The sequence below is a fragment of the Cherax quadricarinatus genome, chromosome 98 (assembly GCF_038502225.1).
Source record: "Cherax quadricarinatus isolate ZL_2023a chromosome 98, ASM3850222v1, whole genome shotgun sequence".
In the NCBI taxonomy this organism is placed as follows: Eukaryota; Metazoa; Arthropoda; class Malacostraca; order Decapoda; family Parastacidae; genus Cherax; species Cherax quadricarinatus.
The window spans coordinates 6,821,833-6,893,921 of NC_091389.1; the positions used below are offsets into that span (position 1 = coordinate 6,821,833).

Here is a 72,089-nt window from a genome sequence, read left to right on the forward strand (position 1 = left end):
AGACAGGGAAACATGCACCAACAGGGAATACAGTCACAGAAACCCAAGGCAAACGGAAACCAAGCCTGTGCACATACTATGCACTTGGTATCTGCTGGCATGGGAAATCTGGAAAAACAGATGGGACATGCAACTATGACCACCCTAGAAAATGTCATGCCCATATGACAACAGGAAAATGCAAACTCCCTTCCTGTAAGCTTTTTCACCCTGAAATGTGTACCTCTTCAGTACAGGAAAGACTGTGCTATAACTTAAATTGCCAGGCATACCATCTAAAGGGGACAAAAAGATACAAAACATCCAGGCCATGGGAAAACCTGGGTAGCCACAGCCACTCAAGAGGGAGAGGTTTTTTAGTGCCAGGAAGGAAAAAAAACTGGCAGGAAATGGCAGAAATCGTACACCAAATCCAGTCATTCCTGGAGTGGAACCACAGTCGATGGCCTCCACTCCAAACCAACAGATACAGATACTAATGCCGGAAAAAAAATCCCCCCCCCAGTACCAACAATACCACCAGTCCGATAACATTCTTCTTTGCAAATATACAGGGTCTAAAGCCAGCAACAAACAACAAAATACCTTTCATCCGTGGACTGCTTGCAGAGGCAAAGGCAATGTTCGCGGCTTTCACTGAGACCCACATAAAGGATCACTTGGACAACGAAATATGGATCCCAGGTTACAACCTATACAGATGTGACAGAGTGAACAGGCAAAAGGGGGGGGTTGGCCTGTACATTGCAGAGTCACTTGTTTGCACAGAACTGCTTAATGCCTCAAATGACGTAGTGGAAGTTTTAGCAGTAAAGGTCGAGAACCAAAACCTAGTCATTGTGGTAGTCTACAAGCCTCCGGATGCAACATCCCAGCAATTCCAGGAACAGCTGTTAAAAATTGACCACTGTCTGGAAAATCTTCCAGCTCCTGCACCCAACATCTTGCTCCTGGGGGATTTCAACTTAAGGCACCTAAAATGGAGGAATATAGCAAATAATATTGTTGCAGTAATAACACCAGGAGGCAGCTCTGATGAAAACTCACACTCACACGAGCTTTTAAATCTCTGCACAAAATTCAATTTAAACCAGCAAATAATAGAGCCTACTAGACTAGAGAATACACTAGACCTCATCTTCACTAACAATGATGATCTGATAAGAAATGTCACCATATCAAAAACAATATACTCAGATCACAACATAATTGAGGTTCAGACATGTATGCGTGGAGCCTCAGACCGACAAAATGAGACTAGTCACGAGGGAGCATTCACCAAATTCAACTTCAATAACAAAAACATAAAGTGGGACCAAGTAAACCAAGTCCTAACCGATATAAGCTGGGAAGATATACTAAGCAACACAGACCCAAACTTATGCCTAGAACAGATTAACTCGGTGGCACTCGATGTATGCACAAGGCTTATTCCTCTAAGAAAAAGGAGGAGTAGATGTAAAATAGAAAGAGACAGGCGCTCCCTTTACAGGCGACGGAAAAGAATAACAGAGCGGCTAAAAGAGGTCAATATATCAGAAATGCGCAGGGAGACACTGGTCAGAGAAATAGCAAGCATCGAACTTAAGCTAAAAGAATCCTTTAGGAGTCAGGAATCGCGGGAAGAACTAAAAGCCATAAATGAAATCGAAAGAAACCCAAAGTATTTCTTCTCCTATGCCAAATCAAAATCGAGAACAACGTCCAGTATTGGGCCCCTACTTAAACAAGATGGGTCCTACACAGATGACAGCAAGGAAATGAGTGAGCTACTCAAGTCCCAATATGACTCAGTTTTTAGCAAGCCGCTAACCAGACTGAGAGTCGAAGATCAAAATGAATTTTTTATGAGAGAGCCACAAAATTTGATTAACACAAGCCTATCCGATGTTATCCTGACGCCAAATGACTTCGAACAGGCGATAAATGACATGCCCATGCACTCTGCCCCAGGGCCAGACTCATGGAACTCTGTGTTCATCAAGAACTGCAAGAAGCCCCTATCACGAGCCTTTTCCATCCTATGGAGAGGGAGCATGGACACGGGGGTCGTCCCTCAGTTACTAAAAACAACAGACATAGCCCCACTCCACAAAGGGGGCAGTAAAGCAACAGCAAAGAACTACAGACCAATAGCACTAACATCCCATATCATAAAAATCTTTGAAAGGGTCCTAAGAAGCAAGATCACCACCCATCTAGAAACCCATCAGTTACACAACCCAGGGCAACATGGGTTTAGAACAGGTCGCTCCTGTCTGTCTCAACTACTGGATCACTACGACAAGGTCCTAAATGCACTAGAAGACAAAAAGAATGCAGATGTAATATATACAGACTTTGCAAAAGCCTTCGACAAGTGTGACCATGGCGTAATAGCGCACAAAATGCGCGCTAAAGGAATAACAGGAAAAGTTGGTCGATGGATCTATAATTTCCTCACTAACAGAACACAGAGAGTAGTCGTCAACAGAGTAAAGTCCGAGGCAGCTACGGTGAAAAGCTCTGTTCCACAAGGCACAGTACTAGCTCCCATCTTGTTCCTCATCCTCATATCCGACATAGACAAGGATGTCAGCCACAGCACCGTGTCTTCCTTTGCAGATGACACCCGAATCTGCATGACAGTGTCTTCCATTGCAGACACTGCAAGGCTCCAGGCGGACATCAACCAAATCTTTCAGTGGGCTGCAGAAAACAATATGAAGTTCAACGATGAGAAATTTCAATTACTCAGATATGGTAAACATGAGGAAATTAAATCTTCATCAGAGTACAAAACAAATTCTGGCCACAAAATAGAGCGAAACACCAACGTCAAAGACCTGGGAGTGATTATGTCGGAGGATCTCACCTTCAAGGACCATAACATTGTATCAATCGCATCTGCTAGAAAAATGACAGGATGGATAATGAGAACCTTCAAAACTAGGGAGGCCAAGCCCATGATGACACTCTTCAGGTCACTTGTTCTATCTAGGCTGGAATATTGCTGCACTCTAACAGCACCTTTCAAGGCAGGTGAAATTGCCGACCTAGAAAATGTACAGAGAACTTTCACGGCGCGCATAACGGAGATAAAACACCTCAATTACTGGGAGCGCTTGAGGTTTCTAAACCTGTATTCCCTGGAACGCAGGAGGGAGAGATACATGATTATATACACCTGGAAAATCCTAGAGGGACTAGTACCGAACTTGCACACGAAAATCACTCACTACGAAAGCAAAAGACTTGGCAGACGATGCACCATCCCCCCAATGAAAAGCAGGGGTGTCACTAGCACGTTAAGAGACCATACAATAAGTGTCAGGGGACCGAGACTGTTCAACTGCCTCCCAGCACACATAAGGGGGATTACCAACAGACCCCTGGCAGTCTTCAAGCTGGCACTGGACAAGCACCTAAAGGCAGTTCCTGATCAGCCGGGCTGTGGCTCGTACGTTGGTTTGCGTGCAGCCAGCAGCAACAGCCTGGTTGATCAGGCGCTGATCCACCAGGAGGCCTGGTCACAGACCGGGCCGCGGGGGCGTTGACCCCCGAAACTCTCTCCAGGTAAACTCCAGGTAAACTCCAGTAGTGGTGATAATAGTAGCGGCAGTAGTGGTGATAATAGTAGTGACAATAGTGGTGATAGTGACAGTAGTGGTGATAGTAGTGACAATAGTGGTGATAATAGTAGTGACAAAAGTGGTGATAATTGTAGTGACAATAGTGGTGATAATAGTAGTGACAGTAGTGGTGATAACAGTAGTGGTGATAATAGTAGTGACAGTAGTGGTGATAACAGTAGTGACAGTAGTGGTGATAACAGTAGTGACAGTAGTGGTGATAATAGTAGTGGTGATAACAGTAGTGCTGATAACAGTATTGGTGATAACAGTAGTGACAGTAGTGGTGATAATAGTAGTGACAGTAGTGGTGATAACAGTAGTGACAGTAGTGGTGATAATAGTAGTGACAGTAGTGGTGATAACAGCTACAGTAGTGGTGATAACAGTAGCTACAGTAGTGGTGATAACAGTAGTGACAGTAGTGGTGATAACAGTGGTGACAGTAGTGGTGATAATAGTGGTGGTGATAACAGTAGTGCTGATAACAGTAGTGGTGATAACAGTAGTGGTGACAACAGTAGTTGTGATAACAGTAGTGGTGACAACAGTAGTGGTGACAACAGTAGTGATAACAGTAGTGGTGACAACAGTAGTGACAACAGTAGTGATAACAGTAGTGATGATAACAGTAGTGGTGACAACAGTAGTGACAACAGTAGTGATAACAGTAGTGATGATAACAGTAATGGTGACAACAGTAGTGATAACAGTAGTGATGATAACAGTAGTGATGATAACAGTGGTGACAACAGTAGTGATAGTGATGATAACAGTAGTGATAATAGTGATAAGTGGTGACAACAGTAGTGATGACAACAGTGATAACAGTAGTGGTGACAACAATAGTGATAACAGTAATGATAGTAGTGGTGATAACAGTAGTGGTGACAACAGTGATAACAGTAATGATAGTGGTGACAACAGTAGTGGTGACAACAGTAGTGGTAATAACAGTAGTAACAGTAGTGGTGACAACAGTAATGGTGACAACAGTAGTGATAGTGGTGACAACAGTAGTGGTGACAACAGTAAGGGTGACAACAGTAGCTGTGATAATAGTAGAGTAGTGGTGACAACAGTAGTGACAACAGCAGTGGTAATAACAGTAGTAACAGTAGTGGTAATAACAATAGTAACAGTAGTGGTAATAGTAGTAACAGTAGTGATGATAGCAGCAGTAACAACTATGCGCACATTTTGGCGCGCAAAACAAAAGAAAATCAAATTTGGCGCGCACTCTGCCACAGTTGCCAGACATTGTTTACATTCAGAAATTTCTGTCAACAACAACACGTTGGGCCTACCGATTGGAATTTGCCCATTTTAGGCCTATTTTAACGCCTATTTAGCCCTGCTGACGCTGATTTTGATAGTTTTGGAGGTTAGTTATGAGGTTGTGGTTTTTTTTATAGTAATGGGGGTTTGAATTAAGGGGAAATATATATGAAATAGGATTAGGGGGTAATTTGTATTTTGAGGCATTTTGTGATTTGTAGGTCTTGAACTATTGTGGTCCTGGTCCAGATTTGTCTGGTCCACTAGGTGGTCCTGGTCCAGATTTGTCTGGTCCACTAGGTGGTCCAGGTTTGTCTGGTCCACTAGGTGGTCCTGGTCCAGATTTGTCTGGTCCACTAGGTGGTCCAGGTTTGTCTGGTCCACTAGGTGGTCCAGGTTTGTCTGGTCCACTAGGTGGTCCTGGTCCAGATTTGTCTGGTCCACTAGGTGGTCCAGGTTTGTCTGGTCCACTAGGTGGTCCTGGTCCAGATTTGTCTGGTCCACTAGGTGGTCCAGGTTTGTCTGGTCCACTAGGTGGTCCTGGTCCAGGTTTGTCTTCCACTAGGTGGTCCTGGTCCAGATTTGTCTGGTCCACTAGGTGGTCCTGGTCCAGATTTGTCTGGTCCACTAGGTGGTCCTGGTCCACATTTGTCTGGTCCACTAGGTGGTCCTGGTCCAGATTTGTCTGGTCCACTAGGTGGTCCTGGTCCAGATTTGTCTGGTCCACTAGGTGGTCCAGGTCCAGATTTGTCTGGTCCACTAGGTGGTCCTGGTCCAGATTTGTCTGGTCCACTAGGTGGTCCTGGTCCAGATTTGTCTGGTCCACTAGGTGGTCCTGGTCCAGGTTTGTCTGGTCCACTAGGTTGTCCTGTTCCAGGTTTGTCTGGTCCACTAGGTGGTCCTGGTCCAGGTTTGTCTGGTCCACTAGGTGGTCCTGGTCCAGATTTGTCTGGTCCACTAGGTGGTCCTGGTCCAGATTTGTCTGGTCCACTAGGTGGTCCTGGTCCAGATTTGTCGGGTCCACTAGGTGGTCCTGGTCCAGGTTTGTCTGGTCCACTATGTGGTCCTGGTCCAGGTTGGTCCACTAGGTGGTCCTGGTCCAGGTTTGTCTGGTCCACTAGGTGGTCCTGGTCCAGATTTGTCTGGTCCACTAGGTGGTCCTGGTCCAGATTTGTCTGGTCCACTAGGTGGTCCTGGTCCAGGTTTGTCTGGTCCACTAGGTGGTCCTGGTCCAGGTTGGTCCACTAGGTGGTCCTGGTCCACTAGGTGGTCCTGGTCCAGATTTGTCTGGTCCACTAGGTGGTCCTGGTCCAGGTTTGTCTGGTCCACTAGGCGGTCCTGGTCCAGGTTTGTCTTCCACTAGGTGGTCCTGGTCCAGGTTTGTCTGGTCCACTAGGTGGTCCTGGTCCAGATTTGTCTGGTCCACTAGGTGGTCCTGGTCCAGATTTGTCTGGTCCACTAGGTGGTCCTGGTCCAGGTTTGTCTGGTCCACTAGGTGGTCCTGGTCCAGGTTTGTCTTCCACTAGGTGGTCCTGGTCCAGGTTTGTCTGGTCCACTAGGTGGTCCTGATCCAGGTTTGTCTGGTCCACTAGGTGGTCCTGGTCCAGGTTTGTCTGGTCCACTAGGTGGTCTTGGTCCAGGTTTGTCTGGTCCACCAGGTGGTCCTGGTCCAGGTTTGTCTGGTCCACTACATGGTCCTGGTCCAGGTTTGTCTGTTCCACTAGGTGGTCCCGGTCCAGGTTTGTCTGGTCCACTAGGTGGTCCTGGTCCAGGTTTGTCTGGTCCACTAGGTGGTCCTGGTCCAGGTTTATCTGGTCCACTAGGTGGTCCTGGTCCAGGTTTGTCTGTTCCACTAGGTGGTCCTGGTCCAGGTTTGTCTGGTCCACTAGGTGGTCCTGGTCCAGGTTTGTCTGGTCCACTCGGTGGTCCCGGTCCAGGTGTGTTTGGTCCACTAGGTGGTCCTGGTCCAGGTTTGTCTGGTCCACTAGGTGGTCCTGGTCCAGGTTGTCTTCCACTAGGTGGTCCTGGTCCAGATTTGTCTGGTCCACTAGGTGGTCCTGGTCCAGATTTGTCTGTTCCACTAGGTGGTCCTGGTCTAGATTTGTCTGTTCCACTAGGTGGTCCTGGTACAGGTTTGTTTGGTCCACTAGGTGGTCCTGGTACAGGTTTGTTTGGTCCACTAGGTGGTCCTGGTACAGGTTTGGTCCACTAGGTGGTCCTGGTCCAGGTTTGTTTGGTCCACTAGGTGGTCCTGGTACAGGTTTGTTTGGTCCACTAGGTGGTCCTGGTACAGGTTTGTTTGGTCCACTAGGTGGTCCTGGTACAGGTTTGGTAAACTAGATTGTTGGTCCTGGTCCAGTTTTGGTCTTCTGGGTTGTTGGTTCTGGTCCAGGTTTGGTCCACTAGATTGTTGGTCCTTGTCCAGGTTTGTCTGATACCTGGTCCACCAAGTTGTTGCTGCTGGTGGTCCTGGTCCAGCTTTGGTACTTTCCTACTTACTGCTAAGATTAACAGCCAGCAGGTACAAGGGGATGTCCAGCATCTCTGTATTGTTGAGTCGAGGGTTTGAAAGTCAAGCCGTGAACTCTGCAGCTTAGGGTTCTGATCTACGGAACGACAGAATTAAGAATAAGCATAAGATTTTGTTTGGATTTTTAACCCCGGAGGGTTAGCCACCCAGGATAACCCAAGAAAGTCAGTGCGTCATCGAGGACTGTCTAACTTATTTCCATTGGGGTCCTTAATCTTGTCCCCCAGGATGCCACCCACACCAGTCCACTAACACCCAGGTACCTATTTGCTGCTAGGTGAACAGGACAACAGGTGTAAGGAAACGTGTCAATGTTTTCACCCGCCGGGAATTGAACCCGGGCCCTCCGTGTGTGAAGCGGGAGCTTTAGCCACCAGGCCACCGGGCCACCGAGTCATTTGGCTTAATTGTTATGACAGTTCTTGGTTAATTACTAATTCTAATTACAGTACAGTGGACCCCTGGTTCACGATCAGCTCCCAATGTGACCAATTATGTACGTGCGTTTGTACGTGTATGTTTGGGGGTCTGAAATGGACTAATCTACTTCACAATATTCCTTATGGGAACAAATTCGGTCAGTACTGGCACCTGAACATACTTCTGGAATGAAAAAATATCGTAAACCGGCGGTCCATTGTAACTTGATTAATTATATAATCTGTTTTATGACAGTCCTTGTTTAATTAATAATTATATTACAATCCTCAGTTAATTGATAATTTGACAGCAGTTATTGGTTATTTAATTTTATGACAGTCTTTGATTAGTTAAAATTTTACGACAGCCCTTGGTTAATTAATAATTCTGTGACATTTCTTTGTTTATTAATAATCTTAAGACAGTTCGTGTAGTGTATACTTGTAGTGTATATTGTATACCATTCTTGTAGTGTATACTTGTAGTGTATATTGTATACCATTCTTGTAGTGTATACTTGTAGTGTATATTGTATACCATTCTTGTAGTGTATACTTGTAGTGTATATTGTATACCATTCTTGTAGTACCCAACATTCTCCACCTGACTCTCCACACTATATACTCATGTACTCTACCCAGGCACTCATGTACTCTACCCAGGCACTCATGTACTCTACCCAGGCACTCATGTACTCTACCCAGGCACTCATGTACTCTGTCATACTCTACCCAGGTACTCATGTACTCTACCCAGGCACTCATGTACTCTACCCAGGCACTCATGTACTCTACCCAGGCACTCATGTACTCTACCCAGGTACTCATGTACTCTACCCAGGCACTCATGTACTCTACCCAGGCACTCATGTACTCTACCCAGGCACTCATGTACTCTACCCAGGTACTCATGTACTCTTTACCCAGATGTATTTGAAGATGTGTAATGTTGAGGTACAGTCCCTGGACCCATTATGTATCTGTGTAATGTTGAGGTGCAGTTCTTGGACCCACAGGATGGCTATGGTGATTTAAAGATAATCTGAACTTCCTCTGAAAAATAAAAATTATCTTTAATTCTCATAATTCGCTTTAATAATAATAATAATAATAATAATAATAATAATAATAATAATAATATACAAATAAAAATAACTCGTATAGAGAGGCTAAAGTGAGAGATGGAAGGTGCTCTCTCTCTCTCACTCTCTCTCTCTCTCTCTCTCTCTCTCTCTCTCTCTCTCTCTCTCTCTCTCTCTCTCTCTCTCTCTCTCTCTCTCTCTCTCTCTCTCTCTCTCTCTCTCTCTCTAACAGGTTTGAGAAGAGTCACGACTCAGTTACAGTCGTTGGTGTTCAACGGAACACCTCAATAAGGGCTGACTTCCCTATGACGTTTTCTGTCACGCTTTTTGTGACTGTTGTAACGGGAGTCATAATCTGTGTGACGGTCCTGTCTGTTGTAATGGGAGTCATAATCTGTGTGACGGTCCTGTCTGTTGTAACGGGAGTTATAATATGTTTGACGGTCTTGTCTGTTGTAACGGGAGTTATAATCTGTTTCACGGTCCTGTCTCTTGTAATGGGAGTTATAACCTGTTTGACGGTCCTGTCTGTTGTAACGGGAGTTATAATCTGTTTGACGGTCCTGTCTGTTGTAACGGGAGTTATAATCTGTTTGACGGTCCTGTCTGTTGTAACGGGAGTCATAATCTGTTTGACGTTCCTGTCTGTTGTAATGGGAGTCATAGTCTCTATGACAGGGGCTAACAGTCCGTGATTCAGTCCGTGGTTGAGGACGTGGTTCATGGTATGGTTCCTGGGGTGGTTCAGGGCGCCACTCATAAACAACGTCCTGCAGCTCCCTGGAACTGCAACTCTCCACACTTCCTCTCAGCGCTGGTGTTTCCTCTGTGTTAATTCTGGCAGCTTCTCGTGGTTCATGACGTGGTTCAGCTCCTCGTTGTTTTTTCTTGCGTCCACGCTTTTGTTTCCAGTCTACGTAGGTTTCGTCCAGCTTCTGGAGGGAAGAAAACTGGAAAACGACTTCTTGTTTGTCACAGAGACGCCGCTTTTTCCAGTCCTTTTCAAAGTCCAAAGTATCCACCAGACTGCGCTTCTGGGTCAGCCTGAGGACATCTTCTGGTTCCTGGACGTCCCTTCCAGGTCTGCCGTTCTTCTCTTCCTTCTCGGCCACCTCCTCTTCCTCCTTTATCATGTTATCCTGTGACTGACTTCCAGTACAGTCGAACTCTGGGTCACAGTCGAAGTGGAAGGTCCAGTCTCCTGTCTGGAAGGCCAACTCAGCCAACTCTAAGTCGGACATTTTGGACTTATCGTCCAGAGATTCTGACCAGAGGTACTAGGAGCACATTATTATTATATATCTTTGTCTAAAGTCTAGAGTCTTAGCACAAGTTTTCAATTTAATTTTATCGAGACTTAAGATGTGACTTGAAATATTTTGTTGGCTATAATATAGTTACTTTAGAATTAAGAGAATTGTATGTAACATTGTTATTGTGTATTATAGCAGTGGTGTATTATAGCAGTGGTGTGTTATAGTAGTGGTGTATTATATTAGTGGTGTATTATAGCAGTGGTGTGTTATAGCAGTGGTGTATTATATTAGTGGTGTATTATAGCAGTGGTGTGTTATAGCAGTGGTGTATTATATTAGTGGTGTATTATAGCAGTGGTGTGTTATAGCAGTGGTGTATTATATTAGTGGTGTATTATAGCAGTGGTGTATTAAATCAGTGGTGATAATAGTTGTGACAGTAGTGGTGATAACAGTAGCTACAGTAGTGGTACCAAGAGTAGTGGTGATAATATTAGTTACAGTAGTTGTGATAATAGTGACAGTAGTGGTGATAATAGTAGTGACAGTAGTGGTGATAATAGTGACAGTAGTGGTGATAATAGTAGTGACAATAGTGGTGATAATAGTAGTGACAATAGTGGTGATAATAGTAGTGGCAGTAGTGGTCATAATAGCAGTGACAATAGTGGTGATAGTGACAGTAGTGGTGATAATAGTAGTGACAATAGTGGTGATAATAGTAGTGACAATAGTGGTGATAATTGTAGTGACAATAGTGATGATAATAGTAGTGACAGTAGTGGTGATAACAGTAGTGACAGTAGTGGTGATAACAGTAGTGACAGTAGTGGTGATAATAGTAGTAACAGTAGTTGTGATAACAGTAGTGACAGTAGTGGTGATAACAGTAGCTACAGTAGTTGTGATAACAGTAGTGACAGTAGTGGTGATAACAGTAGTGACAGTAGTTGTGATATCAGTAGTGACAGTAGTGGTGATAACAGTAGTGACAGTAGTGGTGATAATAGTAGTGGTGATAACAGTAGTGCTGATAACAGTAGTGGTGATAACAGTAGTGACAGTAGTGGTGATAATAGTAGTGACAGTAGTGGTGATAACAGCTACAGTAGTGGTGATAACAGTAGCTACAGTAGTTGTGATAACAGTAGTGACAGTAGTGGTGATAATAGTAGTGGTGATAACAGTAGTGCTGATAACAGTAGTGGTGACAACAGTAGTTGTGACAACAGTAGTTGTGATAACAGTAGTGGTGACAACAGTAGTGGTGACAACAGTAGTGGTGACAACAGTAGTGATAACAGTAGTGGTGACAACAGTAGTGATAACAGTAGTGATAACAGTAGTGACAACAGTAGTGACAACAGTAGTGATAACAGTAATTGTGACAACAATAGTGACAACAGTAGTGATAACAGTAGTGATGATAACAGTAGTGGTGACAACAGTAGTGATGATAGTGATGATAACAGTAGTGATAAGTGGTGACAATAGTAGTGATGACAACAGTGGTAACAGTAGTGGTGACAACAATAGTGATAACAGCAATGATAGTGGTGATAACAGTAGTGGTGACAACAGTAGTGATAACAGTAATGGTGACAACAGTAGTGGTGACAACAATAGTGATAACAGTAGTGGTGACAACAGTAGTGGTGACAACAGTAGTGATGACAACAGTGATAACAGTAGTGATAACAGTAGTGGTGACAACAGTAGTGATAACAGTGATAACAGTAGTGGTGACAACAGTAGTGGTGACAACAGTAGTGATGACAACAGTGACAACAGTAGTGGTGACAACAATAGTGATAACAGTAATGATAGTAGTGGTGACAACAGTAGTGGTGACAACAGTAGTGACAACAGTAGTGGTGACAACAGTAGTGACAACAGTAGTGGTGACAACAGTAGTGGTAATAACAGTAGTAACAGTAGTGGTGACAGCAGTAGTGGTGACAACAGTAGTGGTGATAACAGTAGTGGTGACAACAGTAGTGGTGACAACAGTAGTGGTAATAACAGTAGTGGTAATAACAGTAGTAACAGTAGTGGTGGCAACAATGATAACAGTAGTGATAACAGTAGTGATAACAGTAATGATAACAGTAGTGATAACAGTAGTGGTGACAACAGTAGTGGTGACAACAGTAGTGGTAATAACAGTAGTAACTAGTGGTGACAACAGTAATGGTGACAACAGTAGTTGTGATAATAGTAGAGTAGTGGTGACAACAGTAGTGACAACAGTAGTGGTGACAACAGTAGTGGTAATAACAGTAGTAACAGTAGTGGTAATAACAATAGTAACAGTAGTGGTAATAACAGTAGTAACAGTAGTGGTGATAGCAGCAGTAACAACTAGGCGCACATTTTGGCGCGCAAAACAAAAGAAAATCAAATTTGGCGCGCACTCTGCCACAGTTGCCAGACATTGTTTACATTCAGAAATTTCTGTCAACAACAACACGTTGGGCCTACCGATTGGAATTTGCCCATTTTAGGCCTATTTTAACGCCTATTTAGCCCTGCTGACGCTGATTTTGATAGTTTTGGAGGTTAGTTATGAGGTTGTGGTTTTTTTTTATAGTAATGGGGGTTTGAATTAAGGGGAAATATATATGAAATATGATTAGGGGGTAATTTGTATTTTGAGGCATTTTGTGATTTGTAGGTCTTGAACTATTGTGGTCCTGGTCCAGATTTGTCTGGTCCACTAGGTGGTCCTGGTCCAGGTTTGTCTGGTCCACTAGGTGGTCCTGGTCCAGGTTTGGTCCACTAGGTGGTCCTGGTCCAGATTTGTCTGGTCCACTAGGTGGTCCTGGTCCAGGTTTGTCTGGTCCACTAGGTGGTCCTGGTCCAGGTTGGTCCACTAGGTGGTCCTGGTCCAGATTTGTCTGGTCCACTAGGTGGTCCTGGTCCAGATTTGTCTGGTCCACTAGGTGGTCCTGGTCCAGGTTTGTCTGGTCCACTAGGTGGTCCTGGTCCAGGTTTGGTCCACTAGGTGGTCCTGGTCCAGATTTGTCTGGTCCACTAGGTGGTCCTGGTCCAGGTTTATCTGGTCCACTAGGTGGTCCTGGTCCAGATTTGTCTGGTCCACTAGGTGGTCCTGGTCCAGATTTGTCTGGTCCACTATGTGGTCCTGGTCCAGGTTTGTCTGGTCCACTAGGTGGTCCTGGTCCAGGTTGGTCCACTAGGTGGTCCTGGTCCAGGTTTGTCTGGTCCACTAGGTGGTCCTGGTCCAGATTTGTCTGGTCCACTAGGTGGTCCTGGTCCAGATTTGTCTGGTCCAGATTTGTCTGGTCCACTAGGTGGTCCTGGTCCAGGTTTGTCTGGTCCACTAGGTGGTCCTGGTCCAGGTTTGTCTTCCACTAGGTGGTCCTGGTCCAGGTTTGTCTGTTCCACTAGGTGGTCCTGGTCCAGGTTTGTCTGTTCCACTAGGTGGTCCTGGTCCAGGTTTGTCTGGTCCACTAGGTGGTCCTGGTCCAGGTTTGTCTGGTCCACTAGGTGGTCCTGGTCCAGGTTTGTCTGTTCCACTAGGTGGTCCAGGTTTGTCTTCCACTAGGTGGTCCTGGTCCAGGTTTGTCTGTTCCACTAGGTGGTCCTGGTCCAGGTTTGTCTGTTCCACTAGGTGGTCCTGGTCCAGGTTTGTCTGGTCCACTAGGTGGTCCTGGTCCAGGTTTGTCTTCCACTAGGTGGTCCTGGTCCAGGTTTGTCTGTTCCACTAGGTGGTCCAGGTTTGTCTGGTCCACTAGGTGGTCCTGGTCCAGATTTGTCTGGTCCACTAGGTGGTCCTGGTCCAGATTTGTCTGGTCCACTAGGTGGTCCTGGTCCAGGTTTGTCTTCCACTAGGTGGTCCTGGTCCAGGTTTGTCTGGTCCACTAGGTGGTCCTGGTCCAGGTTTGTCTGGTCCACTAGGTGGTCCTGGTCCAGGTTTGTCTGGTCCACTAGGTGGTCCTGGTCCAGGTTTGTCTGGTCCACTAGGTGGTCCTGGTCCAGGTTTATCTGTTCCACTAGGTGGTCCTGGTCCAGGTTTGTCTGGTCCACTAGGTGGTCCTGGTCCAGGTTTGTCTTCCACTAGGTGGTCCTGGTCCAGGTTTGTCTGTTCCACTAGGTGGTCCTGGTCCACTAGGTGGTCCTGGTACAGGTTTGTCTTCCACTAGGTGGTCCTGGTCCAGGTTTGTCTTCCACTAGGTGGTCCTGGTCCAGGTTTGTCTGTTCCACTAGGTGGTCCTGGTCCAGGTTTGTCTGTTCCACTAGGTGGTCCTGGTCCAGGTTTGTCTGGTCCACTAGGTGGTCCTGGTCCAGGTTTGTCTTCCACTAGGTGGTCCTGGTCCAGGTTTGTCTGTTCCACTAGGTGGTCCAGGTTTGTCTGGTCCACTAGGTGGTCCTGGTCCAGGTTTGTCTTCCACTAGGTGGTCCTGGTCCAGATTTGTCTGGTCCACTAGGTGGTCCTGGTCCAGGTTTGTCTTCCACTAGGTGGTCCTGGTCCAGGTTTGTCTTCCACTAGGTGGTCCTGATCCAGGTTTGTCTGGTCCACTAGGTGGTCCTGGTCCAGGTTTGTCTGGTCCACTAGGTGGTCCTGGTCCAGGTTTGTCTGGTCCACCAGGTGGTCCTGGTCCAGGTTTGTCTGGTCCACTAGGTGGTCCTGGTCCAGGTTTGGTCCACTAGGTGGTCCTGGTCCAGGTTTATCTGTTCCACTAGGTGGTCCTGGTCCAGGTTTGTCTGGTCCACTAGGTGGTCCTGGTCCAGGTTTATCTGGTCCACTAGGTGGTCCTGGTCCAGGTTTGTCTGTTCCACTAGGTGGTCCTGGTCCAGGTTTGTCTGGTCCACTAGGTGGTCCTGGTCCAGGTTTGTCTGGTCCACTAGGTCCCAGTCCAGGTTTGTCTGGTCCACTAGGTGGTCCTGGTCCAGGTTTGTCTGGTCCACTAGGTGGTCCTGGTCCAGATTTGTCTGGTCCACTAGGTGGTCCTGGTCCAGATTTGTCTGTTCCACTAGGTGGTCCTGGTCCAGATTTGTCTGTTCCACTAGGTGGTCCTGGTCCAGGTTTGTCTGGTTCACTAGGTGGTCCTGGTCCAGATTTGTCTGGTCCACTAGGTGTTCCTGGTCCAGGTTTGTCTGGTCCACTAGGTGGTCCTGGTCCAGGTTTGTCTGGTCCACTAGGTGGTCCTGGTCCAGGTTTGTCTGATTCACTATCTGGTCCTGGTCCAGGTTTGTCTGATCCACTAGGTGGTCCTGGTCCAGGTTTGGTCCACTAGATTGTTGGTCCTTGTCCAGGTTTATCTGATACCTGGTCCACCAAGTTGTTGCTGCTGGTGGTCCTGGTCCAGCTTTGGTACTTTCCTACTTACTGCTAAGATTAACAGCCAGCAGGTACAAGGGGATGTCCAGCATCTCTGTATTGTTAAGTCGAGGGTTTGAAAGTCAAGCCGTGAACTCTGCAGCTTAGGGTTCTGATCTACGGAACGACAGAATTAAGAATAAGCATAAGATTTTGTTCGGATTTTTAACCCCGGAGGGTTAGCCACCCAGGATAACCCAAGAAAGTCAGTGCGTCATCGAGGACTGTCTAACTTATTTCCATTGTGGTCCTTAATCTTGTCCCCCAGGATGCGACCCACACCAGTCCACTAACACCCAGGTACCTATTTGCTGCTAGGTGAACAGGACAACAGGTGTAAGGAAACGTGTCAGAATGTTTCCACCCGGGCCCTCCGTGTGTGAAGCGGGAGCTTTAGCCACCAGGCCACTGGGCCACCGAGTCATTTGGCTTAATTGTTATGACAGTTCTTGGTTAATTACTAATTCTAATTACAGTACAGTGGACCCCCGGTTCACGATCAGCTCCCAATGCGACCAATTATGTAAGTGCGTTTGTACGTGTATGTTTGGGGGTCTGAAATGGACTAATGTACTTCACAATATTCCTTATGGGAACAAATTCGGTCAGTACTGGCACCTGAACATACTTCTGGAATGAAATAATATCGTAAACCGGTGGTCCATTGTAGCTTGATTAATTATATAATCTGTTTTATGACAGTCCTTGTTTAATTAATAATTATATTACAATCCTCAGTTAATTGATAATTTGACAGCAGTTATTGGTTATTTAATTTTATGACAGTCTTTGATTAGTTAATAATTTTACGACAGCCCTTGGTTAATTAATAATTCTGTGACATTTCTTTGTTTATTAATAATCTTAAGACAGTTCGTGGTTAATTAATAATTGTATTACAGTCCTTGGTTAATTAATAATTTTATGAAATTAATTGGTTAATAAATTTACGACAGTTATTGGTTAATTAATCATTTTACGAAAGTTATTGGTTAATTAATAATTTTACGCAAGTTATTGGTTAATTAATAATCTAACGACAGTTCTTGGTTAGGTAATAAATTTCTTTTTTAATTTCAGGTCAGCATGGACGAACACGAAGTTAATTGTACGGTGTGTATGGAGCCCTTCGAGGAGGAGCGCCACAGCCCCCGCACTTTGAGGTGCGGCCACACACTCTGTACCCCCTGTATAGAGGCACTCTTAGACCGGGCGCACCATGACAGGCTCTGCCCTGAGTGCCGCAAGCCGCTGAAAATCTCCGCCGTGGGCCACATCCCTGTCAGCTACACAATACTGCGGCTGGCACGTGCACTCTCCAGCGCCACATCCGAGCCACACATCAGGGTGCAGGTCGAGGATGGGGAGACATGCTTGCAGCATGGCGCCCCAATCATGTCATGGTGCCAGAAGTGCAATGTGTGGAGGTGTCGGGAGTGCAAGTGCCCAAAGGAGTGCACCGTCTTCATGAACCTGCCAGAGGCACTGCTACACATCAAGCAAGCGTACGTCGACTGCACCAATGGTAATATCTCCCGCCTTGCTGACCAGAAAGCCATCTATGAGAAAAAGAAATCCGAGATAGAGAAAGAGATGCTAGCCCTCAGAGAAAAGAATAAAAAGATCGAGGAGAATTTAAAACGCTTTGATGCTAGCATCGACAAGTTAGAAGAGTACGAAGCACAGACAGTGGAAGCCAGTTCGTCTAGACGGTTAGATAAGGTCCTAGGTCTAACTAACAGCTTTCTTAAAGATATGGAAACGTGGCTGGGAGATCTGAAAAGGTCAGCGGAGTCTGAAAAATCCTCTTCTCTAAGGGTGGCACCAGCGACTGTGAAGGTGCAAGCACCAGTACCGAAGCCTGAAGTTCCTCTCACCGGACCTCTAGACTTTGCGGTAATTCAATTATTTATATACAATACAGTAAGTCCTTGACTTACAAACACATTGGGGCCTCCTGAATTGTGTATAATAATGATATACACAATAATGAAATATGCAATGGTGCCTGTGCTAACTTTCCTATGGTGTAGAAATATACCTAGTTGGATGAATCTTATTGTGGCTAGCTGGTCTAGTGGCTAGCGCGACGGGCTGGAGTTTTGAGACTCTATGACCGCGGGTTCAATCCCGGCCGGGGGTATGGTTTATTTGCAATCGTGTCATTACGATTTCTTAAGTCATGTTGACGGCAGTGAAGGGACTTGAGCTAGAGTTCGTCACGGCCACGCTAGCTGGAGATTCGTCTGTAAAAACTTGCATTTGTGGTCACAGAGGTGCCTGTGCTAACTTTCCTATGGTGTAGAAATATACCTAGTTGGATGAATCTTATTGTGGCTAGCTGGTCTAGTGGCTAGCGCGACGGGCTGGAGTTTTGAGACTCTATGACCGCGGGTTCAATCCCGGCCGGGGGTATGGTTTATTTGCAATCGTGTCATTACGATTTCTTAAGTCATGTTGACGGCAGTGAAGGGACTTGAGCTAGAGTTCGTCACGGCCACGCTAGCTGGAGATTCGTCTGTAAAAACTTGCATTTGTGGTCACAGAGGTGCCTGTGCTAACTTTCCTATGGTGTAGAAATATACCTAGTTGGATGAATCTTATTGTGGCTAGCTGGTCTAGTGGCTAGCGCGACGGGCTGGAGTTTTGAGACTCTATGACCGCGGGTTCAATCCCGGCCGGGGGTATGGTTTAATGAAATATGCAATAGTGATATACATACACGATACAGAAGATTCTCAGCGTTTTTATAAGTCATGGACTTACTGTAGTCGACATCTTACAGAATGTTAGTTAAGCATAAAACCACTAACATGCTGAGCATTTCAACCCGACTAATATTTACACACCACTTAAGCCTAGACGTAGCTTCTTAAGGGGTCAATTTTAATTACGCAATATTACAAAAAAAGAGAGAGGTGGTAAAATTGTAACAATTGGTACAGTTTACATTGGTACAATTTTAAGTGTGTATTAATACAGTGGACCCCCGGTATACGATATTAATCCGTTCCTGAGAGCTCATCGTTTGCCAAAATTATTGGAAAGCGAATCAATTTTCCTCATAAGAAATAATGGAAATCAAATTAATCCGTGCAAGACACACAAAATATGAAAAAAAAAACTTTTACCACGTGAAATATTAAGTTTAATGCAATATAAGAATTACAATAACAATAATAACAATAGAATAATAACAGAATAATTGACACTTACCTTTAATGAAGATCTGGTGATGATTGATGGGATGGGAGGAGGGGAGTGTCGAACTTGTTTAGAAGGGGAATCCCCTTCCATTAGGACTTGAGGTAGCAAGTCCTTTTCTGGGGTTACTTCCCTTCTTCTTTTAATGCCACTAGGACCAGCTTGAGAGTCACTGGACCTCTGTCGCACAACAAATCTGTCCATAGAGCTCTGTACCTCCCGTTCCTTTAAGATTTGTCTAAAATGGGCCATAACATTGTCATTGTAATAGTCACCAGCACGGCTTGCAATAGCTGTGTTAGGGTGATTTTCATCCATAAAGGTTTGCAGTTCAACCCACTGTGCACACATTTCCTTAATTTTTGAAGTAGACACAATGGATTCCACAACTAGCATAGGCTTCTCAGGGTTAGCCCCAAACCCTTCAAAATCTTTCTTAATTTCCATACTAATTCTCACCCTTTTTACCACAGGGTTGACACTAGAAGCTTTCTTGGGGCCCATGGTGACTTATTTTGCAGAAACAAGCACCAGAAACAGTGATAATATGGATAATATAGAATGTACCGAATGTATCCATAGATGCGCGCACACTGGCTGGCTTGTAAACACTGGCACGCACGGGGCAGTTCAGGCCTCACATGGACGCATCCCGGACAAATCACGTGTGGCGGGTTTTTTTAACGAGTGGCGAGGCAAAATTTTTGCGTTAAAATGTATCGAATACCGGATTTAATGTATACCGATGCCATTGAATGCCGGGGGTCCACTGTATTTCAAACTGGTTCAGTGATCTTAATTGGGATTTATTAAGTACTTTTAAACTGGTTCTATCGTTTCATATTATGAGAAGGTTATAAAAAATGGCGAAGAAATAGGAATTAGTTGGAGGAGTTAGTTATGTTTGGTATAGTGAAGTGTTGGCATAGTTATGTTTGGTATAACAAAGTCTTGATGTAGTTATGTTTGGTATAGCAAAGTCTTGATGTAGTTATGTTTGGTATAGCAAAGTCTTGATGTAGTTATGTTTGGTATAGCAAAGTCTTGGTGTAGTTATGTTTGGTATAACAAAGTCTTGATGTAGTTATGTTTGGTATAGCAGTCTTGATGTAGTTATGTTTGGTATAACAAAGTCTTGATGTAGTTATGTTTGGTATAGCAAAGTCTTGGTGTAGTTATGTTTGGTATAACAAAGTCTTGATGTAGTTATGTTTGGTATAGCAAAGTCTTGATGTAGTTATGTTTGGTATAGCAAAGTCTTGGTGTAGTTATGTTTGGTATAGCAAAGTCTTGATGTAGTTATGTTTGGTATAGCAAAGTCTTGATGTAGTTATGTTTGGTATAGCAAAGTCTTGATGTAGTTATGTTTGGTATAGCAAAGTCTTGATGTAGTTATGTTTGGTATAGCAAAGTCTTGATGTAGTTATGTTTGGTATAGCAAAGTCTTGATGTAGTTATGTTTGGTATAGCAAAGTCTTGGTGTAGTTATGTTTGGTATAGCAAAGTCTTGGTGTAGTTATGTTTGGTATAACAAAGTCTTGATGTAGTTATGTTTGGTATAGCAAAGTCTTGATGTAGTTATGTTTGGTATAGCAAAGTCTTGATGTAGTTATGTTTGGTATAGCAAAGTCTTGGTGTAGTTATGTTTGGTATAACAAAGTCTTGGTGTAGTTATGTTTGGTATAGCAAAGTCTTGATGTAGTTATGTTTGGTATAGCAAAGTCTTGGTGTAGTTATGTTTGGTATAACAAAGTCTTGATGTAGTTATGTTTGGTATAGCAAAGTCTTGGTGTAGTTATGTTTGGTATAACAAAGTCTTGGTGTAGTTATGTTTGGTATAGCAAAGTCTTGATGTAGTTATGTTTGGTATAGCAAAGTCTTGATGTAGTTATGTTTGGTATAGCAAAGTCTTGATGTAGTTATGTTTGGTATAGCAAAGTCTTGGTGTAGTTATGTTTGGTATAGCAAAGTCTTGATGTAGTTATGTTTGGTATAGCAAAGTCTTGATGTAGTTATGTTTGGTATAGCAAAGTCTTGATGTAGTTATGTTTGGTATAGCAAAGTCTTGATGTAGTTATGTTTGGTATAGCAAAGTCTTGATGTAGTTATGTTTGGTATAGCAAAGTCTTGATGTAGTTATGTTTGGTATAGCAAAGTCTTGGTGTAGTTATGTTTGGTATAACAAAGTCTTGATGTAGTTATGTTTGGTATAGCAAAGTCTTGGTGTAGTTATGTTTGGTATAACAAAGTCTTGGTGTAGTTATGTTTGGTATAGCAAAGTCTTGATGTAGTTATGTTTGGTATAGCAAAGTCTTGATGTAGTTATGTTTGTTATAGCAAAGTCTTGGTGTAGTTATGTTTGGTATAGCAAAGTCTTGATGTAGTTATGTTTGTTATAGCAAAGTCTTGATGTAGTTATGTTTGGTATAGCAAAGTCTTGATGTAGTTATGTTTGGTATAGCAAAGTCTTGATGTAGTTATGTTTGTTATAGCAAAGTCTTGATGTAGTTATGTTTGTTATAGCAAAGTCTTGATGTAGTTATGTTTGGTATAGCAAAGTCTTGGTGTAGTTATGTTTGGTATAGCAAAGTCTTGATGTAGTTATGTTTGGTATAGCAAAGTCTTGATGTAGTTATGTTTGGTATAGCAAAGTCTTGATGTAGTTATGTTTGGTATAGCAAAGTCTTGATGTAGTTATGTTTGGTATAGCAAAGTCTTGATGTAGTTATGTTTGGTATAGCAAAGTCTTGATGTAGTTATGTTTGGTATAGCAAAGTCTTGATGTAGTTATGTTTGGTATAGCAAAGTCTTGATGTAGTTATGTTTGGTATAGCAAAGTCTTGATGTAGTTATGTTTGTTATAGCAAAGTCTTGATGTAGTTATGTTTGGTATAGCAATCAAGGTGAAGATTTAAAAATTTGCCCTCGGTGTCTTATAATGGGGAAACCATCGATCAATATGTCGAGTTGAATATTAAAGCTCTATTTCCAAACAGCATATATGCTTTGTACTGAGAGCGAGTTTGTTGGCCATCATCAACCCCTTGATGCTGGTGATGGGCTCTTGATCTAAGGAATTGGATCTGTGCTCCAGTTCCCTGAATTAAGCCTGAATACCTTCCACATCCCCCCCAAAGGTGCTGTATAATCCTACGGGTTTAGTGCTTCCCCCTTGATTATAATAATAATAATAAAATAATGGGTCATCCACGTAGAATAGGAGAGGTTACCTGTCTTGTTTTTTTTAGTGACTTTATGAATGAGACTCCAATAGGATTAGTTAGAGCTAGATATAGAGTATTTGGGTAATTTCTAAGTTCTAGTATGGTTGTCTTTTTCCTAAGTACAGTGGTACCTCGGGATTCGAACTTAATTCGTTCCAGAAGGCTGTTCGAGTGTCAATACCGGACGAATTTGTTCCCATAAGGAATAATGTAAATTAGATTAGTCCGTTTCAGACCCCCCAAAATACACTTACATAAATGCACTTACATAATTGTTCGAGTTTTGAGGTGTTCGTATCCCGAGGTACCACTGTATTTGAGGCTGGGATCTTGCTTGCTACTCTTGATCCACACTACTCTTGATCCTGTGATAGAGAAGAAGACGTTAAATTTGTTGGCCGTGTCTGTAGGCTGGATATGAGGTTCATCTGGTTTATTTAAGGTTATCTCTGCTTTTGGACAGTTTTCGAGAACCCAGGGTTTCGGAGAGGGTTTTCCAGGTCTTTTTTACGTCCCCTTTTATTTTGTTAAATCTGCATGCATAATAGCGGTTTAGACTTTCAAATTAGATTAGTAAGTACATGTACAGTGGACCCCCGCTTTACGATCAGCTCCTAATGCGACCAATTATGTAAGTGTATTTATGTAAGTGCGTTTGTTTGTGTATGTTTGGGGGTCTGAAATGGGCTAATCTAATTCACAATATTCCTTATGGGAACAAATTCGGTCAGTACTGGCACCTGAACATACTTCTGGACTGAAATAATATCGTAAACCGGCGGTCCACTGTATAAATGTCTGGATTGTTTTTCACGTTCTTGTTTCTTATCAATTGCTTAGTGTCTTTGCTGTGATCTGCTTAGTTTTAATTGGACAATATCTGTTTATAATGTTATAATGGGCCTGCTGGCCCATGTGAGGCAGGTCTAAGTCACCTCCCGGCTTAAACCACTGACCCACCTAGTCAGGTAAACTCATATCCACTTAAGGAAAGAGCACGGCATAAGGCCTACCACAAGCTAGTCAGGTCCAACTCACACCCACCCACACCCACTCGTGTATTTATCCAGCCTATTTTTAAAACTACACAACGTCTTAGCTTCTATGACGGTACTCGGGAGTTTGTTCCACTCATCCCCAACTCTATTACCAAACCAGTACTTTCCTATATCCTTTATTTATTTATTTATTTATTTATTTAAAAATTTGTGCACACATACAGAGGTACAAAAAATACAGAAAAGAGCAGTATGCCAAAGCCACTTATACTATGCATAGCATTACGGGCTGGCTTAAAATTAACTTAAGATGAACTAAGCAATGATGACATCGGTGATAAAACTTTAATGTAAACAGATTACTATAAAGCACAAGTGAGTATTACAAAGACAGGTCATATGGTTGTATGCATTGTTGTACATTCAGTAGAATGGAGTATTCTGTTAGGTAGTGTATTTAAAAAATAATAAAGTTAGATTGGGTTTTAGGTTTAACATTTATGTGATATAATTGTGAGAAACATTCAAGATATACAATTTATAAGGTTCAGTTATTCAGTATTTATTTGGTTTTGGGTGAGTAAGTGATCTTTGAGAAGAGACTTGAATTTATAAACAGGTAGTGTTTCTTTTATATTTACAGGTAGTGAGTTCCAGATTTTAGGGCCTTTTATGTGCATTGAGTTTTTGCATAGTGTGAGATGGACACGAGGAACATCAAAGAGTGATCTGTGCCTTGTGTTATGGTCATGTGTTCTGTTGAGGTTGGCAAGGAGATGTTTGAGGGGAGGGTTAATATCAGAGTTAAGTGTTCTATGTATGTAATAGGTGCAGTAATAAGTATGAATGTTTTGTATGGTGAATAGGTTTAGTGTATTGAATATTGGTGGAGTGTGCTGCCTATAGTGAGAATTTGTTATCATTCTAACTGCAGCCTTTTGTTGGGTAATTAGTGGTCTGAGATGGTTACTTGTTGTTGAGCCCCATGCACAAATTCCATAGGTGAGATAGGGGTAAATAAGAGAGTGATATAGGGCCAGGAGGGCTGACTGTGGAGCATAGTACCGTATCTTCGATAGTATGCCTACAGTCTTGGAAATTTTCTTAGAAATTTGTTGTATATGTGTATGAAATTTGAGTCTATTATCAAGGTGGATTCCTAAGAATTTTCCCTCTGTTAGCTTTGTGATAGGTGATCCGTTTATCATTATGTTAAGAGGGACATCTGTAGCTCTGTTACCAAACTGAATGAAGTAGGTTTTGTCAATGTTTAGTGTAAGTTTGTTAGTCCTCATCCAGGTAGATATTTTCTGTAATTCTGTATTTACAGTATTGGCTAGCGTGACTGGGCTCGGGTGGGAGAAGACGTATGTAGTGTCATCTGCAAATAGTGTGGGTTTGAGTAATTGCGAAGCATTTGGTAGGTCATTTATGTATAGGAGAAAGAGAAGAGGGCCAGGGACACTTCCCTGTGGGACACCAACTGTAATTGGTTGTGCAGAAGAGTTTGCCCCATTTGCATACACATATTGGCTTCTGTTGCTGAGGTATGACTTGAGGTAGTTGAGGGAGTGCCCTCTAATACCATAGTGTGACAATTTTACGTGGAGCAAGTCATGGTCAACTGTATCAAAAGCTTTACGTAAGTCAATGAAGATCCCCAGTGGGACTTCTTTTTTCTCTATTGCAGTGTATATATGTTCTAGCATGTGTATAATAGCATCATTAGTATTTTTATTTGGCCTGAATCCAAATTGGCAGGGGTTGAGTATGTTTTGGGAGATAAGGTAGGAGTAGATTCGTTTATGAATTAATTTTTCGAAGATTTTTGAGAGAGGGTGTAAGTTGGATATTGGCCTATAGTTATTCAACTCTGTTTGGTCTCCTCCTTTGTGGATCGGGGTGACCCTTGCTATTTTGAGTACTGTGGGGAAGGTGGAGGATTCAATGGATTTGTTAAAGAGTGTTGCAATGATTGGTGATAGCACTTGTGACACTTTTTTGTATATAAAGGGTGGTAAGGTATTTAAATCTCCTGCCTTGTTTTTTAGCGTGTTGATAATAAGGGAGACTTCGTATGGGTTAGTCGGAGCTAGGAACAGTGTGTTCGGGTAGTTGCCAGTGAGGTAGTCATTTGGTGGGGTATCTGAGCTTGGGATTTTATTGGCAAGGTTTTGTCCTATAGTGGAGAAGAAGTCATTGAGTCTGTTTGCTGTTTCTGTTGGTGGGAGTTGGGGTTCATCTGATTTTGCTAATTTTATTTCGCTATTTCGTGATATCTTTTTTGTTCCTAGAATTTCTGATAGGGTTTTCCAGGTCTTTTTTATATCACCTCGTAAGTTGGATAATCTGTTCTCATAATACAATTTTTTTGCCCTTCTTATCAGGCTGGTTAGGATTGACGAGTAACGTTTTGTTTGGTCTCTGGTTATGTGACCCATTCTGTACTGTTTTTCATATTGGTGTTTTGTATTTATGGATTTGAGAATGCTGGGTGTTAACCAGGGACTGTTCAGTCTCTTAGCTGTCATCTGTTTAGTTTTTTTAGGGCAGTGCTTGTTATAGAGGTATTGGGTCTTTTTTTAGAAAATTATTAATACATTCGTCAATATCTGTATAGATTTCTAGCTCAGTGTGCCAGTCAATGTTTGCTACTGCTGTTGTGAAGTTATTAATGGCTGCCTCATTGTGAAGTCTGAAGGTGACTTTAGTAGTGTCTTGGGGTAATTTACCAAGAGTTGTTATGAGAAAAGTAGGGTAGTGGTCTGTGGTATTATCTGTAATTATGCCTGATTTTAAAGGGGATATGGTGTTGGTCCAGATGTGGTCAAGTAGGGAAACACTAGTCTCTGTAACTCTTGTAGGTTTTGTTACTGTTGGTAGCAACATACAGTTACTCATTGTGTTTGTGAATTCAGTAACGTGTGGGTCCTGGTCTTGCAGGAGATTTATATTGAAGTCACCTGAGAGTAGTAAGTGATCTTTGTTCATGCGTGCATCAGTTATCATACTTCCTAGGTTTTGACTAAATTGGCTAATGTTTGACTGTGGAACTCTGTAAATGTTTATCAATGTGAGAGGTTTTTGTAGGTATTTGGATTTGAATTTGGCTATTATATATTCCCCATGTTCATCCCTTGTGCAAGTATTAGTGATACATTCTAGTTGGTCTGAGTAGTATATGGCTGTGCCACCCCCTTGTTGATCTGGCCTACAGTTGTGTATGGCTGTGTAACCAGGAATGGCATAGACATCTGTACTATCAGGCTTTAGCCAGGTTTCAGTTAGTGTAATGATGGACATATTGGCATGTAAGGAATTTAGTAATGCTATGAGGTAATCGTAATGCTTGCTTAAAGATCTGATTTTATTTTTTTTTATTATCACACCGGCCGATTCCCACCAAGGCAGGGTGGCCCGAAAAAGAAAAACTTTCACCATCATTCACTCCATCACTGTCTTGCCAGAAGGGTGCTTTACACTACAGTTTTTAAACTGCAACATTAACACCCCTCCTTCAGAGTGCAGGCACTGTACTTCCCATCTCCAGGACTCAAGTCCGGCCTGCCGGTTTCCCTGAATCCCTTCATAAATGTTACTTTGCTCACACTCCAACAGCACGTCAAGTATTAAAAACCATTTGTCTCCATTCACTACTATCAAACACGCTCACGCATGCCTGCTGGAAGTCCAAGCCCCTCGCACACAAAACCTCCTTTACCCCCTCCCTCCAACCCTTCCTAGGCCGACCCCTACCCCGCCTTCCTTCCACTACAGACTGATACACTCTTGAAGTTATTCTGTTTCGCTCCATTCTCTCTACATGTCCGAACCACCTCAACAACCCTTCCTCAGCCCTCTGGACAACAGTTTTGGTAATCCCGCACCTCCTCCTAACTTCCAAACTACGAATTCTCTGCATTATATTCACACCACACATTGCCCTCAGACATGACATCTCCACTGCCTCCAGCCTTCTCCTCGCTGCAACATTCATCACCCACGCTTCACACCCATATAAGAGCGTTGGTAAAACTATACTCTCATACATTCCCCTCTTTGCCTCCAAGGACAAAGTTCTTTGTCTCCACAGACTCCTAAGTGCACCACTCACTCTTTTTCCCTCATCAATTCTATGATTCACCTCATCTTTCATAGACCCATCCGCTGACACGTCCACTCCCAAATATCTGAATACGTTCACCTCCTCCATACTCTCTCCCTCCAATCTGATATTCAATCTTTCATCACCTAATCTTTTTGTTATCCTCATAACCTTACTCTTTCCTGTATTCACCTTTAATTTTCTTCTTTTGCACACCCTACCAAATTCATCCACCAATCTCTGCAACTTCTCTTCAGAATCTCCCAAGAGCACAGTGTCATCAGCAAAGAGCAGCTGTGACAACTCCCACTTTGTGTGTGATTCTTTATCTTTTAACTCCACGCCTCTTGCCAAGACCCTCGCATTTACTTCTCTTACAACCCCATCTATAAATATATTAAACAACCACGGTGACATCACACATCCTTGTCTAAGGCCTACTTTTACTGGGAAAAAATTTCCCTCTTTCCTACATACTCTAACTTGAGCCTCACTATCCTCGTAAAAACTCTTCACTGCTTTCAGTAACCTACCTCCTACACCATACACTTGCAACATCTGCCACATTGCCCCCCTATCCACCCTGTCATACGCCTTTTCCAAATCCATAAATGCCACAAAGACCTCTTTAGCCTTATCTAAATACTGTTCACTTATATGTTTCACTGTAAACACCTGGTCCACACACCCCCTACCTTTCCTAAAGCCTCCTTGTTCATCTGCTATCCTATTCTCCGTCTTACTCTTAATTCTTTCAATTATAACTCTACCATACACTTTACCAGGTACACTCAACAGACTTATCCCCCTATAATTTTTGCACTCTCTTTTATCCCCTTTGCCTTTATACAAAGGAACTATGCATGCTCTCTGCCAATCCCTAGGTACCTTACCCTCTTCCATACATTTATTAAATAATTGCACCAACCACTCCAAAACTATATCCCCACCTGCTTTTAACATTTCTATCTTTATCCCATCAATCCCGGCTGCCTTACCCCCTTTCATTTTACCTACTGCCTCACGAACTTCCCCCACACTCACAACTGGCTCTTCCTCACTCCTACAAGATGTTATTCCTCCTTGCCCTATACACGAAATCACAGCTTCCCTATCTTCATCAACATTTAACAATTCCTCAAAATATTCCTTCCATCTTCCCAATACCTCTAACTCTCCATTTAATAACTCTCCTCTCCTATTTTTAACTGACAAATCAATTTGTTCTCTAGGCTTTCTTAACTTGTTAATCTCACTCCAAAACTTTTTCTTATTTTCAACAAAATTTGTTGATAACATCTCACCCACTCTCTCATTTGCTCTCTTTTTACATTGCTTCACCACTCTCTTAACCTCTCTCTTTTTCTCCATATACTCTTCCCTCCTTGCATCACTTCTACTTTGTAAAAACTTCTCATATGCTAACTTTTTCTCCCTTACTACTCTCTCTACATCATCATTCCACCAATCGCTCCTCTTCCCTCCTGCACCCACTTTCCTGTAACCACAAACTTCTGCTGAACACTCTAACACTACATTTTTAAACCTACCCCATACCTCTTCGACCCCATTGCCTATGCTCTCATTAGCCCATCTATCCTCCAATAGCTGTTTATATCTTACCCTAACTGCCTCCTCTTTTAGTTTATAAACCTTCACCTCTCTCTTCCCTGATGCTTCTATTCTCCTTGTATCTATTCTCCTTGTAGTTAAATATAGTTATGTTGTTGTTGGCACTGAGAAGTGCCTTTGATTGTTCTGCAGTGTAGTAATTACAGTTACTGTTTGATTCATTTAAGTCATTAAATAAGAGGTTGGTATCAGGATCAATGCTTGTAATCATAAGATTTGTAGTGAATCTATAGTTAGAATTAAGTATAAAACAAAGTAAATAGTCTTAAGCTAAAAAATAGCACCTGAATTATTTAACAAATGTAAAATAATGAGCTAAGGTAGTTTTGGAATATAATGGCAAAGTTGTGAACTTATTCTACTTTAGCACCTGAGAATAGCACCTTGATTATTTTAACAATTGTGAATGTATAAACTAGGGTAGTTATATAAAGCTAAAATAAAGGAGAAAATATATGAGGGACTAAAATTAAGTAATGGTAAACAAAGTTAAATGGACAGGTGGTCACTATGAAATAATATTGGTTTAGGAGTAAGATCTGATTTGTAATATTAAATAAATTGAGCAGTTTATTGCACAATAAAAGTAAAAAAAATGAGGTAGTTGGTACTAGCTAGCAAAAGATAGTTTTGGTACTTGCAAAAAAGTAATTGGAATATACACTAATTGCATACACAATAAAAAGTGACTAAAAAACAAGTAGTGATAAACAAAATTAAATGGACAGGTAAGAATAATGAATATTATTAATTTGGAGTAAGATTTGACTTGTAATTTAAAATTATGAGCAATTTATAGTAGTAAGAAAGAAGTATAGAGTATTGGAGGTATTTCATTAGCTAGTGATGAAAAATAATAAAAATAATAATGTACAATATAATAGTAACGTACACTATATGCACCACACGTATATATGTATTAAGGGCACTTATCTAATCTGTTACAAAAATGTCAGCTTTTCTAAGGAAGGTAGAGAAATCGTGTTCATTTGAGATAGTATATTGTTGTCCTGTTGATGTTTTCCTTACTAGTATTTTCCCATCTCGCGTGAAACACTGATGTATTTTGTTTTCCTGTTTAAGTTTTCTCAGCCTGAACAGAAGGTTTTGACGTTTTTTTGTTAGACACTCATTTATGTACACTCCTTCCTGATATTATGCACAATAATGATATATTGATATTATGCACAGTAATGATATACACCTACCATCCGACTTACGACCAAGTTCAGTTCCGAGAAACCGGTCGTAAGTCAAAATGGTCGTAAGTCGAACTTTACTACTGAATATCAACAAAACATTTTTGTAATGACTTTATTTTATTGTTTTATTTTGGTATTTCATGTTTTACTTTACTTTTTATGTTGTTAGTACTGTGTTTTATACTGTAAGGTTTAGGATAAACACTGTGTACAACACAAATACTGGTTTATTTCCCAGAAATTTGGCAAAAAAAACAGTCGTAAGTCGAGTGGTCGTAAGTCGGATGGTAGAATATATTGATATTATACACAATAATGATTTATTGATATTATACACAATACAAAAGATTCTCATTATGTTTATAAGGCGTAGACTTACTGTAGTGTCCTTACAGTCCTTGAAGGAGAGACTGAAAGTTTCCCAGTCCATGTACGCCGTACAAGAGAAGGGTGGCAGGACACGGTGGGCGAAGCTCAGCATCAACGAAAAAAATTTGCTCATCCATGCCCTGGACGACATCCCGCCGCCCATTGGAGCGACACTGCTACCGGTATGGAACTTTTTTTTTTTTTTTTTATGAATACAAATGCAGGTGGCCTTTGACTTAGGATGGTTTGACTTTTCGATGGTACAAACGCAATTACTTTGGAGGTGACACTTAAGATAATTACCCAACATGAAGGTGACTAAGTCCATAACTTGTATTCACTAATTGACTTTTCAGTACTGGTATTTAGTTATAATAATTATTTATTTACCTATTCAGTGACAGTAGTTATTAATTTATTTATTTAGCACATCACATTCATATTTAATTTGTATATTTTCAACTTACAATAGCTCCATCGGAGAGTAACTCCATCATAAGCCAAGGACCGCTGTGCAGGAGGGTCTCACTTATACAGCAGGTTAGGTTCCTGGCTACTGCTTTAAGCTAAAATCGCTGTAAAGTGAAGCAGGAATTTTTTTCACTTTCAAATGCATATGAAGGCCTGATATTATGTGCAGTAGAGCTAGGCCTAAAAAAAAAAAAAAAAGATTCAGAGACCCAGAGCTCACTAAGGTTGTAATCAGACTGAATAAAATGGCGTCAGACGCTCGGCTGTTGAACCAAGAAACGTCAAATGATAAAGGAGTATAATTGAAACCCGCTGAATCAGCAGGATGCCATAAAGCACAACACCGCAGAGCACAACGCCATAAAGCACAACACCACAGAGCACAACGCCATAAAGCACAACACCGCAGAGCACAATGCCATAAAGCACAACACCGCAGAGCACAACGCCATAAAGCACAACACCGCAGAGCACAACGCCATAAAGCACAACATCGCAGAGGACAACACCATAAAGCAACACCGCAGAGCACAACACCATAAAGCACAGTGCTGTAAAGCAGGGCCCCCTTGTGTGAATTTTTTATTCCTTTTATGCATTATAAAAGAATTATTAACACTTTGGCTGTTTCCCACCAAGGCAGCGGTGACCCGCAAAAGAAGAAACGCTTTCACCATCACTCACTCCATCACTGTCTTGCCAGAGGCGTACCTACACTACAGTTGAAAAAATGCAACATATCTCGACCACTCCTTGAGAGTGCAGGCACTGTACTTTCCACCTCCAGGACTCAAGTCTGGCTAACACAGTCTCTCCTCACTTAACGACAGAGTTCCACTGGTAGGTCGGTAAGCAAATTAGTCGTTAAGCGAGGAGCAGACTGTACTGGTAGTGGGTTTGTGTCAACCATCATTAGATATTTTTTAATGTTACTTTCGCACTATTTATAACATTTTTAGTATATTTTTAAATGTTTATACAGCAGTGTACTCTATACAATGGACCCCCGCTTTACAATCACCTCCCAATGCGACCAATTATGTAAGTGTATTTATGTAAGTGCGTTTGTACGTGTATGTTTGGGGGTCTGAAATGGACTAATGTACTTCACAATATTCCTTATGGGAACAAATTCGTTCAGTACTGGCACCCGAACATACTTCTGGAATGAAATAATATCGTAAACCGGGGCTCCACTGTACTCTTAATTACCTTGTACTGCCAAATAACCTCTAGTATAACTACCAGTGCAATATTGTAATAAACAGAATAGAGCAAATCAGCTCTAATATACATAAGTTTGCATATTGGTTGGAGAGCTGGTCGTAACTCTGAGTGATCTGTAAACGAGTATGTCGCTAAGTGAGGGAGGGCTGTATAGTTTACATGTAATAAAATATAGTTAGGCATAAAATAAAGTCGTTGGCATGCTGTGCATTTCTAGCAGACTAATGCTGCTGTTTACACAATACTTAAGACTATCATAGCTTATTAAGTATTAGTTTTTAATTGTACAAGGTATCTCTGTGAATAGTGGTTATTTTTTTTTTATTGACACATCGGCTGTCTCCCACCAAGGCAGGGTGACCCGGAAAAGAAGAAATGCTGTCATCATCATTCACTCCATCACTGTCTTGCCAGAGGCGTGCCCTACACTAGTTATAAAACTGCAACTTATCGACACTCATCCTTCAGAGTGCAGGCACTGGTACTATTTTAAAAGTATGCATTAACTTTTTAGGGGTCTGTGCCATAATATTACACACAGGAGAATGCGTTACTAGCACCTTGCTCCCAGCATTTAGTAATTTATACAGGAGAATGCGTTACTAGCACCTTGCTCCCAGCATTTAGTAATTTATACAGGAGAATGCGTTACTAGCACCTTGCTCCCAGCATTTAGTAATTTATACAGGAGAAAGTGTTACTAGCACCTTGCTCCCAGCATTTAGTAATTTATACAGGAGAAAGTGTTACTAGCACCTTGCTCCCAGCATTTAGTAATTTATACAGGAGAAAGTGTTACTAGCACCTTGCTCCCAGCATTTAGTAATTTATACAGGAGAATGCGTTACTAGTGCCTTGCTCCCAGCATTTAGTAATTTATACAGGAGAAAGTGTTACTAGCACCTTGCTCCCAGCATTTAGTAATTTATACAGGAGAAAGTGTTACTAGCACCTTGCTCCCAGCATTTTAGTTGCCTATTACATGGCTTATGCAAGAAGAATTTTTCTCCAGTTTTCCTTAGAGCAGAGCAAGTATGTCTCTCCTTTTTTGTAGTAAACGGAACAAAATCCGGCATCAGTGAAGTAAAAAACTCAGTGCCCCAAGGCACTGTCCTGGCACCTCTGCTGTTTCTTATCCTCACAGCAGACATAGATAAAAACACCAGTTACAGTTTTGTATTATCAGTTGTCAATGACACTAAAATAAGCACGTAAGTCACTTTGGCTGAAGACACTGGAAAATTATAGGAAGTTATAAGTAGTGTTCTGCAGTGCAGAACAATGTGACGTTCAGTGGTGATAAGTTCCAGCTGCTTATGTGTGGGAAGAATGAAGAACTCAAAAGGAACACTGTATACAAAACTCTACAGGGTCACCAAATAGAGCAAAAGGAACACATGAAAGACTTGGGAATAATTCTGTCAGTGGACCTTTCTTCCAAAGACCATAACAAGATAAAGATCACGACAGCCAGGAGGATGATTGGGTGGGTAATCAGAACCTTCAAAACAAGGGAAATAATGCTAATGGTGACGCACTTCAAACGACTAGTGTTCCCTCATTTAGAATATTGCTCAGTGCTGATGGCCCTGTTCAAGGCAGGAGAAATATCAGAGCTGGAACAAATACAGATTGTTTATGGCCCACATAGAGCCAGTAAAGCATTTAAATTACTGGGAACACCTTAAATCTTAAGCATGTGCTCATTGGAGCGGAGGAGAGAGAGAGATACATGATAACATATACCTGGAAAGTACTCAAGGTCCTGGTCCCAAATCTGCCATAACAACATACTGGAGTGAGAGATATGGGAGGAAATGCAAAATAAACCCAGTGAGGAGCAGGGGTGCAGTGGGGACAATAAGGGAACACTGTATCAACATCCGGGGTCCCAGATTATTCAACATCTTACCAGAAGATATCAGAAACACTGCTGGAACAAGTGTAGAAGTCTTCAAGAGGAAACTGGACAAGTATCTTCACCAGGTGCCAGATCAACCAGGCTGTGATGGATATGTGGGGCAGTGGGCCTCCAGCAGCAACAGCCTGGTTGACCAGGCAAGCACCAGATAAGCCTGGCCCATGGCCAGGCTCCAGGAGTGGAAAAACTCTGGAAACTCATCAAAGGTATATCAAAGCAGAGGTATCATTTTTTATTAAGATATAACTGTGCCATCGATAATGTGATGCCCTCATGGAGGGTAGCATAGTGCTGAAAAGCTCTTAATCCAAGGAATTGGAAGTAACTTTCCCTTGGATCAAAGCCGATTGCCTCATCTCCCTCACCATTGTAAACCTTAAAGAAAAAGGAGACTAAAAAATGTCAATTCTGTGGCTGGAACAATTTGCCAAAAATCTGCCCTCAGAGAGCAAACTTATTGTGATGTTTTGGTTCACCCTGTACCATTGTCAAGTCACAGCTGGGGAGAGAAAACTTGAGAAGGTCAAAGTACACATACATTTGCCTCTGCTGTTGTAGTCTTAATGTGAATTAACATTGATGACTGCTATAAAATACCAACAAGTTGATGAGTAAGATGCATGGCTCACGAAATTGTAATGATACAATTGCAAACAAACCGTGAATTCAATCTCCACCTGTACCGTGGTTAGTAAGATTCACGTACAACAGTGGATTTGGGTTTGACAAGGACCTGCCAAGTATAGGTCAGTAGACCTGCTGCAGTGCTCCTCCACTCTTATGTTCTTCACTGAAGCTCAACTGTTGCATGTGTGTCTTAGTCATTGACTTAACATTGTCCAGTTGCACCGAGACAGGAAAAATACTTGTATATGGTTATGAGTATTTACTGTATACAGTGGACCCTCGCATAACGATCACCTCCGAATGCGACCAATTAAGTAAGTGTATTTATGTAAGTGCGTTTGTACGTGTATGTTTGGGGGTCTGAAATGGACTAATCTACTTCACAATATTCCTTATGGGAAGAAATTCGGTCAGTACTGGCACCTGAACATACTTCTGGAGTGAAAAAATATCGTTAACCGGGGGTCCACTGTACTCTGGTCCTTCTCTATTTTTCTCGCCTCAGTGTGACTTGACAATGGTCCATGTCAGAACCAAACATCATCACAAAGTTCCTCTCCCAAGTGCGGGATTTTGATGTATTGCCAAGATAGGGCAACCCCCAAAAAAAAAACACTTAACCATCATTCATTGAATTACTGTCTTCACAGGATTGGATATACGTATGGTATGTCCCAGGAAAGATTTAATGGAGGGGGTGAAGGTGGTTTTGAATGCTAGGGCCTTGAGCATTCTACAGGCATGTGTGTGTGTGTGTGTGTGTGTGTATGTATGTATGTATGTATGTATGTATGTATGTATGCTGGGGGTGGGTGTTTGGTGGAGTAATTTGATGTACTATACTGTACTCTTGGAGTGTGAGCAAGGTAACATTTACGAAGGGATTCAGGGGATTTGAAATCCCTAGATAGCTGGACTCAGTTCTGTAGGTGGGAAGTACAGTACCTGTACTCTGAAAGATGAGTGAGAATGTTACAGTACTGGAGGTGGGAAGTACAATACATGTACTCTGAAGGATGAGTGAGAATGTTACAGTACTGGATGTGGGAAGTGCAGTGCCTGTACTCTGAAGGATGAGTGAGAATGTTACAGTACTGGAGGTGGGAAGTACAGTGCCTGTACTCTGAAGGATGAGTGAGAATGTTACAGTACTGGAGGTGGGAAGTACAGTACCTGTACTCTGAAGGATGAGTGAGAATGTTACAGTACTGGAGGTGGGAAGTACAGTACCTGTACTCTGAAGGACAAGTGAGGATGTTACAGTACTGGAGGTGGGAAGTACAGTACCTGTACTCTGAAGGACGAGTGAGGATGTTACAGTACTGGAGGTGGGAAGTACAGTGCCTGTACTCTGAAGGATGAGTGAGAATGTTACAGTACTGGAGGTGGGAAGTACAGTGCCTGTACTCTGAAGGATGAGTGAGAATGTTACAGTACTGGAGGTGGGAAGTACAGTACCTGTACTCTGAAGGACGAGTGAGAATGTTACAGTACTGGAGGTGGGAAGTACAGTACCTGTACTCTGAAGGATGAGTGAGGATGTTACAGTACTGGAGGTGGGATGTACAGTGCCTGTACTCTGAAGGATGAGTGAGAATGTTACAGTACTGGAGGTGGGAAGTACAGTACCTGTACTCTGAAGGACGAGTGAGAATGTTACAGTACTGGAGGTGGGAAGTACAGTACCTGTACTCTGAAGGACGAGTGAGAATGTTACAGTACTGGAGGTGGGAAGTACAGTACCTGTACTCTGAAGGATGAGTGAGAATGTTACAGTACTGGAGGTGGGAAGTACAGTACCTGTACTCTGAAGGACAAGTGAGAATGTTACAGTACTGGAGGTGGGAAGTACAGTACCTGTACTCTGAAGGACGAGTGAGGATGTTACAGTACTGGAGGTGGGAAGTACAGTACCTGTACTCTGAAGGATGAGTGAGAATGTTACAGTACTGGAGGTGGGAAGTACAGTACCTGTACTCTGAAGGACGAGTGAGGATGTTACAGTACTGGAGGTGGGAAGTACAGTACCTGTACTCTGAAGGATGAGTGAGAATGTTACAGTACTGGAGGTGGGAAGTACAGTACCTGTACTCTGAAGGATGAGTGAGAATGTTACAGTACTGGAGGTGGGAAGTACAGTACCTGTACTCTGAAGGACGAGTGAGGATGTTACAGTACTGGAGGTGGGAAGTACAGTACCTGTACTCTGAAGGATGAGTGAGAATGTTACAGTACTGGAGGTGGGAAGTACAGTACCTGTACTCTGAAGGACGAGTGAGGATGTTACAGTACTGGAGGTGGGAAGTACAGTACCTGTACTCTGAAGGATGAGTGAGAATGTTACAGTACTGGAGGTGGGAAGTACAGTACCTGTACTCTGAAGGACGAGTGAGGATGTTACAGTACTGGAGGTGGGAAGTACAGTACCTGTACTCTGAAGGATGAGTGAGAATGTTACAGTACTGGAGGTGGGAAGTACAGTACCTGTACTCTGAAGGACGAGTGAGGATGTTACAGTACTGGAGGTGGGAAGTACAGTACCTGTACTCTGAAGGATGAGTGAGAATGTTACAGTACTGGAGGTGGGAAGTACAGTACCTGTACTTTGAAGGACGAGTGAGAATGTTACAGTACTGGAGGTGGGAAGTACAGTACCTGTACTCTGAAGGACGAGTGAGAATGTTACAGTACTGGAGGTGGGAAGTACAGTACCTGTACTCTGAAGGACGAGTGAGAATGTTACAGTACTGGAGGTGGGAAGTACAGTACCTGCACTCTGAAGGATGAGTGAGAATGTTACAGTACTGGAGGTGGGAAGTACAGTACCTGTACTCTGAAGGACGAGTGAGAATGTTGTGATTTAAATTTAAGGGTCGTGTGATCTGGACACTTCCAGCAAGACAAATATTTTTTGGGTCACTTTACCTCAGTAGGAAGTAGATGATATGGTACTATTTAAAAATAAAAAAAATAGTCTCCAAAAATCTTGCACAATGTTTCTCGCTCTCTCTTGCAGTTGGATAGCGTCACGGCAGGGATGTCTCCAAATAAACCGTCAGCATTTCTTGACGTGACGATCCAGCAGCGCCTGGAAGGCAACGTGTACATGACGATGTTTGGAGTTACTCCACGGAGCCAGAATTTCTTGTTGCTGTGTTCAGGAGCTCTGGGCCCATGCTTTAAGGGCTTGCAACTCAAATCGTCAGATATCGGAGAGGGCAAACCCAAATTATCCATAGTGCTACTAGGGCCCTTCCCCAACGGCCAAGACTGTCCTCCCCTCGTCGAGGGAATCACAGACGGGGGTAGCTACAACAGCAACATATACCCCGGACTCATCACCGGCTATCCGGCAGATCATTCAAGCTCGGCCTTTCAGATAATGCTGGAAGACATGGTTGGCTTCACCTATGATTACGCTTTTGGCAGTGTCACGAGTGGTCTCGCAGTTATCCAGTCAGTTCATCGTGAAGTTAAGGGCAATTTCAGAGAAGCGTTAATTAGCGACTGTGGACTCATTGTTCCGCTCGCTTAACAGTTACCAAAACTGTTAACAGTATGACATTTTTAATTTGAATGACCATTTTATATCAAATTGAGGGTGGGTGGATCATTGAAGGAGGGTAGGTCATTGAGGGTGGGGTGTTTGCAGTTTATGGCTGGACTTGAGTCCTGGAAGTGTGAAGTACAGTACCTTCACTCTGAAGGATGAGTGAGAATGTTACAGTACTGGAGGTGGGAAGTACAGTACCTGTACTCTGAAGGATGAGTGAGAATGTTACAGTACTGGAGGTGGGAAGTACAGTACCTGTACTCTGAAGGATGAGTGAGAATGTTACAGTACTGGAGGTGGGAAGTACAGTACCTGTACTCTGAAGGATGAGTGAGAATGTTACAGTACTGGAGGTGGGAAGTACAGTACCTGTACTCTGAACGGGAAGATAGGAATGAGGTGTAATACCAGCACACTTCTGACAAAACAGTGACTGAACAAACGATGGTAAAAGTATTTCCTCTCAGGTCGCCCTGCTTAACCCGTAAACGGTCCAAACGTACATATACGTTCACTACCGTACTGCCCCAACTTTTTTGAGAAAAAAAACATTGTTGTTTTTTAACCCTTAAACGGTCCAAACAGATTGACATTCAAATTCGTAGCTACAAAAGTAGATCTGTTTTTTTTTTATGTATTTTCAAATATAAAAAAAAATAATGTAGATAAAAGTTTTTTTACACGTTTTCAAATGTAAAACAAAAAAAAGACCTACATTTTTTTACATACTTTCAGATGTTGAAAAAACGTATATATACGTTTGGAGCGTTTAAGGGTTAATAGGAAAAAAGAGCATATGGTGCCCAGGCATCTCCAATTATTTTAATATGGTGCACAGTGAGTGCTCACACCCATTCTCACATGTCTAGGCGACTCAGGCTTATCTTGGCAATGTTAAATGTAGGACACATAAAACGTATATATACGTTTGGGGCACTAGCGGTAAAAATGTATATACAGTGGAACCTCAAAAATCAAACTTTCTTCAGTCGAGAAGGCTGTCCAAGTTCCGTTACCGAATGAATTTATTCCCATCAGGAATAATGTAAATTAGATTAGTCCATTTCAAACCCTCAAAAATACACTTATAAAAGCACTTACAAAAATACACTTACATAATTGGTTGAGTTGGGAGCAGTTCGATTTTTGAGGTTCCACTGTATACGTTTGGACCATTTACAGGTTAAAAAAAAAAAGTTGATTTTTGAACATTGTTGTACAGCATTGAAAATTAAATACACATAACTGTAAGTAGAATAAAAACTATTTTTATGTCTTTGTATAAATATTAAGTTTTTTGATGAATGAGATGAATATTTGAGTCTTGGTGAATTTCCTCTATTTCTTGAGAGTTGTGTATAATACAATACAGTTTTATGTCCTTAATGCAGTATGCAAAATGTAGGTGAGTATATCACAAGGTTGAGAGGGCGTATAGTTTGATAAAACCCTCTACAATATACACACAAATACAAATGTAAATTTGTATTTGACAATGACAAGTTTATTTTATCATGATACGGTGGTACCTCAAGTTACGAACTTAATTCCTTCCAGAACGGAGTTCGAATGCCGTTACCGAACGAATTTGTTCCCATAAGGAATAATGTAAATTAAATTAGTCCATTTCAGATCCCCAAAACTGCACTTATAAAAGCACTTACAAAAATACACTTACATAATTGTTAAGTTGGGAGCTGTTCGAAATTCGGGGCACCACTGTATGAATTTGTATTTGACAATGTCAAGTTTGTACAAAGGAAAGATGGTTGACTCAAACTCACTGCCATTATAGTATGCTCCTCACTTAGCGACGAATTCGTTTATTGACATGGTCTTAGGATCGGAACTCCGTCGTTAAGTGAGGAGAAGCTGTATTACAATTTGTTTGTATACTGCAGTGTATACTAGTATGCAATGTACACCTGCCTGTGACACAGGTATGGTAGTCATGACCTGTCACAGGTGTACAATGCTAGTACAGATGGTCCTTGACGTACAATATTTCAATATTATGATGGTGTGGCAGCAATTACTTTAGAGATGAATCTTAAGATAATTACGCAGCACAAAGGTGGTAAGCCCCTAACTTGCATTTGTTTATTGGCTTTTCAATATTGGTATTTAGTTAGCTACAGTTATTATTTGTTTATTTACTTATTTATTTAGCATATATTTATATTCAGCTTACGATATTTTCAACTTACGATGAGTTCGTCAGAACGTAACGCCATCGTAAGTTGAGGACCGTCTGTTGTTGTTATTTCTTAATGGACATTGCTTCACTTCTTTGAATCAAACCTGAATACCTCCCATTCCCCATGACATTGTATGACCCCTATGGATTTAGTGCTCCCCATGATTGTAATAATATTTCAACGGATGTCAGTTTGCTTCATCGACTGCATGCGTCAACCTTCCTTCAATGTCCTGTCATCATTGCTAATGATTGTTAATGGTTCAACCTTTTCTCCAGAGTTGGGGGGGTATGACACCCCAGCCTAGTTTTCCATTTCTTGGAAGCTGCATGACCCTTGTGGGTTTAATGCTTCCTGGTGACCATTATTATTATTATTATGTAATTATAAATTTTTAATCATTGTTAATTATTATTATTATTACTATTATTAAAATTACTATTATTATTATTATTACTAATTATTATTTTTATATTATGATAATTTCCACCCATTCTCGGCACTGTATTAGTGGGTCGATGATTTTCCCATGCGGCCCTTATGGGTTTACAGCTCTCTTGTGAAGACACAGTCAACTTCCCCGTAAAGACCTATGTAGTGTGAGTGACGCAAATGCGATTGAAACAAGTACATACATCCAGAACTGAAAAGTCAAAGTAGTAAATTATGAGATTTTTTATTTGTCTTTTTCAAATGCTTTCTCAAAAAACACACACTATAGAGGAGCTTTATAAGAGCACTGACTGTATATAGTGGAGCTTTATAAGAGCACTGACTGTATATAGTGGAGCTTTATAAGAGCACTGACTGTATATAGTGGAGCTTTATAAGAGCACTGGCTGTATATAGTGGAGCTTTATAAGAGCACTGACTGTATATAGTGGAGCTTTATAAGAGCACTGACTGTATATAGAGGAGCTTTATAAGAGCACTGACTGTATATAGTGGAGCTTTATAAGAGCACTAACTATATAGTAGAGCTTTATAAGAGCACTGACTGTATATAGTGGAGCTTTATAAGAGCACTGACTGTATATAGTGGAGCTTTATAAGAGCACTGACTGTATATAGTGGAGCTCTATAAGAGCACTGACTGTATATAGTGGAGCTTTATAAGAGCACTGACTGTATATAGTGGAGCTTTATAAGAGCACTGACTGTATATAGTGGAGCTTTATAAGAGCACTGACTGTATATAGTGGAGCTCTATAAGAGCACTGACTGTATATAGTGGAGCTTTATAAGAGCACTGACTGTATATAGTGGAGCTTTATAAGAGCACTGACTGTATATAGTGGAGCTTTATAAGAGCACTGACTGTATATAGTGGAGCTTTATAAGAGCACTGACTGTATATAGTGGAGCTTTATAAGAGCACTAACTGTATATAGTAGAGCTTTATAAGGGAATTGGGTATATATATAGGCAGTGCCTATAGGCCAGAATTATTTTTGTCAATCTCGTTCCATTCCAGTTTGACAGCCTTAGTCCTAACGGATACAGTGGAAGAGGATTCTTCGACATCGAGCTCGACGGAAAGGTGCAAGGCCGGATCTTCTTCTCGGTGCAACTCTATGAACTGCAGTCTCACAATTTCCTCCACTGCTGCACTGGCAAGTTTGGGGTCAGCTACAAAGGGTTGCCCATCGATTTCATCTACGAGATCAACGAGGATAATCACCAGATAGTGGAGGTCATCGGAGGGGAGGAGATAGGAGCGGACGACGACGACGACGGAATCCTCACTCCGCTGATGACCAGCCTCAGCGTGCCGGAATTGACGTACTGCCAAGCCATGACCAACACAAGGAGGATCCACCCAGGGTTGATGTGCGCCATCCCCATCGGCGATGGAACCTATCAACTGGCTGGCTTCAGGATCTATCTCTACTACGCTGGAGAGACCACGGATGACAACAGCTTTGGAACAGTCACCAATGGCGTGGGCATCCTCCGCTCTGTCTATTACAACAGCCGTGACAAAAATATAAAAATATCCGACTGTGGTATATTGAACTGTCTGTCTTGAGCCAGGACGATAATTTATTACAATATCTCTAACTCAAAAACAAATTTTTTTGTATTTTAAAAATTACTGTTACAATATTCGTAACTCATAAACAGTTATTATGGTATTTTTAATATTACTGTTACAATATCTGTAACTCAGAAACAATTTTTTTGGTGTTTTTAAAATTACTGTTACGATATCTGTAGCTCAAAAATTAAATTTTGGGAGGTATTTTCAAAATGACCAGCAGTGCTATATAACCCTTATGGGTTTAGTGCTTAGGTATGACTATAGTAATAATAATAATTTCAAAATTACCATTACGGTATCTGTTACTCAAAAAAAAAAAGGAATTTTTTTTGGGGGGGGGGTTTGTTTTTTCAACAAGTCGGCCATCTCCCACCGAGGCAGGGTGACCCAAAAAAGAAAGAAAATCCCCAAAAAGAAAATACTTTCATCATCATTCAACACTTTCACCACACTCACACATTATCACTGCTTTTGCAGAGGTGCTCAGAACACAACAGTTTAGAAGCATATACCTATAAAGATACACAACATATCCCTCCAAACTGCCAATATTTTTAAAATTACTGTTACGATATCTGTAACTCCAATTTTTTTTGGGATGGGGATTTTCAAAATTACTGTTTATTTTCATTCTGTGTAATAGCATAGACCTATGTAATACATTATATACATTATGGTCTCTTTTCAAAATTAAAATTTTTTTTTAAAGTTTTTATTCTAATTTACTCACAAAAAAATACAAGAGTTTTAAAAAAATATTAAAATTTTAATTTTTGTAAATGTCAGAAAATTGCTCAAAAATTTGGACGAGGAATTTTCTCTCATTTTTGGAATTTCAAAATTTTGGAAAAATCTGTATTGTACAGCATGGATTTTTTTTTTTTAATGAACAGATATTTTCCATATAGTAATGGAAATTTTGACGTTCTCCAGAAAATTTTTTATTCAAAAATTCCGAATTTACGCCCTGAAAAAAAAATTCTATACATTCGATTCTTTTTTGAGCTCCTCCATATATTGCGTCTTTTGCAAAGGCGACTGAAAATGCCCATCCAAAATTGAATGGCACATTGAAAGGCCTTCAAAATACCTTCTGTTCAATTTCGAATGCACTTTTTCAATCGCATTTCCAAAAAAAAAAAAAGATTATGGAGGGGTTTTATAAGAGAACCGCATGTAGTTTACATTTTTTCCGAAAAAAATTTTTTTTAGCGTGTATTTTGGGAATTTTTAAATATGGGTATACCCCAGGTATTTAGGGATATATTCCAGGTATTCAGAGGTATACTCCAGGTATACTGAAAAATGAGCTGAAGTCAGTGTATATACACTGAGAGGTGTTGGTCAATGTATATACATTGAGAGGTGTTGGTCACTGTATATACACTGAGGTATTTATCAGTTCATACAGAGATGTTTATAATTGTATATACATTGAGGGATGTTTATATACATTGTGAGATGTTTATCAGCACATATAAACTGAGGGGCATTAGTGTATATACAGAGAGATGTTTTAACTTTGTGTATATACACCACACCAAGAAGTGTGGATATACATTGTGTATATATGTAGTATGATGTATATGCAACATATACACTGGTTTACATTATTTGATATTTTAGGTATTATTCTTAACTGGTGGTATACAGGTGACCTGCAGTCTTAATGACCCTCTTGTAGTAGATGGACTTTAAATCCCATTAACCAACCAACCAGTCTTAATGACCCTGGTGTAGTAGATAGACTTTAAACCCCATTAACCAACCAACCAGTCTTAATGACCCTGGTGTAGTAGATAGACTTTAAACCCCATTAACCAACCAACCAGTCTTAATGACCCTGGTGTAGTAGATAGACTTTAAATCCCATTAACCAACCAACCAGTCTTAATGACCCTGGTGTAGTAGACTTTAAACCCCATTAACCAACCAACCAGTCTTAATGATCCTGGTGTGGTAGATAGACTTTAAACCCCATTAACCAACCAGCCAGTCTTAATGACCCTGGTGTAGTAGATAGACTTTAAACCCCAAACCAACCACTTAGCCTTAATGACCCTCGTGTAGCCCATCATTTTCTGAGCATCAGATCATATCAGATCCACCATCATATCTGTCAGATTAGGTTAATTCTGAATTAACCACCAGGTCCCCATCTTTCAAATATTTCAAGTTACAAACCTTTTTATTTACAGAAGTGCACTTTAAAAAGATACTTTTAGGGGGCACTTAAAGAACATTTTAGGACACCAAAACATTTTAGGGGGGCACTTAAAGAATATTTCAGGGGGACACTTTAAAAATATTTTAGGACACCAAAACATTTTAGGGGGGCACTTAAAGAATATTTCAGGGGGACACTAAAAATATTTTAGGACACTAAAACATTTTAGGGGGGCACTTAAAGTCTTTAAAGGGACAAAGAGAAATTTAGGGAACACTTAAAACTACTCAGACACATTACAAACATGTCTTCAACATGACCATCATGTGCTCTGTTGTTTCCTCGACAAACGGTTTGTCTCTTGAAACACGAGGGGCACCACTTGAATTTTCTTGGCTTTTCTTGGCCCCCCTCCCCCCCAGGTAACATTGTGCCTAGGGGGGGCACAGTGTTGCTGTGCCCGGGTAAACGCAGTTAATGGTAATGAAGCGCTTGTGTGGCGTGGAAGGATAAAAAAAAACATTCACTGCGCTTTACATTGTTTAGGGTTTTCTTGTAGATGAACTTCATTTAACGGGCTTGGGAAATACGGGACTGACTCCGCTGTTTTGGCCAATTAAAAAAAACGGTTAAAGTCCGTTTGTTGTGAAATTTGCCACTATTGTTGTGATCACAGTAAAAGACCCATTTTGATCCACTATAATACAAACTTTATCTCTATAAATTGGAATATTGTATACAGTCACTCCCCTGCTTACAAATAGGTTCAGTTCCAAGCTGTCGTTCATAAGTCTATGTATGTACACAGTATTATACAGTAGTGTAGTGTGTGTACGTATGAACACTGAGTATGTTAAAACCTAGTTTAAACATATACGTATGTGAACACAGGAAAAATACATTATTATGTCCACTTTTGTTAGCACTACCACCTGCATCACCACCCCTTTTGTGCTTAACTCAAATATATTGGGGGTATTCTAAATTGCAAGTAACACTGAATTTGTGGAGAGAGCACAGGCACACACAAGAACAGTCCTGCTAAAGTAACTTACTATGTATTTTTTGCATCTCGGTGCTTCCTGCAAAATGTTCATATTATCGAAAGTTTGCAGCACGAATGTTTGTATGTATGGGAGTCTCTGTATTATACATTTAAGGTGATTGATGTATACAGTGGACCCCCGCGTAACAATCACCTCCGAATGCGACCAATTATGTAAGTGTATTTATGTAAGTGCGTTTGTACATGTATGTTTGGGGGTCTGAAATGGACTAATCTTTTTTTTTTTTTTTTTTTTTTTTATTATCACACCGGCCGATTCCCACCAAGGCAGGGTGGCCCGAAAAAGAAAAACTTTCACCATCATTCACTCCATCACTGTCTTGCCAGAAGGGTGCTTTACACTACAGTTTTTAAACTGCAACATTAACACCCCTCCTTCAGAGTGCAGGCACTGTACTTCCCATCTCCAGGACTCAAGTCCGGCCTGCCGGTTTCCCTGAATCCCTTCATAAATGTTACTTTGCTCACACTCCAACAGCACGTCAAGTATTAAAAACCATTTGTCTCCATTCACTCCTATCAAACACGCTCACGCATGCCTGCTGGAAGTCCAAGCCCCTCGCACACAAAACCTCCTTTACCCCCTCACAATCTACCTCACAATATTCCTTATGGGAACAAATTCGGTCAGTACTGGCACCTGAACATACTTCTGGAGTGAAAAAATATCGTTAACCGGGGGCCCACTGTATTACTACTATATAGAAAGTCCCTTATTATACAGAGCATTTTAGGCATCCTTATAACTAAATTATTAGAAATAGCAGTCACCTGTAACTATCCTGTTAGTCCGCTAAATCAGAATTTTACAAACCACACCACGAGTGGGGGTTGAACTTGTGTGGAATGAGTCGTAAAACTCCAGGCCAGTGCATGAGCCACTGACCTGGAGTTTTACGACTCACTCGCCACAAGTTTAATCCCCGGCCATGGAATGATTTGTTTGTAATTATGCCATTGCAATTTTGTGAGAGTTTTACTGTTGTTGGGGGCAGTAATCATTATATTTTGTAGTCATCTGTATATCACAAGTCTTGAACAGGTTTTGAACACGTTTGAAACAGATTTTAAACTTAAAACTGTTCCTTACACATCAATTTTTTTTTTTATTTTTTTGTTTTTTTTTTTTTTTTTTTTTTTTTTTTTTTTTTTTTTTTTTTTTTTTTTTATTTTGAATTGCTGTGTAATGAGCATTTTTTATGCTTTAAAAATATTGTTTATGGCAATAATAAAATATAAAAAATCATGTAAACATGATTAAATAAACTTTGAATTGTCATTAATCTTAATTTTACTTATAAAAGATTATTTTTTGTGTTGATAATCAAATACAAACCTGCTTTTTTTTTTTTTTTTTTTTATTTAAATGAGAATTTTGATACTTTAGTATCAAACTTTTTAAATTATTGTTAAAAACTGAGAATTTTCTTACTTTAGGTCAAACTTTCTTAACCCTTAAACTGTCCAAACGCAGATCTACGTTTACGCACGTAGTGCTCTGACCTTGATTTTCTCCATAAGAAACAATGTAAAAAAATACGTAGATCTACGTTTGGACAGTTTAAGGGTTAAATTTGTTAAAAATTTAAGTGATATAATTCTGTTAATTTAGGTCAAACTTTCTTAAATTTATGTTAAAAATACAGTGACATAATTCTCTTATTTTAGTATTTTAGGTCAAACTTTGTTAAACTGGTACAGTAAATTCTCTTATAAAGCTTCTCCATATAGTGTGATTTTTTTTTTCTTTTGCAAGCGTGACTTATAAAAAAGTTCATCAAAGATTGAATACTACATGCTGTGGAGGCCTTTCAGCATGCTATTAAATTTTCGATGTACGTTTTCAGTCGCATATACAAAAAATAACACTGTATAGAGAGTTTATGGGAATAAAAATTCATTTAAACTATTGTTTTTTATTTCAGCGCTTTAGGTGTAACTATCCTAAATTGTGTCGGAAACGAAAGTGAAACAGTTTTATCGCTCAGATAAAGGAGGCTGTAGACTTTACTTTGTGTCCCTCAGGGGAGGTTCCTAGGCACTGGTGAGGGGCTCTTGATCTAGGGAATTGGATTTGTGCTCCAGTTCCCTGAATTAAGCCTGAATACCTTCCCCCCCCCCCCACATGCACTGTGTAATCCTATGGGTTTAGTGCTTCTCCATTATTATAATATATAATCAACTCATAAAGCTCTATACAGTCAGCACTTATAAAGCTCTATATGGTCAGCTCTTATAAAGCTCTATAGGAATGTTCCTTGATGTTGGTGAGGGGCTCTTGATCTAGGGAACTGGATCTGTGCTCCAGATCTCTGAATTAACCCTGAATACCTTCCACTCTTCCCCCCACAGGCGCTGTATAATCCTACGGGTTTAGTGCTTCCCCCTTGATTATAATAATCTATACAGTCGACTCCCCTCAAGGAAGGTTCCTTGATGTTGGTGAGGGGCTCTTGATTTAGGGAATTGGATCTGTGCTCAAGTTCCCCGAATTAAGCCTGAATGCCTTCCACATCCCCCCCCCAGGCGCTGTATAATCCTCCAGGTTTAGCGCTTCCCCCTTGATTATAATAATAATAATAATATACAGTCGACTCTTTTTAAACCTCTACAAAGCTCGTATAAAGATCCTCTAGTCAGTCCTTATAAGGCTCTATAGAGTCAGTTTCCTTATAAAGCTCCTCTACATACAATCAGTTCTCTTATAAAGCTCTATATACAGTCAGTTTTATAAAGCTCCTTTAAATAAGGTCCCCTCAAGGGAAGGTCCCTTGATGCTGGTTACCTCTTCAAGGGGGGCTCCTTGGCGTGGTGAAGAGGCTCTTGGTCTGAGGAATTAGCCCTGTCGGTCTTCTTCCTCAGACCGAACCTAATTACCCCCCATTCTCCCCTCCCCTATCCCATCCTCCCCATCCTCCCCTTTTTCCATTCCTCCTCCTCCTCCTCACCCCTCCCTTTTGCCCTTCCTCTTTTTAGCCTTCGTGATTTCTCCCACAGGCGTGCTAGTTCCTAGGTAGGAGAAAGGACACCGGGGTCGATCCCATTCCGTTGAGGTTTCTTGGCGGTGGCGTAGTTTGCCGTGGAATCTGGATTGCCTAGGGATGTCCCGATCCCTCTCCGGTATCCCGGAGTAGCTTTGGGTGTCTTTTGGGCGACGGGTGTATCTCTGGAAGCCACCTTTCGGATTCCGGGGGTGGTGGCTGAAGGAGGTATGCTTTGTGGCGGATATCCGGCCGCCCTCTCTTTTGTCCACCGAGGTAGCTCGGCAGATGTGAGGTTGCTATCCCGGATTGCTGGTTTACTGGCATGAAGGGTAGGGTATGGCACGGGTTCCATGCTGCATCTGCGCTACTAGCGGTGTCGAGTCCTCTTGGGCGCGGAGGGAGATTTCCGGCCCTTTCATTCCTCCTGGGAACTATTCCTCCCCGCTCCCCCCTTTTTTTATTCTTTTTTTTGTTTTTCTTTTCTTTTCTTCTTTCTTTTTTTTTCTTAAAAACAAAAAGCAAAGGAGTAACCTAACCATGGCAGCCCTAGTCCATGAAACCACTACCCCCGGGCCCCTTCTTGATACCGCACCCCATTCTGACCCTGCCTTGTGTTTAGACCACTCTTCGGACACTCCTGATGCCCCTGTACCTCTTGCTGGTGCTGTTTCCTCACCCGCTTCAGGTACCGGGGCTTCGACTGACTCCTTCGATTTGTCTGAACTCCGCTCTCCTTTGACTATGCTTCCGGCTTCTCCCTCTACGGTACGGCAATTTTCGAATCGCCCACCCATTTCATGCCGGACCAACTCCGGTCCTACTCCTAAACGCCAACGTCAATCTCCTGATGATGCTCCGTCGTTACCTTCCCATTCTACTCGGAAACGACCGACACGTCAAGCACTCCCTCTCCACGCTCAGTTTCGGACCACACAATGGACTAAATTCTTTACTTTAAGACCAACTTCTTCTTCTGCCTACCTTTCTGACCATAGTATTGCCAAAGCGCTCCTGCGTCATGTTGGCAGAGATATTTCATTTCACGCTCTCAAGAGCGGTACGCGCATCGTCACTGTCCAGAATGCTACCCAAGCTCATGATCTTTCTCTCCTTTCGAATATCGATGCTACTCCTATCACTATTGAAAAACATCTTTCTCTCAATTCTTGTAGTGGTACTGTCATTCTGCCCCATACCATAGTCCAACAGAATTTCCAGTCATGTGGCAATGACATTTTTGAACAGCTGGAACTCCAGGATCTCCCAATCCTCAAAGTAGACACTTATGTCCTTCCTGCCCGGGGGCGGAGACGTTACCCTTGCAATGTGGCTCGTTTAACTTTTGACAGCCGAGAACTCCCGTCCTCTGTATATGTCGCGGGACATCGGTTACAAGTTCGAAAGGTGATACCTACACCGCAACAATGTAGAAATTGCTGGCGTTTTGGTCACCCAGCGAAATATTGCAGATCTATGGCCGAATGCCCAGTCTGTGGTGCCGACAACCATTCTAATACATCTTGCAGTCAACCTCCATCTTGCCTTAATTGTAATGAAGCTCACCCTTCGTACTCCCGCCGTTGCCAGGTCTACTTAAATGAACGTGAAATCCGTTGCCTCAAAGAGGCAGAAGGTCTCCCTTATGCTATGGCAGTTACTCATCTCCGCCTCCAAGGGAGACTACCCCGTGTTTCTTATTCTCGTGTTTCCAAACATCCCCCCACTTCTGGGGTCCCATCTTCTGCAGCCTCCTCTGTTGTTACCCCTCCCATAGCCATTACGGCATCTAATCCTTTTGCTGTCCTTGGCTCTGACGTCCCGACTACAACTCAGTCTGTTCTCACATCTTCGCGTCCTTCCTCACAAGCCCCAGTATCGACAAGACCTCGTACGACACCTAATACCAATCGCCCCTCTACTCAGAAGTCCAAAAAATCCACATTGCTCAAATCTTCTTTGCCCCTTCCTTCCCTTCTTCCACCTCCACACGTTACCTTTCCAGTCTCTGTACCTAGTTCTTCCCCTCTCTCTGGCTCTATTACAAGTGTGGAGATTCACCCTCCTCCTCGTACTATGCCTTCCACCCCCGTCCCCTCCCAAGTTTCTCCCTCTTCTGTCACCTCCCAGGTTTCTACCTCTTCTGTCCCCCCCCACACTTCATCTCCAGTCCCTTACACTTTTCCCTCCCCCTCTACTTTGGTACAGTCCATTACTGTCCCAATCTTTACTCACCCTCCTCCTCCTATCTCCAATATGGTTTCCCATACATCTTTGAATTCAGAAACACTTGAAGCCATTTCAGAATATATTGCAGAGACTAAACCTTCAATGGACACTGATTCACTTCCTGTTCCTTCTCTTCCCTCTCCTCCATCTTCACAACCCCATTCTTCGCAACGCTCCGTTCCTTCGCTACTTGAACATCTTCCAATGCCACCACACGTTGACTTTTCTAACCCCTCTAGTCCGTAGGTGCCTTTACCTACAGATTCCTGATATTTTCTTCATCGCCAATCATGGCCTATTTACAGTGGAATATCCGCGGCCTCAGGGGTAATCGGGGTGAGCTTCAGATGTTGCTTTCCAGGTTTTCCCCTGTTGGTGCTTGCTTACAAGAACCAAAATTACACTCGGCTGTTTTCCAACCTATCTCAGGCTATAATTTATTGTATTCTTCGGATCCTTTCTCAGATGGGACCTTTAATGAAAGTGCCCTTCTTCTACGCAATGATATTCCGTACTGTCAACTATTTGTCCATACCTCGCTGCATTACACTGCAGCCCGTATCCACTTGAATAAGTGGTTTACAATATGTTCTTTATATCTCTCTCCTTCTCGAGCATTTTCTATCCCAGACTTTGCCTTTCTTGTTTCATCCTTACCACCACCACTTCTGTTACTTGGTGATTTTAATGCCCACCATTTCCTCTGGGGGGGGTCTCATTGTGACTCACGTGGCATTCAGTTGGAGGCTTTTCTTGCCTCTCACCCCCTCCATGTTTTAAATACGGGTACTCCCACCCATTTTGATCCTCGTACTCATACTCTCTCTTGCATCGATCTATCAGTCTGCTCTTCCTCCACAGCACTAGACTTCACCTGGTCTGTTCTACCAGACTTACATGACAGCGATCATTTTCCGATCATTCTTACTTCTCCTTCCTATTCACCACCTTCCCGTAGCCCTCGCTGGCAATTTGATCGGGCAAATTGGGATCTTTACTCACACCTCACTGCTTTTAGTGAGGTTCCTTCTTCATCCTCCATTGATGAGCTCCTACACATCTTCTCGACATCAGTTTATACCGCAGCTTCTCATTCTATACCCCACACCTCAGGCAGGCATTCTCAGAAGTGCGTGCCTTGGTGGTCTCCTGCTTGTGCTCGTGCAGTACGTTTGAAACGTGCTGCATGGGGCAGGTACCGGTACAATAGAACCGCTGAGAGACTTGTTGATTTTAAGCAGAAGCGTGCGATCGCTCGCCGTGTCATCCGTGAAGCTAAACGCACTTGTTGGCGAGACTATGTTTCCACCATCACCTCTGCTTCTTCTATGAGTGCAGTCTGGAAAAAAGTGAGGAAATTGAGTGGTAAATACTCTCCTGACCCGGCTCCTGTTCTACGGGTCACTGGTGTTGATATAGCAAACCCTCTCGACGTTGCCATTGAACTTGGCACACATCTGGTCCGTATTTCCCGAGGGCTCCATCTATGCCCCTCGTTTCTTTCCTCAAAGTCTGCCAGAGAGTTAGTACCCTTGGACTTTTCTTCTCTCGGAGAAGAACAGTATAATGTGCCTTTTACACTTCAAGAACTGGAGGCAACGCTCTCAGCTTGCCGATCATCGGCAGCTGGGCCTGATGACATTCATATTCGTATGTTACAACATTTACATCGGTCAGCCCTTGTAGTCCTCTTACACCTCTTCAATCTTATTTGGGCACAAGGAGTTCTTCCCCAGCTGTGGAAATCTGCCATTGTTCTCCCTTTCCGCAAACCGGGTACTACAGGACATGATGCCTCCCACTATCGCCCCATCGCTCTTACAAGTGCAGTTTGCAAAGTGATGGAACGCCTCGTAAATCGACGTTTAATGTGGTATTTAGAGACTCACAACAGTCTCTCCGCTAGTCAATATGGCTTTCGTAAGGGTCGTTCTACCATAGACCCCTTACTACGCTTGGATACGTATGTTCGTAATGCCTTTGCGAATAATCACTCAGTTATTGCCATATTTTTTGACCTTGAGAAGGCATATGACACAACTTGGAGGTATAATATTTTGGCCCAGGCCCATTCCTTAGGCCTCCGAGGCAATCTACCATCCTTCCTTAAGAACTTTTTAACTGACAGACATTTCCGTGTTCGAGTCAATAATGTTCTTTCCCCGGACTTCGTCCAAGCTGAAGGTGTCCCTCAGGGATGTGTTCTAAGCACAACACTTTTTCTCCTTGCTATAAATGATTTGGCCTCTGTTCTTCCACCCAATATTTGGTCATCACTCTATGTTGATGACTTCGCTATTGCTTGTGCAGGCGCTGACTGTCACCTTATTGCAGTTTCTCTCCAGCATGCGGTCGACCGTGTTTCCACTTGGGCCACCACACATGGGTTTAAATTTTCAAGTACCAAAACTCACCAAATTACTTTCACTAGACGCTCTGTTATCTCCGATCATCCTTTGTATCTCTATGGCTCCCGTATCCCCGAACGTGATACAGTCAGGTTTCTAGGCCTTCTCTTTGACCGTCGGTTAACCTGGAAACCTCACATTACCTCTCTGAAGGCAACTTGTCACAGCCGGCTAAACCTTCTTAAAACCCTTGCTCATCTTTCCTGGGGAGCTGATCGTCGAACTCTGCTTCGCCTACATTCAGCCCTCGTTTTATCGAAACTCGATTATGGTGACCAGATTTATTCCGCGGCCTCTCCTGCTACTCTCTCTAGCCTTAACTCTATCCATCACCAAGGCTTACGTTTGTGCCTTGGTGCTTTTCGCTCTTCCCCTGTTGAGAGCCTCTATACAGAAGCAAATGTTCCATCCTTGTCTGATCGCCGTGATGCCCATTGCCTTCGTTACTATGTACGCTCTCACGATCTACACAATCCTTCCATTTATAGAATGGTCACCGATATTAGTAGACATTCTTTATTCGTTCGCCGCCCCTGTTTGCTCCGTCCCTTTTCTCTTCGCCTACTTTCACTCTTGTCTTCCCTTCAGTTACCACCTTTATATGTTCATGTAGCATCTCACTTTTCCCTACCCCCCTGGGAAGTTCCAGCTGTTCGGGTCTGTTCTTTCTCACTCCCTTGCTCGAAAGCTCAACTGCCTACGGTGGCTTCCCGCTCTCTTTTTCTTGATCACTTCCACTCTCATTCTCATGCCACCGCTGTGTACACAGATGGCTCTAAGTCTTCAGACGGCGTCGGATTCGCAGCAGTGTTTCCGGACAGCGTCGTACGAGGGCATTTACTATCTTCAGCTAGCATTTTTACTGCTGAACTGTATGCCATTCTTGCAGCACTTATTCGTATCGCATCTATGCCTGTGTCATCATTTGTAGTAGTCTCAGACTCCCTTAGTGCTCTACAGGCTATACGAAAATTTGATACATCTCATCCCCTAGTTCTCCGTATCCAACTTTGGCTACGCCGTATCTCTACCAAACATAAAGATATTGTTTTTTGTTGGGTCCCTGGTCATGTCGACGTACAGGGCAATGAACAGGCAGACACTGCTGCGCGGTCAGCAGTATATGACCTACCAATTTCCTATCGAGGTGTTCCATTTCTAGACTATTTTGCTGCAATAGCTACCCACCTTCGCACCCGTTGGCAACAACGTTGGTCAACTCTGCTCGGTAACAAACTTCATTCTATTAAACCGAGCATAGGTTACTGGCCGTCTTCTTGTCATCAGTGCCGAGGTTGGGAGACCACTCTCTCCCGCCTTCGCATTGGCCACACTCGTCTTACTCATGGGTATCTCATGGAGAGGCACCCTGTTCCTCTCTGTGAGCAGTGTCAAGTTCCAGTATCGATTAGCCACATTCTGTTAGACTGCCCTCTCTATCAACGAGCACGCAGAATTTACCTCCAACGTCGTCTTCGTTCTCCTACTCTCTCTTTACCTTCCCTTCTTGCTGATGGACCCTCCTTTAATCCTGACTCTCTCATTGACTTCTTGACAACGACTGATTTACTCCACAAACTCTGATGATACTTTTCACACTCCCCTCAGCCCTTTCTGGTTCAGTCTCTTGCTGCCCTTTACCCTTTCACCATCCACTGCCCCGCTGTTATCCGTAACCTGTTGCTCATCCATCTCCCTTTTGCCACCTGATGCCCTCGCTTCCTTCCTGCCCTGCAGCGCTGTATAGTCCTTGTGGCTTAGCGCTTCTTTTTGATTATAATAATAATAATAATAATTGATGCTGGTTAGGGGCTGTTCTCCAGGCTGAGGGACTGACCACCTCATTACATCATTTCACTACACCTGCTGGCTCTGGATTTGACTGAAGAAGTCTACTGTGTAGGCGCAACGTTCCATCAATAAATATACCCAACTGTTGTACTTGTATTAATCTTCAAGTTGTCGGTATATTATGTTATAGTGACGGCACAGTAGAGTCCGTCTGCTTGTTGCCCTGAACATCCTCACGTCCAGGGACCCAGAAGGACCCTGCAGAAGACAGTAGGATCCAGCAGGACCCAGAAGGACCCTGCAGAAGACAGTAGGATCCAGCAGGACCCAGAAGGACCCTGCAGAAGACAGTAGGACTGGTGTGGGTCACATCCTGGGTGTTAGTGGACTGGTGTGGGTCACATCCTGGGTGTTAGTGGACTGGTGTGGGTCACATCCTGGGTGTTAGTGGACTGGTGTGGGTCACATCCTGGGTGTTAGTGGACTGGTGTGGGTCACATCCTGGGTGTTAGTGGACTGGTGTGGGTCACATCCTGGGTGTTAGTGGACTGGTGTGGGTCACATCCTGGCACAAAACTGACATAATTTGCAGGAAATGCTCAACATAACAAGGTACTTTCTATATAGCAGTATGTCATGGGTGTCAACTATGGTCTGTATAAGTTGCATCAGGTACTGCTAGAAATAAATATTATTATTCTTATTATTATTATTATTATTATTATTACAAGGACACCAGTGGAAAAAGTCACTTTGGAGGCTGTATACCTGGAGGTTGTATACCTGGAGAATACCTGGAGGTTGTATACCTGAAGTATACCTGGAGGTTGTATACCTGGAGAATACCTGGAGGTTGTATACCTGTAGGGAGTATATCTGGAAGTTGAATACCTGGAGGTTGTATACCTGTAGGTAGGATATCTGGAAGTTGTATACCTGGAGAATACCTGGAGGTTATATACCTGTAGGGAGTATATCTGGAAGTTGTATACCTGGAGGTTGTATACCTGTAGGTAGGATATCTGGAAGTTGTATACCTGGAGAATACCTGGAGGTTGTATACCTGTAGGGAGTATATCTGGAAGTTGTATACCTGGAGGTTGTATACCTGGAGAATACCTGGAGGTTGTATAACTGGAGGGAGTATACCTGGAGTATACCTGGAGGTTGTATACCTGGAGAATACCTGGAGGTTGTATACCTAGAGAATACCTGGAGGTTGTATAACTGGAGGGAGTATATCTGGAAGTTGTATACCTGGAGGTTGTATACCTGGAGAATACCTGGAGGGAGTATACCTGGAAGTTGTATACCTGGAGGGAGTATACCTGGAAGTTGTATACCTGGAGGTTGTATACCTGGAGGGAGTATACCTGGAAGTTGTATACCCGGAGGTTGTATACCTGGAGGGAGTATACCTGGAAGTTGTATACCTGGAGGTTGTATACCTGGAGGGAGTATACCTGGAAGTTGTATACCTGGAGGTTGTATACCTGGAGGGAGTATACCTGGAAGTTGTATACCTGGAGGTTGTATACCTGGAGAGAGTATACCTGGAAGTTGTATACCTGGATATTGTATACCTGGAGGGAGTACACCTGGAAGTTGTATGCCTGGAGGTTGTATACCTGGAAGTTGTATGCCTGGAGGTTGTATACCTGGAGGGAGTATACCTGGAAGTTGTATACCTGGAGGTTGTGTACCTGAAGGGAGTATACTGGAAGTTGTATACCTGGAGGTTGTATACCTGGAGGGAGTATACCTGGAAGTTGTATACCTGGAGGGAGTATACCTGGAGGTTGTATACCTGGAGGGAGTATACTGGAAGTTGTATACCTGGAAGTTGTATACCTGGAGGTTGTATACCTGGAGGGAGTATACCTGGAAGTTGTATACCTGGAGGTTGTATACCTGGAGGGAGTATACCTGGAAGTTGTATACCTGGAGGTTGTATACCTGGAGGGAGTATACCTGGAAGTTGTATGCCTGGAGGTTGTATACCTGGAGGGAGTATACCTGGAAGTTGTATACCTGGAGGTTGTATACCTGGAGGGAGTATACTGGAAGTTGTATACCTGGAGGTTGTATAGCTGGAGGGAGTATACCTGGAAGTTGTATACCTGGAGGTTGTATACCTGGAGGGAGTATACCTGGAAGTTGTATACCTGGAGGTTGTATACCTGGAGGGAGTATACTGGAAGTTGCATACCTGGAGGTTGTATACCTGGAGGGAGTATAACTGGAAGTTGCATACCTGGAGGTTGTATACCTGGAGGGAGTATACCTGGAAGTTGTATACCAGGAGGTTGTATACCTGGAGGGAGTATACCTGGAAGTTGTATACCTGGAGGTTGTATACCTGGAGGGAGTATACCTGGAAGTTGTATACCTGGAGGTTGTATACCTGGAGGGAGTGTACCTGGAAGTTGTATACCTGGAGGTTGTATACCTGGAGGGAGTATACTGGAAGTTGCATACCTGGAGGTTGTATACCTGGAGGGAGTATACCTGGAAGTTGTGTACCTGGAGGTTGTATACCTGGAGGGAGTATACCTGGAAGTTGTATACCTGGAGGTTGTATACCTGGAGGGAGTATACCTGGAAGTTGTATACCTGGAGGTTGTATACCTGGAGGGAGTATACCTGGAAGTTGTATACCTGGAGGGAGTATACCTGGAAGTTGTATACCTGGAGGTTGTATACCTGGAGGGAGTATACCTGGAAGTTGAATACCTGGAGGTTGTATACCTGGAGGGAGTATACCTGGAAGTTGTATACCTGGAGGTTGTATACCTGGAGGGAGTATACCTGGAAGTTGTATACCTGGAGGTTGTATACCTGGAGGGAGTATACCTGGAGGTTGTATACCTGGAGGGAGTATACCTGGAAGTTGTATACCTGGAGGTTGTATACCTGGAGGGAGTATACCTGGAAGTTGTATACCTGGAGGGAGTATACCTGGAAGTTGTGTACCTGGAGGTTGTATACCTGGAGGGAGTATACCTGGAAGTTGTATACCTGGAGGTTGTATACCTGGAGGGAGTATACCTGGAAGTTGTATACCTGGAGGGAGTATACCTGGAAGTTGTATACCTGGAGGTTGTATACCTGGAGGGAGTATACCTGGAAGTTGTATACCTGGAGGGAGTATACCTGGAAGTTGTATACCTGGAGGTTGTATACCTGGAGGGAGTATACCTGGAAGTTGTATACCTGGAGGTTGTATACCTGGAGGGAGTATACCTGGAAGTTGTATACCTGGAGGTTGTATACCTGGAGGGAGTATACAGGAAGTTGTATACCTGGAAGTTGTATACGTGGAGGTTGTATACCTGGAGGGAGTATACCTGGAAGCTGTATACCTGGAGGTTGTATACCTGGAGGGAGTATACCTGGAAGTTGTATACCTGGAGGTTGTATACCTGGAGGGAGTATACCTGGAAGTTGTATACCTGGAGGGAGTATACTGGAAGTTGTATACCTGGAGGTTGTATACCTGGAGGGAGTATACTGGAAGTTGTATACCTGGAGGGAGTATACCTGGAAGTTGTATACCTGGAGGGAGTATACCTGGAAGTTGTATACCTGGAGGTTGTATACCTGGAGGGAGTATACCTGGAAGTTGTATACCTGGAGGGAGTATACTGGAAGTTGTATACCTGGAGGTTGTATACCTGGAGGGAGTATACCTGGAAGTTGTATACCTGGAGGGAGTATACCTGGAAGTTGTATACCTGGAGGTTGTATACCTGGAGGGAGTATACCTGGAAGTTGTATACCTGGAGGGAGTATACCTGGAAGTTGTATACCTGGAGGTTGTATACCTGGAGGGAGTATACCTGGAAGTTGTATACCTGGAGGTTGTATACCTGGAGGTTGTATACCTGGAGGGAGTATTCCTGGAAGTTGTATACCTGGAGGTTGTATACCTGGAAGTTGTATACCTGGAGGTTGTATACCTGGAGGGAGTATACCTGGAAGTTGTATACCTGGAGGTTGTATACCTGGAGGGAGTATACCTGGAAGTTGTATACCTGGAGGGAGTATACTGGAAGTTGTATACCTGGAGGTTGTATACCTGGAGGGAGTATACCTGGAAGTTGTATACCTGGAGGGAGTATACCTGGAAGTTGTATACCTGGAGGTTGTATACCTGGAGGGAGTATACCTGGAAGTTGTATACCTGGAGGGAGTATACCTGGAGGTTGTATACCTGGAGGGAGTATACCTGGAGGTTGTATACCTGGAGGGAGTATACCTGGAAGTTGTATACCTGGAGGTTGTATACCTGGAGGTTGTATACCTGGAGGGAGTATACCTGGAGGTTGTATACCTGGAGGGAGTATACCTGAAAGTTGTATACCTGGAGGTTGTATACCTGGAGGTTGTATACCTGGAGGGAGTATACCTGGAAGTTGTATACCTGGAGGGAGTATACCTGGAAGTTGTATACCTGGAGGGAGTATACCTGGAGGTTGTATACCTGGAGGGAGTATACCTGGAAGTTGTATACCTGGAGGTTGTATACCTGGAGGTTGTATACCTGGAGGGAGTATACCTGGAAGTTGTATACCTGGAGGTTGTATACCTGGAGGGAGTATACCTGGAAGTTGTATACCTGGAGGTTGTATACCTGGAGGGAGTATACCTGGAAGTTGTATACCTGGAGGTTGTATACCTGGAGGGAGTATACCTGGAAGTTGTATACCTGGAGGTTGTATACCTGGAGGGAGTATACCTGGAAGTTGTATACCTGGAGGTTGTATACCTGGAGGGAGTATACCTGGAAGTTGTATACCTGGAGGTTGTATACCTGGAGGGAGTATACCTGGAAGTTGTATACCTGGAGGTTGTATACCTGGAGGGAGTATACCTGGAAGTTGTATACCTGGAGGTTGTATACCTGGAGGGAGTATACCTGGAAGTTGTATACCTGGAGGTTGTATACCTGGAGGGAGTATACCTGGAAGTTGTATACCTGGAGGTTGTATACCTGGAGGGAGTATACCTGGAAGTTGTATACCTGGAAGTTGTATACCTGGAGGGAGTATACCTGGAGGTTGTATAGGAATGCGGGGAAACTTTAAGATAAAATGTCTAATTTTTAATATAATAATAATAATAATAATAAGTGGAGCGCAAAACAAGATTCTTTTGTTTACTACCACCTGTAACTTGTTTGTCTGTGTATCCTTGACTTCGACTTAGAATATACCATTGTTTTTATTAGAAAACGTTTTAAATTATATATGTAATAAAAGGAGAAATACGTCAGAGTTTGATTATGAGTTTGGATAATATGACATAATTATTATTTCTTTTGTTAAGGAGGATGTTATGTAGGTGTAATGGGTGAGAGGATCGGGACGATGTAACCTTTTCTTTCCCTTGACTTTGGCTTCGACTCTAAATATAATAATGTGATCACAATTAACTTTCACTTTACGGATAGATATAATAAATATGAGAAATTATGAGTGATTTTTCTTAATGTGAATGTTATAGAAATATTATTTGAGGGGGATAAAATATATGTGAACTTGAGAAAGAATTGGGATGGCGCATTTGTTTGTTTCCTAGACTTTGGTTTTGACTCAATATAATGATGTAATTACAAATTAACTTAAATTTTAGAACATTTTTGGTGATATTTATAATAAAAGTGAGATGTTTAGGAGTTGATGGAGGGAATTTGGTTAGTATGAGGCAGAATAGTAATTAATGAAAAGTAATTTAATATAATAGATGAGAGGGTCGGGACACTGTAAACTTTTCGTTTCCTTGACTTTGCCTTCAACTTTAAACACATCGATAAAACCATAAATACATTAAAATCTTAAATTACGGATAATAACATATACAAGACCGATGAAAGCAAGAATTAATATGTAAATACTGATAGTGAGCAGCGTAAAATTATACAAAACAAGAGTTAAGTTAGTGAAAGGAATGAGAGGATCGGGACGATGTGTGTTTATAAGCGTCGTCTGGTACCGTCTTAATGGCTGCTTCTGACAGCTGTATCGACGATCTTGTCCAGTCTGTGGGTCTCTACGTCCCTCGACCGCTGCTATTACACGGCTATGTCTTCCCCTTCCTGCTGGTGTACGCCGCGTGGGCGTGGGCGTGGGCGTGGGTGTACAGTTGGGAGGAAAACTTCGAGGTGGGACTGATTGTCTTAGTCGTCACAGGTTGTGTCCAGGTCCTGACCTGTCTCTTCTGTCACTGGTCAGTCCAGGTCCACTGTCTCCTGACCTGTAGGAAGGTGAGACATCCGGGGGGACGTGGGTCTTACCTGGGGGGAGGTGAGAGACACCTGGGGGGAGGTGAGAGACACCTGGGGGGAGGTGAGAGACACTTGGGGGGAGGTGAGAGACACTTGGGGGGAGGTGAGAGACACTTGGGGGGAGGTGAGAGACACTTGGGGGGAGTTGAGAGACACTTGGGGGGAGGTGAGAGACACATGGGGGAGGTGAGAGACACTTGGGGGGAGGTGAGAGACACTTGGGGGAGGTGAGAGACACTTGGGGGGAGGTGAGAGACACCTGGGGGAGGTGAGACACCTGGGAGAGGTGAGAGACACTTGGGGGGAGGTGAGAGACACTTGGGGGGAGGTGAGAGACACTTGGGGGGAGGTGAGAGACACTTGGGGGGAGGTGAGAGACACTTGGGGGGAGGTGAGAGACACATGGGGGAGGTGAGAGACACTTGGGGGGAGGTGAGAGACACTTGGGGGAGGTGAGAGACACTTGGGGGGAGGTGAGAGACACTTGGGGGAGGTGAGACACCTGGGGGAGGTGAGAGACACTTGGGGGGAGGTGAGAGACACTTGGGGGGAGGTGAGAGACACTTGGGGGGAGGGGAGAGACACTTGGGGGGAGGTGAGAGACACTTGGGGGAGGTGAGAGACACTTGGGGGAGGTGAGAGACACCTGGGGGAGGTGAGAGACACTTGGGGGGAGGTGAGAGACACTTGGGGGAGGTGAGACACCTGGGGGAGGTGAGAGACACTTGGGGGGAGGTGAGAGACACTTGGGGGAGGTGAGAGACACTTGGGGGGAGGTGAGAGACACTTGGGGGAGGTGAGAGACACTTGGGGGGAGGTGAGAGACACTTGGGGGGAGGTGAGAGACACCTGGGGGTGGTGAGAGACACCTGGGGGAGGTGCGAGACACCTGGGGGAGGTGAGAGACACTTGGGGGGAGGTGAGAGACACTTGGGGGAGGTGAGAGACACTCGGGGGGAGGTGAGAGACACTTGGCGGGAGGTGAGAGACACCTGGGGGAGGTGAGACACCTGGGGGGAGATGAGAGACACTTGGGGGGAGGTGAGAGACACTTGGTGGGAGGTGCGAGACACTTGGGGGGAGGTGAGAGACACTTGGGGGGAGGTGAGAGACACCTGGGGGGAGGTGAGAGACACTTGGGGGGAGGTGAGAGACACTTGGGGGAGGTGAGAGACACCTGGGGAGGTGAGAGACACTTGGCGGGAGGTGAGAGACACCTGGGGGAGGTTAGAGACACTTGGGGGAGGTGAGAGACACCTGGGGGAGGTGAGAGACACTTGGGGGGAGGTGAGAGACACCTGGGGGGAGGTGAGAGACACTTGGGGGAGGTGAGAGACACCTGGGGGAGGTGAGAGACACTTGGGGGGAGGTGAGAGACACCTGGGGGAGGTGAGAGACACTTGGGGAGGTGAGAGACACTTGGGGGGAGGTGAGAGACACTTGGGGGGAGGTGAGAGACACCTGGGGGAGGTGAGAGACACCTGGGGGAGGTGAGAGACACTTGGGGGGAGGTGAGAGACACCTGGGGGGTGGTGAGAGACTCTTGGGGGGAGGTGAGAGACACCTGGGGGAGGTGAGAGACATTTGGGGGGAGGTGAGAGACACCTGGGGGAGGTGAGAGACACTTGGGGGAGGTGAGAGACACTTGGGGGGAGGTGAGAGACACTTGGGGGAGGTGAGAGACACTTGGGGGGAGGTGAGAGACACTTGGGGGGAGGTGAGAGACACTTGGGGGAGGTGAGAGACACTTGGGGGGAGGTGAGAGACACTTGGGGGGAGGTGAGAGACACCTGGGGGAGGTGAGACACCTGGGGGGAGATGAGACACTTGGGGGGAGGTGAGAGACACTTGGGGGGAGGTGAGAGACACCTGGGGGAGGTGAGAGACACTTGGGGGGAGGTGAGAGACACCTGGGGGAGGTGAGAGACACTTGGGGGAGGTGAGAGACACTTGGGGGAGGTGAGAGACACTTGGGGGGAGGTGAGAGACACTTGGGGGGAGGTGAGAGACACTTGGGGGGAGGTGAGACACACTTGGGGGGAGGTGAGAGACACTTGGGGGGAGGTGCGAGACACTTGGGGGGAGGTGAGAGACACTTAGGGGGAGGTGAGAGACACCTGGGGGAGGTGAGAGACACTTGGGGGGAGGTGAGAGACACCTGGGGGAGGTGAGAGACACTTGGGGGAGGTGAGAGACACTTGGGGGGAGGTGAGAGACACTTGGGGGGAGGTGAGAGACACTTGGGGGGAGGTGAGAGACACTTGGGGGGAGGTGAGAGACACTTGGGGGAGGTGAGAGACACTTGGGGGGAGGTGAGATAATTCTCTCACTTGAAGAGGTCACATGTCTTACCGTTCTTCTGTTTTCCACTAGTAAGAAAGAAGGAATGCTGCAGTAGGCCTACTGGCCTATGCTTGTCAGACTACAGTTCGAGCCTCCCATCCATCTGTTTATTTATGTTGTATAAAATATTTCATTACGGAACTGTCACCAATGATTGATTTTATGATTTCTTCAGTTCTTTACTGCGCTGTATGACCCTTGCTGGTTTAGCACTTTTTTAAATTATAATAATAATCCAGTTCTTCAGGACGGAAGAAATTCATCGTGGAATTTTTTCTCAATAAGTCATCCAAGTGCTAAATACAGTAGAACCCCAAATGTCGGCCGTAATACGTTCCAGAAGGTCGGCTGAAAATCGAAATAATATTTCCCATAAGAAATAATGTAAATAAAATTAATACGTTCCAGACACCCAAAAATATTAACAAAAAATATATTTTTTTAAAGATTAATTAGTTTTGATAAATTAGACACATGTGCAACTCTTGGGTATCTTTATTGAGGAAACGTTTCGCCACACAGTGGCTTCATCAGTCCATACGTAGGAGAAACTTGAAGAACAGGAGGAGAATGAGGTAATTAGTCCCTCAACCTTGAGTCGATGTGGTCAGTCCATCAATCTTGAATAGAATACGGCATACGTGTGGAGAAGGAGCTTATAAACTGTAGGTAGGAGAGGTGCAGCAGTCATAGGCGGTGTCACATTTGTTCAATGTGGAAGTAGGTCGTGCCCAAGAATTAGGATGGACTGACCACATCGACTCAAGGTTGAGGGACTGATTACCTCATTCTCCTCCTGTTCTTCAAGTTTCTCCTACGTATGGACTGATGAAGCCACTGTGTGGCGAAACGTTTCCTCAATAAAGATACCCAAGAGTTGCACATGTGTCTAATTTATCAACATGTCGGTTCTCTGAACCATTCATCTACAAATTATAGTTTTACATACACAAAACAATGAGAACTAAATAAAATAAGTAAATGAACATTTAAATCACTATTACAGACGTTTACTGAAGACTCTTGTTGACTTATGGAAGACGACGAGGAGGAGAGAAGGACGACTGATTATTGTTTGGAAGTGGAATTTCCTGCCATAAGGACTTCGGGTATCAAAGCTCTCTGGGGTTACTTCCTTCCCTGCCTACTACACTCCCTCCCTGCCTGCTACACTCCCTGCCTGCCTGCTACACTCCCTGCCTGCCTGCTACACTACCTGCCTGCCTGCTACACTACCTGCCTGCCTGCTACACTCCCTGCCTGCCTGCTACACTACCTGCCTGCCTGCTACACTACCTGCCTGCCTGCTACACTACCTGCCTGCCTGCTACACTCCCTGCCTGCCTGCTACACTCCCTGCCTGCCTGCTACACTCCCTCCCTGCCTGCTACACTCCCTGCCTGCCTGCTACACTCCCTGCCTGCCTGCTACACTCCCTGCCTGCTACACTCCCTGCCTGCCTGCTACACTCCCTGCCTGCCTGCTACACTCCCTGCCTGCCTGCTACACTCCCTGCCTGCCTGCTACACTCCCTGCCTGCCTGCTACACTCCCTGCCTGCCTGCTACACTCCCTGCCTTCCTGCTACACTCCCTACCTGCCTGCTACACTACCTGCCTGCCTACTACACTCCCTGCCTGCCTGCTACACTCCCTGCCTGCCTGCTACACTCCCTGCCTGCCTGCTACACTCCCTCCCTGCCTGCTACACTCCCTGCCTGCCTGCTACACTCCCTGCCTTCCTGCTACACTCCCTCCCTGCCTGCTACACTACCTGCCTGCCTGCTACACTCCCTGCCTGCCTGCTACACTCCCTGATTGCCTGCTACACTCCCTCCCTGCCTGCTACACTCCCTGCCTTCCTGCTACACTCCCTCCCTGCCTGCTACACTCCCTCCCTGCCTGCTACACTCCCTGCTTGCCTGCTACACTCCCTGCCTGCTTACTACTCTCCCTGCCTGCTTACTATACTCCCTGCCTGCCTGCTACACTCCCTGCCTGCCTGCTACACTCCCTGCCTGCCTGCTACACTCTCTGCCTCCCTTCCACACTCCCTGTTTCCCTGCTACACTCCCTCCCATACATCCTGGCAAGGTCTAGCACTCGAACACCACTCTCATATTATTCAGTAACTTCTTTCTTAAATTCCATCGTGTTTCTCACTTTCTTTACCAAAGGAACTTTACTAGGAACTTTCTTCAGGCCCATGGTGACTTACTTCACAGTCGCGCTTAATAAACAAGCACAAAAACCAATGAATTTTAAGGGAATGTTTGGATAAATTTGTGAAGTAGACGATCATTCACTGAGAGACGCAGGGAGTCTGACTCACCTCCGCAGCGGCGTCCCAGCGGGAGGTGGGCTGACGCATATAAAACGGCCAATTTGCAAGGCACCGGTCGAAATACAGAGCAAAATTTCGGCCTAAATACAATTCGGGTGATAAATGCAGCAGCTGATATTTGGGGTTCCACTGTATGCCTTATTCAATATTTTCCTCAGATCCCATCATTCTCACTTGAATTTTTGTCCGGCTTATTTGCTGAAACCATTTTTGAGATTTATAAATTATTGGGATTTTTGCCTCCCATTCCTGCCTTTACAAATGAATTCCCTTGTAAAGTTATCAGGGTACAGTCAGCTCTTATGCAGCTCCTCTGTATACAGGACTCTTTCTCGTAATGCTCTAAATGCAGTCATTTCTCTTGTAAAGCTCTATATACAGTCATTTCTCTAATAAAGCTCCTTAATATGCAGTCACTTTATAAAGCTCAATATACAGTCAGCTCTTATAAAGCTCATCCTATATAATGGGAATTTTTTGTTTTGTAGATGCAATTGGAAAAAAACATCCAGAATTGAACAGAGTGTATCATGAAGGCCTTTCCAAGGCCTATTCAATTTTGAATGAGCTCTTTCAAGTGCATTTACTAATAATTGCAATCTGTAGGCCAGCTGACTGTGTACTAATTTTTCATAGCTTAATATTAATAATAATAATAATTTATTTCAGTATGATACAGTGGTTGTACAAAAGATAATGAATGACATTAGATGTATATGTTGATATATAAGACTAACTTAAGATTAAGAGGACAATAATTTGGGACAAACTTGAGACTAAGTTAGGATGGGCAATAATTTTGGACAAACAGGATAATTTAATACACAAATAACCCGCACATAAAAGAGAGAAGCTTACGACGACGTTTCGGTCCGACTTGGACCATTGACAAAGTCACAGTGTGACTTTGTCAATGGTCCAAGTCGGACCGAAACGTCGTCGTAAGCTTCTCTCTTTTATGTGCGGGTTATTTGTGTATCGTTCCAGTCACGGTATTGTGCCTTTTTGTTATTTAGGATAATTTAATATCTCGTTAGTTCATTCTATATGGCTTAAATAAGCGTAATGGAGGGAATTAATGATTTAGAGCAATTACAGCCTGTAATTACAGCCTGTGCTGCAGTGTTCCATTCTTTTCAGTGCAATGGTCTTGCTAATGAAGGGCTTTTGATCCAAGAAATTGGAGCTGCCCTTCCTTGGATTGAACCTTGTTTCCTCCAGGTTAATTAATGCTGGTGAGGGGCTCTTGATCTAGGGAATTGGATCTGTGCTATAGTTCCCTGAATTGACCCTAAATGCCTTCCATTCCCCCCCCCCACAGGCACAGCATAATCCCTTCAGGTTTAGCAGCCCCTCATAATAATGATAATACATGCAGTCTTACGACCCCATGCAGATTTAGCGCAGCTGCATGATTGAATGGTAATTTTGTTTGTTTTCTGCAGGAGAGGAACCCAATGGTAGCGACAGTGGCCAAGGTTGTTCCCACGCCCAACAACGGCTCCCCAGAGCTTGTCAAAGTGCATAGGACTGTGGTGAGTGTGATTTAAATTCTTCGTGGAATTTTTAATGTGAGGTCAGCTCTTATAAAGCTCCTGTATATACACTCAGCTCTTAAAAAGCTCTTCTCTGTACAATCAGCTCTTATAAAGCTCCTCTGTATACAGTCATCTCTCTTTTAACCCTTTGACTGTCGCAGGCCCCTTTCTGAAACTGTCATTCTGTGTCGCAAAATTTTTTGAAAAAAAAAAAAAAAAAATTCTTATGAAATGATAGAGAATCTTTTCCCGGTGGTAATGATACCAAAAGTACGAAATTTGGTCGAAAACTCACGGAATTACGCTCCCGCGAAGTTAGCGGTCTCGGCGACATATACGCATTGGCGATTTCGCTGACTTTGAGCCCTGTTTTTGGCCAATTCCGATGTTCCAGTTGACCAAACTCATAGCGATTTCTTTAGAACTCCACTTTTTCTATCAGTTGAGTACAAGAAACTGCCTATTTACCTATTTGAACTACCCAATAAAGTGGTCAGAAATTGGCAATTTGGCCAATTTCACGCAAATTAAAAAAGATGCCAATTTCCAAATAGGGTCCAGAATAAACAATGTAGACATTCTTGGCACTAAAATAACATATCCTCTGTTCATTAGTCACGTCTCTAGGCCCCTCTTATATTATTGTTGCTTTCTATTTTGATTTTTTATTCATACAAAAAATACAAAATTTACTCTTATGCAGACTACTGCATTATTGTAAAAATGGTATAAATAATATCAGTGCACTAGTGAAAGAATATTATACTCCCCAGTTGATGTGTATTGGACGTGTGGTGTGATTTGCTTACTTCTGAACATTGGTAAAAATCGAACATTTCCGCTACTTTGAGCTCAATTTCAAGGTTGTTTTCATTGTGAAACTAATCAAAATCGTCTCTATTTCTCTAATATGTTTTCCATTTTATCACATGAGACCATGAAAACTAGAATACAACGATAAATACTATACGAAAATACACCTCAAAGTCAGCATTTTAATCCAAAAGAACGGTCTGTTTTTTTTTCTCATTATGCACTGCATGCTGCAGGACTTTTTTTATGTGGTGCACACTGACCACACAGACCCATTCTCTCACGTGTGGGCCTGCCAGGTTTCTCCTGCTTGATTTGAAGCTGCTAGAATTTACGCGTATAAATACATCCGAAACAGTGGCGCGTAAGACGTGTATATATATATGACCAAAACAGTCAAAGGGTTAAAGCTTCCCTACGTAGTGTGATTTTTTTTGTCAGTGCAACTGGAAAAATTAATCCCAAATTGAATATCACGTACCATAAAGGCTTTTCCACATGATATTCAATCTAGACTGTACGTTTTTCAATCGCATTAACAAAAATTGCACTGTATTTTTGACTTACAATGGGGTTATGTTCCAATGAACCAGTTGTGAGTCAAGGAGCACTGTAAACTGACATCAGTTCACTAAATATTCAACAGATCGACAAGGACTCCTCGGAGACGCTGTGGTTCACATTTCAAAAAGCCAAATATATCTGGGATGGCGAGGAGAAGAAACAGTTCGTCGGGCTGCAGTTTCCAGTCGACCTTCCACTGCGGACATATGCAGAATGGCGGGGCTATCAGGAGGACGCAGACCTCGCTGCCGCCGAGCAGAAATATGGCGTGAACGAGTCAGTAGCTGAAATTGAACTCTTTTGAGGGAGGTTGTTTGATATCTGTGAGGGATTGTTAAACCAATTCGACTTGGCCTTCCTTGGATCGAACCTAAATGCCTCCCAGGCTGTATATGACCCCTGTGGATTTAGTGCATCCCTGTACATGTAACATGAGGTTGAAGGTCGTACGTCAATGTGGGGCTTTGAGACTCGTGCATAATGGTCATTAAGACCACGGTACACCTGTACACGGCTCATTAAGACCACAGTACACTTGTACACTGATCATTAAGACCATGGTACACATGTACACTGGTCATTAAGACCACAATACACTTGTACACTGATCATTAAGACCCCAGTACACATGTACACTGGTCATTAAGATCACAATACACTTGTACACTGATCATTAAGACCACAGTACACCTGTACACTGGTCATTAAGATCACAATACACTTGTACACTGATCATTAAGACCACAGTACACCTGTACACTGGTCATTAAGATCACAATACACTTGTACACTGATCATTAAGACCACAGTACACTTGTACACTGATCATTAAGACCACAATACACTTGTACACTGATCATTAAGACCACAATACACTTGTACACTGATCATTAAGACCACAGTACACTTGTACACTGATCATTAAGACCACAATACACTTGTACACTGATCATTAAGACCACAGTACACTTGTACACTGATCATTAAGACCACAATACACTTGTACACTGATCATTAAGACCACAATACACTTGTACACTGATCATTAAGACCACAATACACTTGTACACTGATCATTAAGACCACAATACACTTGTACACTGATCATTAAGACCACAATACACTTGTACACTGATCATTAAGACCACAATACACTTGTACACTGATCATTAAGACCACAATACACTTGTACACTAATCATTAAGACCACAATACACTTGTACACTGGTCATTAAGACCACAATACACTTGTACACTGGTCATTAAGACCACAATACACTTGTACACTGATCATTAAGACCACAGTACACTTGTACACTGATCATTAAGACCACAATACACTTGTACACTGATCATTAAGACCACAGTACACTTGTACACTGATCATTAAGACCACAATACACTTGTACACTGATCATTAAGACCACAGTACACTTGTACACTGATCATTAAGACCACAATACACTTGTACACTGATCATTAAGACCACAGTACACTTGTACACTGATCATTAAGACCACAATACACTTGTACACTGATCATTAAGACCACAATACACTTGTACACTGGTCATTAAGACCACAATACACTTGTACACTGATCATTAAGACCACAGTACACTTGTACACTGATCATTAAGACCACAATACACTTGTACACTGATCATTAAGACCACAGTACACTTGTACACTGATCATTAAGACCACAATACACTTGTACACTGATCATTAAGACCACAGTACACTTGTACACTGATCATTAAGACCACAATACACTTGTACACTGATCATTAAGACCACCGTACACTTGTACATGAATATCAGTAATACTGTACTTTAGTCCCTAAGATAAACCTTACACTATGTATACATGAAGGGCTACACATCTGTGTATACCCACAAAAATAACATCTGTGTACAGGAGGGCCCCACTTATACGGCGGGTTAGGTTCCATGCTACCGCCGTAAAGCGGGGCCCTGCTGTATATACACTGGTTTTATACACGACAAATAACTTTTCTGTGTATTATTTTCCCTGTATTTCGTTCTCCAAAAACAAAGTTTTTTCTATAAAAAAAATAATTATTTTATTACCGATTCTTGAAGGGCCACGGTGGTTGATTTTAGTTGAAATAGAAAGAGTTGATCAAAACACCAGTTGAGCGATACATGGTAATAGATTCTCATGTAAGGAGTAACTGTGGTGGATTAGGGAGGATCTATCAGATAGATGGGTTTAAATGAGAAGTAGATTAGGGAGGATCTATCAGATAGATGGGTTTAAATGAGAAGTAGATTAGGGAGGATCTATCAGATAGATGGGTTTAAATGAGAAGTAGATTAGGGAGGATCTATCAAACACAGATGAGTTTACATGGGAAGTATGGTACATTAGGTAGGGTCTCTAAGATAGATGGGAAGTATGGTAGATTAGGGAGGGTCTATCAAACATAGATGAGTTTACATGGGAAGTATGGTATGTTAGGTAGGGTCTGTAAGATAGATGGGAAGTATGGTAGATTAGGGAGGATCTATCAAACACAGATGAGTTTACATGGGAAGTATGGTACGTTAGGTAGGGTCTGTAAGATAGATGGGAAGTATGGTAGATTAGGGAGGATCTATCAAACATAGATGAGTTTACATGGGAAGTATGGTACGTTAGGTAGGGTCTGTAAGATAGATGGTTTTAAATGGGAAGTACGGTAGATTAGGGAGGATCTATCAAAGACAGATGGATTTAAATAGATTAGGGAATATCTATCAGAAATAGAATTGTTATACATGTATTTGCTTTTTATTTTCATCACAGTGATGTCAGTTTGGTCCCTCGTGTTCATTAAATAATTTTTTCACTCTGAGTTAGTCTTTTTGCCAGGTGGGGGACAAAAAAAAACTTAAGCATTGACCATTATTCAGTTAATAGCTGTCTTGTTAAAAGTTTAAAAATTTCATTCTGAATTTTAATGTCCCACATTTTATGGATGATCATTTTTGTTTTTTGTTCCAGAATTCACAGTACTGGTCGTTCACCATTGTTAATTTAAGTTCTCTTGTTAGAAGTGGGTAAACCTCATAGATTACACAATATTGTGAATTGCAACATCCCTGCCTCATAGATTACACGGTATTGTGAATTGCAACATTCCTGCCTCATAGATTACACGGTACTGTGAATTGCAAGATCCCTGCCTCATAGATTACACGGTATTGTGAATTGCAACATTCCTGCCTCATAGATTACACGGTACTGTGAATTGCAAGATCCCTGCC

General features: G+C 42.9%; 1 protein-coding gene across 2 annotated transcripts; it reads left to right on the forward strand.

Moving 5' to 3' along the window:
• Positions 1 to 12,583: 12,583 nt before the first annotated feature.
• Positions 12,584 to 45,757, forward strand: LOC128706592 (E3 ubiquitin-protein ligase TRIM32). 2 transcript variants are annotated; one of them, XM_053801533.2, is made up of 4 exons: positions 12,584 to 12,734; positions 16,598 to 17,413; positions 30,278 to 30,433; positions 41,723 to 45,757. In XM_053801533.2, exons 2-4 carry the CDS (start codon positions 16,604 to 16,606, stop codon positions 42,275 to 42,277), a joined length of 1,521 nt encoding a protein of 506 aa, XP_053657508.1. In that variant the 5' UTR covers positions 12,584 to 12,734; positions 16,598 to 16,603; the 3' UTR covers positions 42,278 to 45,757. The 2 variants fall into 2 exon arrangements, with proteins under 2 accessions (XP_053657508.1, XP_053657509.2); XM_053801534.2 differs by lacking the exon at positions 41,723 to 45,757 and adding an exon at positions 37,514 to 41,073.
• Positions 45,758 to 72,089: the final 26,332 nt, after the last annotated feature.

Excerpts from the sequence above, each read along its gene's own strand:
- LOC128706592 (XM_053801533.2), top strand. The coding sequence starts at position 16,604 with ATGGACGAACACGAAGTTAATTGTACGGTGTGTATGGAGCCCTTCGAG. Across the intron at positions 17,414-30,277 it reads CCGGACCTCTAGACTTTGCG|TCCTTGAAGGAGAGACTGAA; the intron begins GTAATTCAATTA and ends GTGTCCTTACAG. Across the intron at positions 30,434-41,722 it reads TTGGAGCGACACTGCTACCG|TTTGACAGCCTTAGTCCTAA; the intron begins GTATGGAACTTT and ends GTTCCATTCCAG.